The sequence below is a fragment of the Syngnathoides biaculeatus genome, chromosome 10, assembly GCF_019802595.1.
Source record: "Syngnathoides biaculeatus isolate LvHL_M chromosome 10, ASM1980259v1, whole genome shotgun sequence".
Taxonomy (NCBI): Eukaryota; Metazoa; Chordata; class Actinopteri; order Syngnathiformes; family Syngnathidae; genus Syngnathoides; species Syngnathoides biaculeatus.
The window spans coordinates 30,221,916-30,286,733 of NC_084649.1; the positions used below are offsets into that span (position 1 = coordinate 30,221,916).

Genomic DNA, 64,818 nt, shown 5'->3' on the forward strand with positions numbered 1-64,818 from the left:
ACTTTTGGGGAATTTCAGATTGAGAAGAATAATTCCTACTTGAAGTGAAGTGATTGCTACACAGTCGTGTGTATTTGGTTGAGCACCATCCATCACATCTAATTGCAGAAATCCATCGATCTTTTCTCATCTTTTCAGCTGGTATTCCATAGAATGATCTCTTTGAATATTGTCTCATCTGTTGTAACAACCAACACCACAACAAGTTGTGTATATTCTGCTCCGGTTCAATGTCCCTCATACTGTCGAGCAGCTCTTTTTGATGTAATATGGCGCCGTGAAAATGGTGATGTCACGTGTACGAGCTCTATATGCCTCTGATTAGTACCAAAAATAAAAAAAATCACAATACAATATCATTTCCGTAATACCCTCAGTCAAAGCGTTTCTGACGCATTCGAATTGTTTTCCAACCTGGGATGAGCGTAAAATAGCTCACTTTACAGGGGATTACGTGGACTGTTTACAACACATCCATTCCAACTACAGTGACATAACCTGAACAACTCACACCCAGTAGGAATGTAATTACCCTAAATGTTTTGACTAAAGACAATTCTAGTCATAAAATCAAACAAGAAAGCCACATTATGATGCAGTGTATTCGTATGCAAACTAATTCATTGAGCATCGTTCAGCACTAAAGAGGACTCCATTAATTGTAGCTGACTGCGAGTCTGCGACCCACTTTTGGTTCTTGGACCACCCACCAGTTGCGAAACTATGCCCTTGACTCGAGGATTCGTAATACAGCAGACAAAGCAGGAATTTGCAGACATACCGGAAATAATTTCTCACAGTAGTTTTCTTGGGCTAACTTGTGATAACATGTGTTGCTAGCTATCATAAAAGAGCACAAAACTACAGGGTGCTATTACAAAGAATAAACTTACATGTTCTTGCTCCATACGCAAGAGGCAAGCTTCATGCATAAGAGGCATGAATGTTGAATGTTTTGTGCAACACTAAATGAGCCCACCCGAACCGGAAGTGTATGCCTTTCGGAGGGAGGGGGGATGAAGAGGGGTGAAATCTATTTATTTATTTTCTTCATTATAACGTGAAATGAATCTACGTTATAACATGAAACGAATCACGTTATAACATAGAGCATATCATGTTATAACGTGATAGTGACTTTTGTGTGTGTGTGTGTGTGTGTGTGTGTGTGTGTGTGGCAGCAATACTTTTCCATAATCACTTAGAGGCAAACCAAGGAAATACAAAATGCAATTTTCAAATGACAATTCAATTTATTCAGGTAAAAAAAAAAATCCCAAATTGTATGAACCTCTGTGAAAAGGTAATTGCACCCTGAAACTAATAACGTGTTGTGCCACATTTGCCAGTAATAACTGAAATCAAGCATTTGCGATAATTGTTGAGTCTTTGACATGGCTCTGGAGGAATTTTGTTCCACTCTTCTTTGAAGAATTGTTTCAACCCCGCCATATTGGAGAGATTTGGAGAAAGGACTGCCCGTTTAACGTCACACCACAGCATAACAATTGGATTTAAATCCGGACTTTGAATTGGCCACTCCAAAACCTTATTTTTATTTTAATTTATTTATTTATGTATTTTTTTTTGGGGGGGGGGGTTTGCTGGTGTGTTTCGTATCTTTATCCTTCTGCATGATCCAAGAGCGCTGGAGTTTGAGGACATGAACTGATGGCCGGATGTTCTCCTTCAGGATTTTCTGGGACAAAGCAGAATTCCTTGTTCGAGCTTTGTCCTGGTCCTGAAGGAGCTAAGAAGCCCCAGACCATCCCAATGCCACCACCATGCTGCACTCTTGGCATAAAGTTATTTTTATAAAATACCAAGTCATTTTTACACCAAATGTAATGGGTCACACACCCGAATAGTTCAGGTTTTGACTCATCAGTCCACAGAATGTTTCTCCAAAATTCTTGAGGATCATCAAGATGTTTTTTGGCAAATGTGATACGAGCTTTTGTATTCTTTGCTGACAGCAAGAGGTTTTGCCTGGGAACTCTCCCATGGATGTCATTTTTGGCCAGTGTCTTTCTTATGGTAGAGTCATGAACATTGACCTAAACTGAGGCCAGCGAGTGCTTTAGATGTTGTTTGAGGTTCTTTTGTGACCTCCTGGATGAGTCGCCATCGCACTCTTGAATAATTTTCGTTGGTTGTCCACTCCTTGGAAGGCTAGCCACTGTACCCAATGTTTTGGAAAAACCTTTTTCCGACACCATGAGCAAGGAAACAATATTGTCTTTGTGGAATTTTATTTAAAAAACAAAAGAAAGTCTTTGCAAAAAGAGGAAAAGGTACAAGTCTCATGAGTTGTCACCCATTACTAATGATCAGACTAAAAGTCCTTTCATTATATGAAGGTTAGAGGGACAGAGGGAGACAAAAAAAGACAGTTATCTATACATGCATACAGATGAAGCTGATAGGAACAACATCACATGAGGAACAGCCTGACTGGGAGAAGTACAAGCCACAACATGACAATAACTGTTCAAGTTCAAGGTAGATCTAATCGCATTAATAGTTGGGATACATCTATCCATCCATCTTCTGAGCCACTTATCCTCATGAGGGTCATGGGAATGCTGGTTCCAATCCCTGCTGTCATTGGGCAGTAGGCAGGGGACACCTTGAGCTGGTTGCTAGCCTATCGCAGAACACATAGAGACAGGCAACAGTCACACTCACAATCACACCAAAGGACAATTTAGATTCTCAAATTAATGCATGTCTTTGGGATGTGAAAGGAAATCGGAGTGCCTCGAGAAAACCCACGCAGACACAGGGAGAACATGCAAACTCCACACAGGCGGGGCCTTGATTTGAACGCTGGTCCTCAGAACTGTGAGGCCAGTGCTCAACAGCTGTTCCCACCGTGGTGTGTATGTAAAACATAAATCTGCCAACACAACAGTTACCTCCTTCTTCTTCTTCTTCTTCTTTTCCTTTCAGCTTGTCCCGTTAGGGGTCGCCATAGTGTGTCATCTTTTTCCATCTAAGCCTATCTCGTGCATCTTCTTCTTAAACACCCACTGTCCTCATGTCCTCCCTCATGACATCCATCAACCTTTTCTTTGGCCTTCCTCTCGCTCTTTATCTGGCAGCTCCATCGTCAGCACCTTTCTCCCAATATACTCACTCTCTTGTCTCTGAACATGTCCAAATCATCTAAGTCTGCTCTCTCTAACCTTGTCTCCAAAATATCCAACTTTGGCTGTCCCGCTAATGAGCTTGTTTCTAATCATTTCCAACCTTTTCACTCCAAGCAAGAACTTCAGCATCTTCATTTCTGCTACCTCCAGTTCTGCTTCCTGTTGTTTTTTCAGTGCCACCGTCTCTAATTCGTACATCATGGCCGGCCTCACCACTGTTTTATAAACTTTGCCCTTCATCCGAGCAGAGACTCTTCTGTCGCATAGAGCACCCGACACCTTCCGCCAACTGTTCCACCCTGCTTGGACCCATTTCTTCACTTCTTTACCACACTCACCATTGCTCTGGATTGTTGACAAGTTATCCACCCTCCCTATCTCTTCTCTCCAAAGCTTCAGTCCTCTCCCCCGCCCCTTAAATTCATACGCATATATTCTGTTTTACTTTGGCTAATCTTCATTCCTCTCCTTTCCAGTGCGTGCCTCCATCTTTGTAATTGTTCCTCCGCCTTCTCCCTGCTTTCACTGCAGATGACAATATCATCTACAAACAAGGGGAATTCCAATCTAACCTCATCTGTCAGTCTATCTATTACTACCGAAAACAGGAAGGGGCTCAGCGCGGATCCCTGATGCAGTCCCACCTCCACCTTAAATTCTTCTGACACACCTACGACACACCTCACCGCTTTTCTGCTGCCCTCATACATATCCTGTACTATTCTAACATATTTCTTGCGCATGCAGTAACACAGTTCCTCGCTTGGTACTCTGTCATAGGCTTTCTCTAGGTCTACAAAGAAACAATGTACCTCCTTCTGACATTCTCTGTACTTTTCAACGAGCATCCTCAAGGCAAGTAATGCATTTGTGGTACTCTTTCTAGGCATGAAACCATACTGTTGCTCGCAGATATTTACTTCTGTCCTGAGTCGAGCCTCCACTACTCTTCCAATCACTTCATTGTGTGGCTCATCATCTTTATCCCTCTATAGTTTCCACAGCTCTGAACATAGCCTTTGTTCTTAAAAATGGGGACGAGCATACTTTTCCGCCATTCTTCAGGCATCTTCTCTCCTGCTAGTATTCTATTGAATAAGTTGGTCAAAAACTCCAGTTACCTCTCCAAATTTCTTCCGTACCACCACTGGTATGTCATCAGGACCAACTGTCTTTCCATTTTTCATTCTGTTCAGTGCCTTTCTAACTTCCCCCTGGCTAATCATTGCCACTTCCTGGCCATTCAAGCTTACCTCTTTGACTGTGCCTTCCCGCCCATTCTCTTCATTCATTTACTTCTCAAAATACTGTTTCCATCTACTTAGCACACTAATGGCACGAGTCAACATATTTCCATCGCTATCCTTAATCACCTTTATTTGCTGCAGATCCTTCCCATCTCTATTACTCTGTCTGGCCAACCTGTAGAAATTCTTTTCTCCCTCTTTCATATCCAACCTGGAGTACACGTCGTCATATGCCTCTTGTTTAGGCTTCGCCACCTCTTCTTTTGCTCTACGTCGCATTTCAATGTATTCCTTCCGCCTCTCCTCAGTCCTCTCCATGTCCAATTTCTTCTATGCTAATTTCTTTCCTTGGATGACTTCTTGTATTTTGGGGTTCCACCCCCAAGTCCTCTTCTCCCCTTTCCTACCAGAAGACACCCCAAGTACTCTCCTGCCTGCCTCTCTGAGTACCTTGGCAGGTGTATTCCAGTCTTCCGGGCGCTCTTCGTGTCCATGTAGAGCCTGTCTCACCGCTTTCTGAAAGGCCACACGACATTCTTCCTTCCTCAACTTCCACCACCTGATTCTCTGCTCCACCTTTGTCTTCTTAATCTTCCTACCCGATATCAGAGTCATCCTACACACCACTATCCTATGCTGTCGACCTACACTCTCTCCCACCACAAGTTTACAATCAGTAACCTCCTTCAGATTGCATCGTCTGCCCAAAATATAATCCACCTGCATGCTCCTACCTCCGCTCTTGTAGGTCACTGTATGTTCCTGCCTCCTCTGGAAATAAGTGTTCACCACTGCCAATTCCATCCTTTTTGCGAAGTCCACCACCATCTGACCCTCAAAGTTGTTTTGAATGCCGTACTTACCCATCACTTTTTCATCAACCCTGTTTCCTTCGGCAACATTTTTTTTTTCCCAATTTCTTCTTGAATTTCTTTGGATCATGGCATGATGCATTGGTTCTGAAGATCTTGTAGCCTACTTCATGTTCCCTGACAGATTCTACTTGAGTGATTTCTTGATTCAACAAGTATGGTGCTCATCACGTTTGGATGTGCCTTGTGAAATTGAACTCACCTTTCCCAAATTTGTGGTTAGTCATAGTGACTTTGTGATTTAACAAGAGTCAGAAAGCTTTGTTTTTTTTGTGCCTCAATAAATTGAATTATCATTTGAAAACTGCATTTTGTATTTCTTTGGGTTGTGTTAGGGTTTGTGTTTGAGTAATATTAACATTGATTTGATGATTTGAAACCTGGCGGCTCAGTGGTGCAGCTGCAAAATGTTGGCCTCACAGTTCTGAGGACCAGGGTTCAATCCCGGCTCTGCCTGTGTGGAATTTGCGTGTGTTTTCCCCATACCTGCTCGGGTTTTCTCCAGGCAAGCTGATCTCCTCCCACATCCCAAAAAACATACAACAATAATTGTACAGTATCACTGGACTTGACACCGGTTATTGGACAGTGTCCCTAGGTGTGGTTGTGAGTGTGACTGTTGTCTGTCTCAATGTACCCTGCGATTGGTTGGCAATGACTTGAGTATGTACTCTACCTCCTTTTCGTTGACAGTGGGGATTGACTCCAGAACCCCCGCGATCCTTGTGAGGATAAGTGGCTAAGAAAATGAATGGATGGATGGATGGATGGATGCATTTGGAGTTGGAACCCTGACCAAAAATAGTTCTTTGTCTACATCAGTCTTTAACTGAATGCACCAACTGGTGATACCATGTATTTCTAATTACCCAAAGGTCACTGTTTTGTTATGCCAAGGAATCAAAACACTTTCCATTTAGTTTGCCGTTTCTTAAAATACTCAAATACTAAAATGCTCAAAGTTTGTTGAGGTTCTCGCTCGGAGTGACCAGGTTGGATAGGATTAGAAATGAGCTCATTCGAGGGACGGCCAAAGCTGGATGTTTTGGAGACAAGATTCGAGAGAGCAGACTTCGATGGTTTGGACATGTTCAGAGGCGAGAGAGTGAGTATATTGGTAGAAGGATGCTGAGGATGGCGCTCCCAGGCAAAAGAGCGAGAGGAAGACCAAAGAGAAGGTTTATGGATGTGGTGAGGGAAGACATGAGGGCAGTTGGGGTTAGAGAGGAAGATGCAGGAGATAGGCTAAGATGCCAAAAGATGACACGCTGTGGCGACCCCTAACGGGACAAGCCGAAAGGAAAAGAAGAAGACTAAAATGCTCAAAGTTAAGTCGGGCAAATAACAGGGGGAGGAACAATTACAAAGATGGAGGTACACACTGGAAAGGTGAGGAATGAAGATTAGCTGAAGTAAAAACAAAATATGTCCGTGAATGAGAAGGGCGGAGGAGGAAGAGTGAAGCTCCAGGGAGCTGAGATGGCAAGGGTGGACGACTTCAAATGCTTGGGGTCAACAATACAGAGCAATGGTGAGTGTGGTAAGGAAGTTAAGAAACAGGCCTAAGCGGGATGGAACAGTTGTGGAAGGTGTCTGGTGTTCTATATGACAGAAGAGTATCCGCTAGGATGAAGGGCAAAGTTTACAAAACACTGGTGAGGCCGGCCATGATGTACGAATTAGAGACGGTGACTGAAGAAACAACAGGAAGGAGAAGTGGAGGTAGCAGAAATGAAGATGCTGAGGTTCTCGCTTGGTGTGAACAGGCTGGATAGGATTAGAAATGAGCTCATTTGAGGGACAGCCAAAGTTGGATGTTTTGGGGACAAAGTTAGAGAGCAGACTTCGATGGTTTGGAAATGTCCAGAGGCGAGAGAGTGAGTATATTCGTAGAAGGGTGCTAAGGATGGAGCTGCCAGGCAAAAGAGCGAGGAACACCAAAGAAAAGGTTGATGGAAGTTGTGAGGGAGGACATGAGGTCAGTGGGTGTGAGAGAGGAGGATGTACGAAAAAGATGACACGCTATGGCGACCCCTAACAGGACAAGCCAAAAGAAGAAGAAATAACTCTCATTCATTGCCTTACTGTTATACCAATTCTTTGATGGTATGCAAGCTAATTTCTCCCCGAGTGGTCAAATCGGTTGTTGTCCTTTTGTCATTCAAATTTGATGACGTCCTATGTTGTTTAATATCTTTGGCGGATGCTGCATGTGCTTTCTGTTTTTCCTTTAGAGGAGTTCCATTTTCACTTTTCTTTTTCCATCATGTCAATTATATGTTTTTAAATTTAGATTTAACCATTGAATGAGGTCTCCTGAAATCATTGAACTTTGTTTAATACATGAACATGTATATTGTCCCCAGTCCATCTTAAAAATTTGTTGTAAACCTTTAACCTCAAATCTCCTCAGGGTATTGAACAGCAAGTAATAATCATTTCAAGTTAGATTTGGTAAATCAAGTATCCACCCCCTCCCCTCCTCTCTCCCCTTGAGCCATCACCTTATCGTGGTGGAGGGGTTTGTGTGTACTGCTTAGCCTAGGAACTAAGTTGTGTTGGGCTTCACGCCCCTGGTAGGGTCACCCATGGCAAAAACGTCCTCGGTGAGGGACCAGACAAAGTACAACTCCAAAACCCCTATGACGAGTTAAAATGTTGGATCTCTGTTTTCCTTTCCCTGACACGGGTCACCAAGGCCCGCCTCTGGAGCCAGGCATGGATTTGGGGCTCAAAGGAGATTGTCTGGTGTCAAGGCCTGCTCCAATGGGGCTTCGTCGGGCATCGGGGTCGGTTGTGATGTGAGCTAGGCGGTGGCCAAAGGTGGGGTTGGACTGTGTTCCATTCTGGAGTTGCCCAAGGTGAGTGCCAGAGGAGGTGTAGGTATACTTATTGCCTCCCACCGCGGGGCCTGTAGATTGGGGTTTACCCCAGTTGATGAGAGGGTAGCCTCCCTCTGCCTTCAGGTAGGGGGGCGGGTCCTGACTGTTGTTTGTGCCAGTGTACCAAACAGCAGTTCAGAGTACCCACCCTTTTTGGAGTCCTGAGAGGGAGTGATGGAGAATCCAGCCCTATGGGGGCACGAGCCAGTGCAGTCTGGAGGCCGTTCCCAAGACCGGATAAATGCAGAGGGTTGCATCAGGAAGGGCATCCAGCGTAAAACTGTGCCAAAAAAATATGAGCATTCATGTAAAGAATGCCATGCCGGATCGGTCATTGCCAGTGTTAACAACACCCTCCCCGGCACCTCTGACTTGTAGGGCGTCGTGGGAAATTCAGCTACTCTGGATTTAGGACAAAGAAGAGGATAAACCGGATTCATTGGTAGAAGAAGAGGAATGCACAGAGCCTACAACTGAATGTAGGAAGTTTGAATGTTGGGACTATGACAGGAAAAGCTCAGGAGTTGGTTGACATGATGATTCAAAGAAAGGTTGACATAATGGGCATGATGGTGAAGGAAACAGGGGTGATGAAGAAGTGATGGGTAAGTACATCATCCAGGAAAGGAACTTTGAGGGACAGATGGTTTTGGACTATGTAAAAAGGATGGAAATGTGAGTCTTACCAGTGCCCGCTTTTTATTAGTTTCTCAAAACAAATGGTCACAAGATTACAAAACAAATGAAGGAACAGATGGCAGTACAAACACAAAGACAAATACTCAGATAAATATTTATTACAATGGTGTTTGAGGAGTATCTGCTTTTGATGTCAGCAAGGGGTTGCATCACTCTCCCCCAGATGTGGCTGGGTCACATTTCGGGTCACACTTCAGGTCACACAGACACTCGCAAAGAGAATGATTCAGGCAAGGATGATATAAACAAATGCATGGTAAAATAATAAATCTAACAGTGATTAGAGAGACATGCAAGAGACTACTTGCTGTGTTTATGTTGTATTTGCACAAATTCTCTATCATCTATATTATCAGTTATCATTCTCTATCATCTAGTTCTAAAATAATTTTTTTCTGAAAACAAATACACATACACAGAAGTGGAATTTTTTTTTTTACTCATAATCTGGATCTAGAAACAAGCCAGACAAGTTTAATGGAAAATCGTCATCGCTGTCACTCCATCAACATTCTTCATCAATAAAGGATACATCGCCACCACCTGTTCCCTTGTGGAAAACAGTGTTAAGTTTTACAAATGAGAACACATTGACAAAAATACAACAGCATCCACACAAGATTGCTTTGGTGCTGCAAAAACAGTAACATATCAAATTGAGGACACCAGGGCTTTGTATTTTCCAAAGGCACTCATCCAGGAGTCCCACACTGAAGCATTAACACCAAAATGTTTTTGACATTTCACAATTAAGGGTTCGGAAACTCTCTTATGGCATTGGTACGTGACTTCTCCACAGTTGTCATGTTTGGTGAGAAGTGTGCGACATTGTTCTCCAAACATAGCACAGAGTTCTTCTCTCTCAGCCAACATGTCAACAGTGACTCCACCTTCAAATGCCATAAATGAAGTAGCAGATAACTGCTCATGCACAGCTTCAAACCCTCTTTGTGTCCAACTGCCCATTTTTTCCCCTCTCTTTTGTACCTTGTAATGAATGCAGTTGATTCTGTCTATGTTTTTGTCGGTTGTACGCCAACAACCTGAGGACTCCAATCCTGCAACCAATTCATCAGGCAATTTATACTTAGTTGGAACATCAGTGGCGTCAATGTATGTTAAAACACTTTTGCTGTTTCCATTCCGCTGCTCTTTTGTCTATGCTGGTGTTTGGTAAACTGCATGTACAGTAGATATTAATTCATAAACAGATATGATATGAATAGATAAGACAATAGTGTTGTCAACACACAACAACCTACTTTTTCCAATTTCTCCAAAAGCCTGTTACTTCTGCATCATCAACAGATGTCCTGATGCGACAATTACTTACAGTGAAGAAAATAAGTATTTGAACACCCTGCTATATTGCAAGTTCTCCCACTGAGAAATCATGGAGGGGTCTGAAATTTTCATCGTATATGCATGTCCACTGTGAGAGAAATAATCTATGAAAAATCCAGAAATCACAATGTATGATTTTTTTAATGATTTATTTGTGTGATACAGCTGCGAATAAGTATTTGAACACCTGTCTATCAGCTAGAATACTGACCCTCAAAGACCTGTTAGTCCGCCTTTAAAAGTCCATCTCCACTCCATGTATTATCCTGAATCAGATGTACCTGTGTGAGGTTGTTAGCTGCATAAAGACACCTGTTCACCCTATACAATCAGTATGACTCAAACTTGTAACATAGCCAAGACCAAAGAGCTGTCCAAAGACACCAGAGACAAAATTTTACAACTCCAGACGGCTGGAAAGGGCTATGGAGAAATTGCCAACCAGCTTGTGAAAAAAGATCCACTGTTGGAGCAATCATTAGAAAATGGAAGAAGCTAAACATGACGGTCAATCTCAATCGGAGTGGAGCCCCATGAACGATATCACCTTGTAGGGTCTCAATGAGCTGGAGAAATCAGCCCAGGACAACACAACAGGAGAGCTCGGACCACTGTTTCCAAGGTGACTGTTGGTATGGAAGGTTCCCCTGCTTAAACCAGCACATGCCAAGGCCCGTCTTAAGTTTGCCAATGACCATTTGAATGATACAGAGGAGTCATGGGAGAAAGTTTTGTGGTCAGATGAGACCAAAATTGAACCTTGAACCTGGTCATATTTCCACTAATCGTGTTTGGAGGAAGACGAATGATGACCATCCCTACTGTGAAGCATGGGGGTGGTAGCATCATGCTTTGGAGGTGTTTTTCTCCACATGGGACACGACGACTGCACCGTATTAAGGAGAGGATGACCACGCCCATGTATTGTGAGATTTTGGGAACAACCTCTTTCCCTCAGTCAGAGCACTGAAGACTAGTCATAGCTGGGTCTTTCAACATGAGAATGACCCGAAGCACACAGCCAGGAAAACCAAGAAGTGGCTCCGTAAGAAGCATATCAAGGTTCTGGCGTGGCCTACCCTGTCTCCAGACCTAAACACAATAGAAAATCTTTGGAGGGAGCTGAAACTCCGCGTTTCCCAGCAACATCCCAGAAACCTGTCTGATCTAGAGAAGATCTGTGTGGAGGAGTGGGCCAAAATCCCTCCTGCTGTGTGTGCAAACCTGGTGAACAACTACAGGAAACGTTTAACCTCGGTAATAGCAAACAAAAGCGACTGTACCAAATATTAACATTGGTTTTCTCAGGTGTTCAAATACTTGCAGCTGTATCATACAAATAAACCATTAATAAATCTTACAAGCCTAGCCTGTCTGACATCCTTTCGAAAGGCCGCACAACATTCTTCCTTTCTCAGCTTTCACCACATGGTTCTCTGCTTACTTTTCTCTTCTTATTCTTCTTACCCACCACCAGAGTCATCCTACACACCACCGTCCTATGCTGTCGAGCTACACTCTCCCCTACCACTATCTTACAGTCATTAAGCTCCTTCAGATTACATTGTCTGCACAAATATAATTCACCTGCGTGCTTCTACCTCCTGCCATTTCTATCCTTTTTCAAAGTCCACCACCATCTATCCCTTCCTTTCCTGGATGCCGTACTTACCCATCATTTCTTCGACGACCCTATTTCCTTCACCAATATGTCCATTACAATCTGCACCAATCACAACTGTCTCTATGTCTGGGATGCTCAGCACCACTTCATCTATTCCTCCCAGAATTTCTTTTTCACCTCGAGGTCACATCCTACCTCTGGTGCATCGCCGCTAATCACATTTCCATAACACCCTCAATTTCAAATTTCAGCCTCATCACTCGACCTGATACTCTTTTCACCTCCAAAACATTCTTAGCTAGCTCTTCCTTTAAAATAAACCCGACTACATTTCTCTTCCCATCTACTCCATAATAAAATAATTTAAACCCTGCTCCTAAACCTATAGCCTTACTACCTTTCCACCTGCTCTCTTGGGTGCACAATATATCAGCCTTTCTCCTAATCATCATGTCAACTAACTCCTGAGCTTTTCCTGTCATAGTCCCAACATTCAAAGTCCCTACATTCAGTTGTAGGGTATCTGCATTCCTCTTCTTCTACCGACAAATCCCCTTTCCTCCTCTTCTTTGTCTCCGACCCACAGTTGCTGAATTTCCACAGACGCTGTTCAGGTTAACAGTGCCAGGGGTGGGCGTTGTTAACCCAGGCCACGACCGATCTGGTATAGTATTCTTTAGATGAACGCTCACAATTTTTTGGCACAGTTTTATGCCCTTCCTGATGCAACCTTATGAATTTATCAGGGCTTTGGACCGGCCTAGAGATTGGAGTTGCTTCTGCCCAAATGGGCTTTATTTTCACTAATCATACAATATTATTAATATTGAGTAATTGATTTTGACGATTCTGAAGGGTCAAATGAAATTACATAAATTCAGTATCCTCTTTGTGTCTGGGCACTCATTTAATCAAATTGGGTGCCTGAGTGTGACCTACCTAGCCAGACCATCCAAAGCATTGAAATCAAATCATCCTCCCTGGTGAGAGACCACACATACTTACATACTGTTCTGGACTGCTGGATGCGGCCCAGTAGATATGAGTAATTTATTTCTTGAGAAATGCTGCTTTCTACCTTTTTGAATTACTATTAGTTCAAGATGTAAACAAAATTTTAATCCAATTTATTAATTGGAAAGAATAATGACACAAAGCTGGTTTGATTTCTCCATGACTTAACAGAGGCGGAGTTGTTTTCCTCATGCAAATAATTTGCTCATTAACTAACAATGCTTTTGAGTCCTGGATACTGCCTAGACTATCCCAAGTAATACAAGGCACTGGAGAATATTCTGCTGCAAACACAGGATTCACAAACCTGCTTCATCAAAAAGGAGTGTTTATGCAATGGAATTTGAGTGGTTTGCATTTGTGTTTGTGGCCCTGCCCCGAATGTGTCAAGTTGACACTGTGTCATAGCCTTTTGTTTTCATGATTCTTGGCCTGAGTGAAATACTGTTTATATTTGGAGTAAAAAAAATAAAAGGGTAGAAATCTCCATGTTTTTGTGTCACATTTTGAAAGTGTTAGTTTGTGACCATGCTGTGTACATGGTTTGTAAATATGAAAATGCAAATAAATCAGTGTGTTTATTGACTCCCGATGCCACTGTATACTGTACATTTTTATGTCCTCATGTAGCAGACTCGTATTTTCAAATATTTCCGTAAATAAACATTTTTATTTATCAGGTACCTGGTTATATTGTCATTTTAGAAATTATTCATGTCAACTGTCCATATCTCACCTTTTCACTTGTGGTAAAAAGAAAAAAAAACTGGTTGAAAAATTAAACTTCTTTATAATTAAAAATGGTTTTCATTTGATGTACTGGACCGTGTTCACCAGTTTGTTCACCTTGTTAATCTTTTGAAGTTTTTAAATGAGAAACTTTCACATGAAATGGCTTTGTAATTGGAAGTTCTAATTTAGAGACAGATACACTTTATGAATCAGGTTAGGGTGTTTAATATAATTTGATGCTGATTTATGTTTTTAAACGTGCTTTACTATCTTTGACTTTGTTTTGTTTTTTTTGGTTAGAAAAATAAATAATTAACACTGGTCAGTGGCCTACATCATCTTTGTACCAGCACAAATGGCACACTTGGGAGACAGACAAAAAAAGAGTGGGATTAAAAAAATAGCTAATCCATAAAGACCAGTGTTTCAACACAACAGATGACCAGACTTGGTTTATTGCTACTTTTGCAACATGTAAAAATACTTCTAAAGTCAAGAAAGGTAGAAAGAGTGCAACAGCAAAACAAAATGCATGTGGGTTTATCATTAAAAGCAGTTGGTAAGAGATGATTGTTCATTCATTTGCTTATGTGACAACTCTTTGGTATTCTGAAGATATATTTCTTCCTCGGACTAAGTCACAATGGTCCATCCCTTGCACATCTACGGTGAAATCTAGAACAAAGCACATGACAACATCATTCAGTGTGTCAGTATGGCATATGATTCAACAATGTGTATAAACTGAAGAAGTACCTGTTTAACCGCAGCTCCTTGTCTATCTCCTCCAGTGTCTTGCCTTTTGTTTCTGGTAGCATAAAGTAGAAGAAAACTGCAGCCACTATTGAGGTCATCCCATACATAAGAAAAGTCCCAGACAGACCTATAGCATCTGGTGACAAAGACAAACAAGCTAGTTTTTTCCAGCTTTTAATGAGTCAATACACATATTTTACAAAAATTTCATATCGTTTGTCCTACCAGGTGTGCTGGAGCCTATTCCATCTACCCACCAATTTGAACATTCATGATACACAGATTGAGGAGCGTGAATGACTGAATTATTAATTGAAAGGTAAGTGTTCCAAGGGTGGCACGGTGGGTCAGTTGGAAAGCGTTGGTCTCACAGTTTTGAGGTCCCGGGTTCAATCCCAGACCCGCCTGTGTGGAGTTTGCATGTTCTCCCTGTGCATGCGTGGGTTTTCTCCAGGCACTCCTGTTTCGTCCCACATCCCAAAAACATGCAACATTAATTGGACGCTCTAAATTTCCCCTAGATGTGATTGTGAATGCGACTGTTGTGCGTCTCCATGTGCTCTGAAATTGGCTGGCAACCAGTTCAGGGTGTAGCCTGTCTCCTGTCCATGGACAGCTGGGATAGGCTCCAGCACTCCCGCAACTCTCGGGAGGATAAGCGGCTAAGAAATGGATGGATGGATGGATGGATGGATGTTCCGTGAAACAGCTGCTTGGAGTTCAGTGAGTGATGTAATTCTTTTCGGGGAAAAAAACAGGTTCTTATGTGGTGGTCATTCTATAGGCCGGATGAATCCAGCATGCCATAAATGAATTTCTCTGTCAAAAAATGAGGTTGTTCACAGAAACAGAGTGTAAATCGTACCAAGAAGTGCAGATAATTAGTGTCATAACCAGAACGCTAGGGCGGACCCAAATGCACGACTCAGTAGACAGGGAGGCAGTTAAAGGAAGATCTTTATTTGTTCCAAGGTCGTATACCGGAGAGTCAGTCAGAGTGAGCAGTATCAAGAGCGTCAAGTTTACGGGGTTGGTTGGAGGACAGGTGGAGGTCGGTACACATGGGTTCGGGATCAGGAATGAGGAAGTGCGGGAACGACGCATGGATGGCAATGATCTGGCAAAGCCAGATTGTCTGCTGGGTCCTATATATACTGGGGTTCATTATCACTGATGAGACGCAGGTGTGCAGGGGACCTGCACCGCCAGGGCTGGGACTGGCAGGACCATGACAGTAACCCTCCCTTAACGGCCAGGTCCAGACGGCCCAGGAGCCTCAGGATGGGATGCGTAGAAGTCTAGGCTCAACAATAAAATGGGAGAATTCTAGGAATGTTCTTCTGCCTTCCCAATCCACCAGGTACTGAACCCCCCTCCCTCTACGACGGGATGATAAAAGCCGGCGTACCGAGTACACTGGACCTCCGTCAATCATGTGGTGGGGGGGGGGTCTTGATTGTGGGGGACTAATGGCGATGGACGAGTTGGTCGAAGCCAGCTTACATGGAACGTGGGATTAACACTTATCGATCTGGGAAGTTTCAAGGACAGCGACAGGGTTAACGATCTTAGTGATGGGAAAGGGACCCACGAACCTGGGAGCTAGCTAGGGTGACTCCGTCCGCAGCAGAAGATCCTCTGTGGACAACCACAAGCATTGTCCCACCTTGAACGCTGGTGCCCTTCTTCTCTTGAGGTCCGCCACGGATTTGTAGGAGCTGCCCATGCATATTAGTGTCTAGTGTTTATTCTTTCTGTTTGGCCATTGGACTCTGGGTGATGACCTGAAGTGAGGCTTACTTTTGCCCTGATGAGGGTGCAGAACTCCTTCCAGAACCGAGACACGAATTCCGGTCCTCTGTCCGACACTACATCCACTGGCAGGCCATGATAGCGGACAACTTTGTCTAGTAGTAGCTGCACAGTCAGCTTGGTGGACGGAATCTTTGGAGCTGGTACAAAGTGGACCATCTTAGAAAACCGATCGATGACTGAGAGTACCACTGTGTTTCCCTGGGAGCAAGGTAGAGCTGTAACGAAGTCTAGAGAAATGTGTGACCAGGGTGAGAGGAAATTGGTAGTGGCCGTAGCTCACCCATAGGTCGCAGGCGAGAGGTCTTATTGGCCATACAGACAGGCACGCGTTGACATAATCCCTCACGTCCTTTCCCAGGTTTGGCCACCAAAACCGTTGTTCAACTACTGAGCGGGTCTTCACCATGCTGGGGTGACAGACAGTCTTGTTTGTGTGGGCTCAATCGATAACGTCTCCTCGTAGCAAGGGTACCACGAACAAACGGCAGGGAGGACATTCGGCTGGGCCCGGAGAGTCCCTTAAAGCCCCCTTCACCCATGTCTCGATCTCCCAGGTGAACCCCGACACGAAGCAGGCCTCCGGAAGTATCGGAACACTCACGGACTCCGTTCGTGCGTCCGGTTTGCCATTCAGCCTGGACCTAAGGACAGATTGAACCGGAAGCGAGTGGAAAAAAAGTGCCCACCTGGTCTGCCAAGCATTCAGTCTCTTGGTGGTCCGAAGGTACTCCAAGTTCTTATGGTCCGTAAGGACCAGAAATGGCATTTGGGATCCCTCCAGCCAGTGTCTCCATTCCTCCAGCGCCGTTTTGACTGCCAATAATTCACAATCGCCCACAGGAAGACAGGTAGGCGCAAGGGTGAGGTCTTCCATCCCTTGCACACCTCTGGGAGAGTACTGCTCTCATTCCCGAGTCCGATGCATCCACCTCCACCACAAACTTCCTTTCTGGATCTGGCATGATGAGGACCTGAGCTGTGGTGAAACTCGACCTAAGTCTATCAAAGACGTCCTGGCAGGTCACATCCCACTCGAATTAATTGCAGGGTGAAGTGAGGGTGTGCAAGGGAGCAGCAACAGAACTGAAGTTCCTGATGAACTTGCGAGAGAAGTTGGTAATTCCGATGAATCTCTGCACCTCCCTACGATTTGTGGGAGAGGGCCACTGGAGAACATAGTCGACCTTACTGGGATCCATGCGAATCTGTCCCTCGGCCAAGATGAATCCCAGGAATGTGACGGAAGGTCGGTGAAACCTGCACTTTTCCATCTTGACATATAGGTTATGTCGTAGTAGCTGCTGCAGCACCTCCCTGACGTGCTCGATGTTGGAATGTTCGTCTGGAGAAATAATCAGAATGTCGTCGAGGTAGACATACACGTTCTTGTTCAGTCTCTCCCTTACCACATCATTAATAAATTTCTGAAACACAGTTGGCGCGTTAGTCAGGCCAAACGGCATCACCAGGTACTCGGAGTTGCCTGTTAGTGTATTAAAAGCAGTCTTCCACTCGTCCCCTTCTCTGACGCGTACCAGATGGTACGCATTTCGTAAATCCAACTTGGTGAAGATCTGGGCCCCTTGAAGCAGCTCGAATGCGGTGGCAACTAGGGGAAGAGGGTACCTGTTCTTGATGGTGATGTCATTAAGCCCCTGTAATCAATACAGGGCCGTAACGAGGTGTCCTTCTTTTTGACAAAGAAGAATCCTGCTCCAGCCGGTGACGATGATGGTCGGATGAGTCCTGCCACTACTAGCGACTCCTCCACGTACTCTTTCATGGCTTGGTGTTCCGGTCCTGTTAATAAAAAGAGCCTCCCTCGAGGGGGTGAGGTGCCGGGCAACAACTCGATAGCACAATCATACGGGGGGTGCGGGGGAAGGGATTTGACCTTTGCCTCTGAAAAAACTTCCTTGAGGTCCTGATATCAGGACGGCACTGCTGATAATTCCGGTACGGACTTCAATTCCTGTATGTCGACTGGCGCGATCTGTAAACTCCTCTCTTCTAGAGCCCCAAAACACACCTTACTGCATTCTTCGCCCCATGCCCTGATTTATCCGGTGGTCCAGTCAATGTGTGGGTTGTGTCTTTCAAGACAGGGACTGCCCAAGATGACATCGCTGCTCCGCGAGTTAAATACATGGAAACTTATCTTCTTGGTGTGAGCATCCGGAAATGTCATCCTCAGAGATTGTGTACGGTGAGTTACTCGGCAAAGGAATTTACCATTGGCTGCAAATGTGTTGCGGAACCGCTGCGTCTGAAAGGTCACAGCGCTCAAGGCCTAGACTACCCATGGGTTAATCAGGTTAGCGTCCGATCCCGAGTCAATAAAGGTCGTAGCGGAATAAGTATGATCCCCTGTGCTCAAGGTTACTCTAAGCGGTGCTTGGCTCCATCCCGGCGCGGTGTAATTTACACTCACCGGAGTCGTGATCTTGAGGGCGGAGCGCTTGGGCCTGACCGGACAGTGGGGTATTAAGTGGCCCAGGCGTCCACAGTAGAAGCATCGGCCCTCTCGCCGACGTCACAGTCGTTCCTCTGCCGGACCATTGAGCCCCTCAATCTGCATCGGCTCTGTCGCGGTTATGGGCGTCAGCAGAAAGGAAACCGGTGGGGCGGACGTGCCCTGCTCTCCTTCTCCTAGCGTGTCCACTTGTCCCTGGATCACTCACCTCTGGTCGATCTTGAGAGCTAGGGCGCCGAGTGAATCCAGGGAGGTTGGCAGATCCACTGCAATGAGGTGACTGCGGATCTGCGGTGAAAGCCCTTGGAAAAAGGCGTCGAGAAGCGTATCCTCATTCCATTGACTTTCAGCTGCTCTGATGTGAAACTTGATACCATAATCTGCCACGTGATGCTGCCCCTGTCGTAACGTAATCAACGTCGCTGCTGCTTCGCGTTCCAGCGAGGCATACTGGAAGACTTGCATCATCGCGCAGACGAAGGATGTCCAGGAGTGGCATGTTCCGGAGTTACGACTCCACTCTGCCGTGGCCCACGCCTCTGCTCTTCCCGTCATGTGGGATATGATGAAGGCGATTCGTGCGCGGTCCGTCGGGAAGGCGGAACCCTGTAGCTCAAAGTGAAGATCGCACTGGGTGAGGAAGGGTTTGACATTCCCTGTCTCGCCGGAAAAGCATTCAGGCTGGGAGAGCGGTGTGGCCCCGAGCCGCTAATACTGGCGGGGTAGTCCGAGCGACGAGGACTGAGGTAGGAACTGTAGCGGGCGCCGTCGACGTACCGTTAGTGGCACGAGCCTGAGAAGCTAGTCATGGCTCTAATTGGGCACAGATCTCGAGAATTCTCTGGTTGGTCACCTGAAGAGCAATCTCCTGCTCGGCCAGGCGTCAGCCTTGGATCTATAGAGAGCGGCGATGGCTTCTGAGTCGGCTGGTCCATGTCGGGCCAGATTGTTCAGTCATAACCAGAATGCTAGGGCGGACCCAAATGCACGACTCAGTAGGCAGAGAGGCAGTTAAAGGAAGATCATTTGTTCCAAGGTCATATGCGGGAGAGTCAGTCAGTGTGAGCAGCAGTATCAAGAGTGTCAAGCTTACGGAGTTGGTCGGAGGAAAGGCGGAGGTTGGTACACAAGGGTTCAGGATCAGGAACAAGGAAGTGCAGGAACGAAGCATGGATGGCAACGATCTGGCAAAGCCAGACCGTCCCCTGGGTCCTATATATACTAGGGTTCATTATCACTGATGAGACGCAGGTGTGCAGGGGACCTACACCGCCAGGGCTGGGACAGGCAGGACCATGACAATTATAGAGCACATGTCTAATATAATTTCCAATGCCTTAAATCACAGGTGTCAAAGGACTGGGGACCAGATATGGCTCACCACGTGATTTTATGTGACCCACAACAGCAAATCGTGTGTCAACTTCCATGATTTCAAATGGTCATATCTTAAATGATCACATTGAGCTATTGGAAGCATTTATAAAAATAAAATGAAAACATTACTGTTGTTTTCTGATTCCAAAGCTAGTTAATAATAATAATTTACACATGAATTTTTTCATTATAATTATAGTGGGCAGCACGGTGGTTCAGATGTAAATTGTTGATCTCACAGTTCAGTGGTCGCGGGTTCGGGTTTTCTCCGGGCACTTGTTTTTCAACATCCCAAAAACATGCAAATTAATTGGACACTCTAATTTGCCCCAAGGTGTGAATGTGAGTGCAGCTGTTTGTCTCTATGTGCCTTGCAATTGGCTGACAACCAGTTCAGGGTGTACCCTGCCTCCTGCCCGTTGACAGTTGGGATAGGCTACAGCACTCCCCGCAACCCTTGTGAGAATAGGTGGCTAAGAAGATGGATGGATGGATGGATGGATGGATGGATGGATGGATGGATGGATGGATGGATGGATGGATGGATGGATGGATAATTATAGTGGCAGAATGGTGGTGCAGCTGTAGAGCGTTGACATCACAGTTCTGAGAACCAGGGTTCTCTTCTCCTCATGCTTGCGTGGGTTTTCTCTGGGCACTCTGGTTTCCTCTCACATCCCAAAACAAGCATTAATTGAAAACTCTAAATTGCCCTTCGGTTTGATTGTGAAAGCGACTGTTGTCTGTCTCTGTGTGCCCTGTGATTGGCTGGCAACCAGTTCAGAGTGTACCCTGCTTCCTGTCCGATGACAGCTGGAATTTGCTCCAGCACTCTCGTGACCCTCGTGAGGATAAGCAGCTCAGAAAATGGATGGATGGATAATTATAGTTTCTGTCATAACGGCCCCTGTCTTGGGAAAACCATGACAAAAATCAGTTTGACACCTTTGCTTTACATGAAAGCAAAACCAGAAAGAAGTGGTAAACTACCAGTAGAATGGATTGGAGAATAGCCAGAATGGCAAATCCTCAGCTAATGTGTGATCGAAGACATTTTAAAGTTATCTGTTATAATTGGTTGACACCTGTGTGAAGCTAATTTATCAGCAAAAAGACCCTATATACTCACTCTTGAAAAAACAAACAAAACAATAAAAGTAGATATAATTTGCCATAAAATACATCAACTAGCCTAAAGAGAAATGAAGACACATTTTCAGGGCTGATGAATATATTGTACATGGCAGATCTGCGCAGGACCACAAAAACAGCTATATCATTATTCTTTTGCGTAACCATAAACAAGTGTGTCCTTTGACACGTGCCACGAGCGCTTATGACAATTTAGTGGCAAAAAGTTGGTCTGAACTTACACCTGCTGAAACCACATCTCAACTTAAGGGACATTCAGACACATTCTGAGCTCTGCAGGTGTGGTGGGTGATATACAGTAGTCATAAATCATGTGAACAGTTGGAATCAAACACTACATCATTTTAGAAATAAATTAATCAGGCACATTTATTATCATCGTAGTTTTTGGCTGGCACAAAGCTCTGCGCAGATTTGTCCTTCACAAAAATAGAGTCTATAATGTGCATCCATTGCATTGAAATAAGGACTGCCGTTATTTTGACCACAACTGTGTAGGAAAAAAGCAACAGCAACATTTTGTCTTAACATGGCCTTCAGCATTTTTGATATGTGGATGAAGCTCGGGGAACTCAAAGAAAACACAGGAGTATAGAGTCAAACCACAAACCTCAGAATGGTAAGGTAGACATGCAAAACACTCCTTACCATGCAGAATTGTTTTTAACTCAAACTTGCGAGAATATTGCCCAAACCATCATGTAACCAGCCCATAGTTCTGCTCAATAAAGCACTATCTTAATTTGAATACCATGTTTAGCCTAGTGGGGTCACATAAAACACATTCTTGCCCAAAACGTTTTCCCCTTCCTCCCGCTTTAAGCAGACTTTTGATTCTTGTGATGTAGATGAAGATCAGACCACTTTTTTTTGACAAATTTATGCAGATATTTAAGACATTCCCAAGGTTTCACATACATACATACCTCCAGTGTAATATCTGAAATTACTCAAAAAAAAAAAAAAATCTAACTCTGGATCTGTTTAGGTTGTGGGGGTATTCTGTTTGTTTGGCAACAAGTGGATGCACAGGTTCATTATTATGAGATATTCTGCCATTGAATGGAAAATCATTTATCCATCAATTTTCTGAGCCATTTATCCTCATGAGGGTTGCGGGAGTAACTTAACTGTCAACAGGCAGGAAGCGGGGTACACACTGAACTGGCTGCCAGCCAATCGCAGGGCACATGGAGACAGACAACAGTCCCACTCACCACCATACCTAGGGGCAATTTAGTCTCCAATTAATGCACCTTGTTCTCCTTTTCAACACAATATCGTAAATTGCGGGTTAAGCAAAGCAAATGTATTTGTATAGCGCATTTCATACGCAAGGTAACTCAATGCGCTTTGCATGATTAAAATGATCCAAATACATAAATATTTTACAAAGTAAGAAACATAACTAAAAACTGGAAGTACTCTAAAACGCATGAGAAAACCTAAGAGTTTTTAATCTGGAGTTAAAAATGCTCACACTTGGGACGGACATCACCTCTGTTGGCAACTTATTAGATTTTTTTGAAGCATAATAGCTAAATGCTGCTTCACCATGTTTGCTTTGGACTCTGCACTCGAGGGACAGATACATTATTTCTAGTAAATACATAATTAATATGAATTCTTACTGAAAAATCTAGGAAAGTGAAAGCAACCAAGAGGTGGGCACTCCAGTTGAAGCAGCTGGTGAATGCGAAAGCTCTTCCTCTCACAGCGGTGGGAAATATTTCAGTAAGGAGGAGCCAGGTCACTGCAGCAAACAAACAAGTGCTGTGTTACTATGCTGACGAAAATACAGCCAGATCCAGAAATATTTAGGCAATAAGTGTGTTATGACTGATATTTTGTTCCTTGAGGAGGAGACATGTAAGATGTTTCTTAAAAATATGGCATTTGCTATTTAGGAATGTTAGGTCCAAAGCATGGACTTCTCGCTCAATGTGGACCCAGAGGCTCCGGCACCAGGATAAAATGATGAGACAGAGGCAGAGTTGTTTTTTACCAAACTGCAGTTTAGGGAGAGTTCGGGGAGAGAAGAACATATTCTTCACGCCCGCACGTAAGACTCTCTCCGAGCTTTTCCAAAACCACACATTTTATTGAGCTTCACACATTGGGTGGGGGAAAGCAGGTTTCACAAGACAAGTAAAGTTGTTTTGCAGAGACAGTTAATCTTCTCAAGGCCGGGTGTCCTCTGATCAGACACAGTTCTTCCTGTTACAAAAACCCACAAGAATGCAGCTATCATAAATTTGCAGTCACTTTGAGCTCTTAAGCTTACAAGAATGCAGCTATCATAAATTTGCAGTCACTTTGAGCTCTTAAACTTTCCATAGACAAACAGTACACACACGCATCTTTGCACAGTAACAGAGTTATTAAAAGAGATTTATGACACATGAGGTGATACATTTCACAGGCCTCTGTGAAATGTGTAAGCTTATCTTACATTTCCCCCCTGTTGTGGATTTTTGGAACATCAATTGAGCTCAGTCCTATAACAGGTTTGAGAGCACAACATCATAATAATGCACAACATAGGTACCCAGTCAGGGGGAGGCGAAAACCCTCTTAATAGGGAAAAATTCCTCCCCTGCCCTCCGCTTGGAGCGACAGCCTCATGGCCTGGCTGAGAAGGGAATCAAATAAAATATGTCAGAGAACACAGTAAACCTAAATAAAGAGGGAAAGAAAGCGGAGGACAGAGGTTACTAGCACATGTCCTCACCGGTGGGGTTTGGTTCTCAGTACCGCACCCGTAGACAGTAGGAAATCAGTCAGGATTTATACCGGGTCGTCACCATAGTCCGGGTCAGGGAAAAGATCAGGAAAGTGCACATCATCCTTCTGCTGCAGCTGATGATACTGAACCTGGACCACGCCTATCACCGCTCGTTCCACACACCGACGAGCCAGTGGTACGACGCACATACAGAAACAGCAGAACGTGATCAGTATGACAAGTATTGGGAGCAGAGCTTTGAGCAACACAGAGGTCCATGATCCAGAGGACAACCATGACCACCAGTCCCAGTTCTCTTGGGCCATGGAGTGCTGGACCTCATCACGTAATTTTGACAATTCGCCCAATTTCTGAACAATGATACCACCGGAACCAGAATTGTCTGGAACGTACGTACAACAGGCTTCACCAATTATAGCACAAACACCTCCTTGGGCGGCCAGGGACATGTCCAATACCATTCTATGTTGCACGACAGTGAGTCTAAGGGCAGTAACTTCCTCATTTGTGGCGTTCTGGATATCAATGGAAGCATTTAAAAATTTAAGGAATGCAAATCGATTGTACGTTATTTCTCTCATAATATCACCGAGCCCCATGCTGGGGAATAAGGCATAAGCAATCGTGGTGCCTTTACCCCAAATTCTTTGATTGTGTGGCACACCTCTATCAGAGAGGACATCACGACGCTGTCTATACAATTTGGTCACTGGATGGTGATTTAGGGCAGATTCAGGAATAATCATGATTGGCTCGGTATAGGCAACTACCGTACATAAACCGCCCCAGTTGGAAGGAAGGTTGGCATAGATGTTATCTCCACACAGGAAATAATAGTTAGCCAAAACTCGTGTGCCCAATTTAGTGGGAGCTATACCAGAACATTTGCAGGTATGCGTTGTGTTACACCAGGTTTCATCCTCTAAATGTTTTGTCCTGGCTGCAGAGAAGAGACTGGAATTTTGTTGGCAGGTTGTATTAGCGGAGCAGGCCAAAAAGGCAGTTTCATTTTTGTATCTGCAAAAGGTACGACTCTGTAAGCAAGAATGAGAATCCAATTGTCCTACTTTCGTGGAACCATTACCCATGAAACAGTAAGAGAAGTTGTGGGGGTGTGCAACATCCTTTATCACCAATGGTTCTTTGACCTGGGGCCAAGGTAAAACATCACGCACTTGGCTACAGTTAGACCCCACGAGAGGGGATCCTGACCTGTTATAGGGGATGGTGAAGTTGGCATCTAACATCTTTGTACCCGTTCCTGGGTGGGTGGACATTGACAAAAGGCAGCGAGTGAGATTGATGTGGAGGGCGTGGGCTCGGCCTCCATGGTGTGTGGTTGGGTCTGTCTCTGGATCCCCCAGGCCTGTACAGGCTTCAGAACATTCAGTTGCTGTCCATGGTCTTGGCACTAGGATGGTGGGTTCGTTATCTCCATCCATCCCATAATGAGGATTGGCAACAGCATACAGTGGGTACATCTCTGCAGCTCCACTTGTAGTTCCACTTGGCCCCGCTGGGTGGCGTTGTGTCCTTGCTGGGGTCTGCTCCTGCCAATCAGATAAGCTGGGGTAGATCTTCACTTTTGTCTCATCAGCCCTCCGGCGTCCCCCTCTGGTGGTGATCGGCGAGAATGCAGGGGCTGCAGGATCTGTTGCTTCTCTCCAATCTTCTTTTTCCTCTTCAGCCCCGCCTTCTTCTGGGCTCTGGCCCACTGCTCGGGTGGTTTCACTTCCTCTTGCGCTTGCAGCTTGCTGGTGTGCGTTTCCTGTTGCTGATCTTCTCTGTGGCGCGGTTGTTTCTTCATCTGGCTTGATGCCAAGGGCAGCAATCAACCCCCCTGTTTGTCTTTCTCGTCTCTCTTTTTTTCTGTTCTTTTTCTTTTATATCTCTCTGCCTTTTAACACACTGGTCTTCCCAAATTTTCAACTTACTTAATTCCATCTCAACTTTCCCTGTCTTCTTTCCCTTTCTCACCTTCTCTTCCCATCGAGTTTTCATGCATGCTTTTAACCTCTTAATTTCCTCCGGATCTTTAAGATCGGGTCGGAAATCATATTTATTGACCCATTTTCTCAAATACTCACAACTACCCGGATGATGTCTCTGCATAAATTTCACATCAGGAGGTTCAGCCACCTCTTTTGTCTCTGCTTGTCCCATTTTTTGTCCTTTGTTGCTCCTAAGGCGAGATTTATTTTAGAAAATTCTGAATTTTGACGGGTGTGGTTGGGGCTCACGAACCTCCTCCTCCTCTGCTCACTTGTGCAGCGTCCTGCAGCGTTTACTCTATTTTAGTTTCACCTAGAAACTTCGCGTATGCAGAAACCTATTCTGCTTGGTCTCACCTAGAGACTTACACGTATTTTACTCTATTTTAGTTTCACCTAGAAACTTCGCGTATGCAGAAACCTATTCTGCTTGGTCTCACCTAGAGACTTACACCTATTTTACTCTTTACAGAAACCTATTCTGTCTGTGTCTCACCTAGAGACAAGTTTTAAAAGGCAGGAAGTATCGGAGCGGTCCTCACACACCACTTTTAGTCTCCTATTTTAACGTAATTTTACTACTTGTTAAATCTGGGTTTATTTCCGCTCTATTTTATTTTTAGATGTTAAGTTATACCATATAACCATCCTATGAGACCAAATAAGTTTTATCCTACCTCAGTGCCGTGGCCCCTGTCCGTTGGGACCCGTCACCCGACGGTCCGGTCCGGCGCTGGATCAGCGATGCGACCGATCCTTCAATGGAGGTCACTGGTACCAGATTCTTGGTCTCGTTGATCCCGCGTCGTTCCAGGCGTCAAGCTGTTGGGTTCCCGGGTTTCGGCACCAGAGAAATGTTAGGTCCAAAGCACATTCAGTTACATTCATACATACCTACGGGTATTAGTGCATGTTTTTGTGATGTGGGAGGAAACCAGAGTGCCAATAGGAAACCCAGGGAGGCACAGGGAGAAACTGCAAACTCCACAAAGGTTTTTTCACCTTCCAAATTTTCCCGATATGTATTGTGTGCGGGACTAAAGACATCAAGGTTTGGGTGTATACTTTCCATCCCCACTACACAAACACCATACGTCTGCAAGGGATCCATCTGCTAGCCCACAGCTCCACGCCAGTCCGAGAGTGGTTAAATGTCCCACACAATAGCATAGGTCTTTCAGCCGCTTGTGTCAGAGGAGAAGGGGGAAAAGATAATCGGCTGTGGCCACCAAAAGCTGCAAGTTGTGCACCATGCCATCTCCTGTCCTTCTCCTCACAACGCATCGCAGCTAACAAAACCCTCACTCGATGAAAGCGTGTGATATGCGCATCACTCCTCTTCTCGCAGGTAGGTGGGAGCTGTGACTGAAATATTTGATTTGACAGATGGAGGCAGGATTTCAGAGTACCCAGCGACACCTCACAGCATCTGGAAGCTAAGAGAATGTCTCAAGTCTTCACCATTTTGAAGTCAGATTGCGCATACTTCCCAATGAATTCATTCATTGTCTGGGTTGTTAACATTACCCTTTTCTGTGGTCTGTTCAAACATGTTTTGGGCTCTTTTGTGGTAATTAAATTATCATGTACATCTATCTAATTATTACACATTATTACATATTTTCTTTCTTTACGCACAACATTAAAGTTTTATTTTCCTTATTAAAAACGTTACAAATATTTTTGTTGTTTCTTTGAAGGGAGCCGGAAACAGATTCAATTCCATGTGGAAAGATGATTTGAGATGGGTGTTTTCAATTAGACATTCGGCACAGAACAAATGCAAAGAACAAACACAAAAATCTTGTATCTCAAGGCACCACTGTCTATAAATTTTAAGGTAGAGAGAAGGTTTACACCACTTATATAGGATATAGTCGGGGTGAATATACAAACTTGGTCCAAATCCAACGGAGTATGCAATGACAACTGCCATCATGCAGATGAGAATGATCCAGTTGAAAACTTTGTCACGAATGCTGGCAGGAGATTCCACAGCAGGTTTTAGAGGTTTTTCTGTTTGGTTTGCAATTACTGCACCAGCAGCTTGGAGTTTGCGTCCCTCATCAATAAGTGTGTTAAGAGGTGTGTCATTTCCAACTGCTAAATGAAGTTGACTCGTTTTGTTGCCAACAAAGTCCTCTGACCTACAAGGCCCCATCGAATCTCTTAGGGAATGCCCACTGAGAAGTCTGATGCATATCATACAAAAAGCCATTACAAAGCATCCACTGATGAGCAAAGATCTCCTTCCCACTTTGTCAGAATACACCATTGAGATGAGCGTGGCTATCACTTTGACTATTCAAATACCAACTGATGCTAGCACTGCAGAGCTGTTGCTCTGAAGCCCTGCAGTGTGAAATATGGTGGAGGCATAAAAGAGAACATTCGGTTGGCCTGTCAACTGCTGGAAAAGCACCAGTCCTAGGCCGATGATGGTGCGGGTTCTCATGTTATCTTTACGCTGGAAAAGGTACATAACATCATACTGCACCATCTGGCCTTCGTTGCGGCTGTTAGGCCAATCTTCGTCTTGGGTTTCAATGGCAGTCATAAGAGCTGTTTCAGGATTAATATCTGTACACTGCACATCAGCGTTCGATGGGAGGAACCATATAGAGACAAGTTGAATCAATTTTGGTACTACAGCTAAGCCAAACATCCACTTCCAGCCCATTTGTAAGTCAAACAAGATGTAGTTCATGGTGTAAGCTACAAGGATGCCCACAGTGATACCAGCTTCATACAGTATTACCAAAAAACCCCTACGCTCAGGAGTTACCAATTCTGACACAAAGATGCAGCAGGACATGGCAGATTGGCACATGGCGAAACCCACTGTGAACCTGCCAAACAACAGGGTTTGGTAGGAGCTGATAAGCAAGATGAGACTTCCAGTCAACGTTGGGAAATTACTGAGCAGGATGGACTTTCTGCAGCCATAACGGTCGATCAAGCCTCCTCCCACCAGAGAGGCGAGCAGGGCTCCAATCAACAGGGAGCTGACCAGCGCCTCCTCCTGGATGCAGCTGAGTCCAAACTCCGCCTTGAGCTGCAGCAGACCACCAGAGATGATGCCCAGTTCGTAACCGAAAACCAGACCTCCGAGTGAGGACACAGCAGTAGCCAGCAGGAGAGTAGAGAACCCTAGGGTGATGGAGAGATTCAGAAAGGTCAACATTTTCAAATCCACTTTTTTAAATACAATAAATCAATTTACATGCAGCAGTTAAGAGGGTCATTTCATGAATGTTGAAAACACATTTATGAGACATTTGAATTGATAAAATGGGTGTGAAAGACTTTCAAAGATTAGACCAGGGAACAAAGACTTATACTGTTGTTACACTAAATCAGAGGTTTTCAAACTGGGGGGTGCAGAGTCATGACAGACCGTAAATTGTTTCAGCTTCCCTGCCCTTCCCACTTGTCAATTTCTATATACTGTAAATTATTTGGACTGTATGTTCCAAAAATACAATCCAATACAAAGACATGCTATAAACACCAATTACAATTAAGTTGATATTTTGTGGAAAACGTACATAGAAACAGGATACAATGATTGGCAAATCCTTTTCAACCTATGTTCAGTTGAAGAAACTTCAAAGACAAGATATTTAATGTTAAAAGTGAAGGATTTTTTTTTCTTGTTGCAAATATTCTCTCTATATAATATATTTCGGATTTGATGCCTGCAACACATTCCAAAAAAGTTGGGACAGAGGCAACAAAAGACTGAGAAAGTAGACGAATGCTCAACAAAACACCTGTTTGGACCATTCCACAGGTGAAGAGGTTCATTGGAAAGAGGTGAGTTTCATGAAATGCATGATAGTCATAACTCCATCAACCTACTCATTTCAACTCCATCAAAGCTGCTAAAAGTTCAAAAACATGTGACTGTCCTCGAGCCAGTAAAGTAAATATACTTTATTTTAATGGGATTTCTTGTTTCTTTAAAATGCCCGATATTTAATAGTTATTTTGTAGATTATTAATTTCTTTCCTTATTTGTCAACAGCATATTTGTGATTGAACTCCTTGGATGTTAGACATACTGTATGTATCATGTTCAGTGTTTCTAACCTGCTCTACGCTAGCTGTACAGCACCATGCAGGTCAAGGATGAGACAACCTGCCCTGTAAAATTCTAGTCTGCCTTCAAAACAGACTTATCTTAATATTTACCTACACTCAACCATCAATGACTCATGATAGCCACTGTGCTTGACCTGCACTTTCACGATTTAAAATCTTTTGGAAGGGAGAGAGAGCAGAGAGTTGGACCAGGTGTGAGGCCCCAATGCAGATACAAAAGAGCCAGCAACGAAAAAAAGAGCTTCTTTCTCTTTAGTTTCCTCTGACTGATTCAGAGGCAGAAGACCTTTGTAGCAGGGCCTTGAATTCATACAGAGAAAACACCACCATCAGCGCTACAGAGTGCACACTCCCATGGTGGTCCAATCAAGCAGGGACTCATGTACTGTTGTCTGTCTGGGCGTCCATCTATCTGATTAGACTTGCAACTTCTGTTCTATGTGAGGGTCTGTTCTCACTTGCAGATCATATAGTTACAACATAAGAGTGTCTAAGTAGGCGTGGCTTAGGCACCCTGTGCAGATGTATTCATTCCTTGGAAACATCAATTTCTGATGTTGAGTCAGACTCATATAAGACTCAGATAAGATAAAGGATGCCGCTCTGAGATGCTCTCGGCCGGAATTCGAAACCCAGTCCTCAGAACTGTGAGGCAGACACTCTCAGCAGTCGTCGGCCATATTTCTATTAATCATGTATATTTTTTTAGAACTTAGTTTATGGATCCAGCGGACGTATGACTTCCAGAACGTAATATAAACAAAAACTTTTCTGTCTCTGCATCCCAGTACAGCAATTTTAACAATGTAATTTTATAGGAAGAGTTACCTGTACAGGCGGTGGCTCAGCTAGTAAAGCGTTGGCCTCACAGTTCTGAGGTCCCTGGTTCAATCCCAGACCCACTTGTGTGGAGTTTGTATGTTCTCCCCGTGCCTGCGTGGGTTTTCTCCGGGCACGCCGGTTTCCTCCCAGATCCCAAAAACATGCTACATTAATTGGACACTCTAAATTGCCCCGAGGTGTGATTGTGAGTGCGGGTGTTTGTCTTGATTTGCCCTGCGATTGGCTGGCAACCAGTTCAGGGTGTACCCTGCACCCCTGCCCTTTGACAGCTTGGATTGGCTCCAGCACTCCCGCGACCTTTGTAAGGATAAGCGGCAAAGAAAATGGATGAATGGAGATACCTATACAGTAAACCCTCTGTACATTGCGGATCACCTATCCCAGATTCAGTGCATCGCGGATTTCTGAGCCCTCCCTCCCAAAAAAAAAACAGCCAGATTGCTACGTACTAATGTACCATCCCCCGGCGCAAGATGGATCAATGAGAAAAAAAAAACAAAACGGCAGCATACATTAGTACAATGTTCTGTATATCACGGGCAAAGGCAATGCGCCATCCCCAGTGCAACAATATGGACCAATGAAGCAAAAGATAAATAAGTAAATAAAAGAAATAAAAAAAATGCCAGCATACATTAGTACAGTACTGTAGAGGGAAGCAGAATTTATGGGGTGTTTTTCTTAAATCACAAATGTTTTAAAAAAAGAAAAGATAAAGATTGATAAGTCACACTATCATATTGTCATGATCCTGCCGGTCCAGCCCTCGGTGCGCGGGTGCCCGCGCGGTCGCGGTGATTGGAAGGCACACACCTGCACCTCATGCTGGATGATTGGCCCCGATGTATATAGGACCATGGGGACGACTGGTCTGGCGCCAGAACGTTGGGGTTCATGCCCCGTTCCAGCACTCCCGTATCTCTGATCGTATTCCCGTGTGCACCGACCTCCGCCTCTCATCCGACCAACCCTGTAAGCCTGACTGAGGAGCCAGCGGCGAAGGACGATGCGGGCGTAGTCTTCCAACGTGGAACGGAGGGTGCACCCTCATCGACCTGGGTAGTCTAAGTGATACAGCGACCGGGTTCATGGTTTTGGTGATCGGGAACGAAGCAACGAACCTGGGAGCAAGTTTGCGGGATGGATAGTGGAGAGCCACACTCGCTGGCCCCACCCTGAGTTCTGGTGCGGCTCTCCTCTTGCGGTCTGCTGCGGACTTGTAGAAATTGCCCATGCGCAGCAGCATCCACCGGGCTGCCTCCCTGGTCCGTTTGCAGCGCCGTACCACCGCCAGGGCCGACGGTACCGCGGAGTCTGCGGCCAATGAGGGAAACAGAGAGGGAGGATAGCCATGCACAACGTGGAGTGGAGCCATACCTGTTGAGGCGGAGGGTAGGGAGTTGTGGGCGTACTCAACCCATTTGAGGTGCTGGCTCCACGTGCTCTGGTCCCGAGATGCTAAGCATCGAAGTCGGGTCTCTAATTCCTGATTTACCCTCTCTGTTTGGCCGTTAGACTCCGGATGATGGCCCGGAGTTAGACTGGCCGAAGCGCCAATGAGGGTGCAGAATTCCTTCCAGAAGCGGGCGCTGAATTGCGGACCTCTGTCCGAGATGACGTCCCGGGGGGACCCGTGGTAGCGGACGACCTCGTCCAACACCAGCTGGGCTGTCTGCTTGGCTGACGGGATCTTCGGAAGTGGCACGAAGTGAACCATCTTGGAGAATCGGTCCACCACAGACAGCACAACTGTGTTACCCTGAGAAGGCGGCAGGCCGGCGACAAAGTCTAACGCGATGTGTGACCACGGGCGGAAAGGGATGGACAGAGGCCGCAACTCACCCACCGGTCGTAAACGGGACGTCTTATTAGCTGCACACACCGGGCAGGCATTGACGAATTCCTTCATGTCTTTGCTGAGGTTGGGCCACCAGAATCTTTGTTCGACCACTGAACGCGTTTTTGCCATACCCGGGTGGCAGACCGTTTTGTTTGTATGGGCCCAGTTGACGACGTCTCCCCGCAGAGATGGAACGACGAAAAGGCGGTCCGACGGACAATCCGCGGGTGGCGGCGTCTCTCCCGCGACTCGACCGCCCAGGTGAAGCCGGACACGAAGCACGCCTCTGGCAGGATAGGAGCGGCCTCTGATTCCGTCAACTCCTCCTCGTGGATCTGTGAGAGTGCGTCCAGCTTGCTGTTCTTGGAGCCTGGGCGGAAGGACAGAGTAAAGTGGAAGCGGGTGAAGAACAGGGCCCACCTGGCCTGGTGGGCGTTCAACCGCTTTGCGGTCTTCAGGGATTCTAGGTTCTTGTGGTCAGTGAAGACCACGAACGGCACTTGCGAGCTCTCCAGCCAGTGCCGCCACTACTCCAATGCAGTCTTGACCCCCAGCAATTCTCGATCTCCTACGTCGTAGTTCCTCTCTGCCGGGGTCAACTTCCTAGACAGGAACGCACAAGGATGGATCCTTCCGTCTTTGGGACTCCTCTGAGACAAGATGGCTCTGATTCCCGAATTAGATGCGTCAAGCTCCACCATAAAGTGGTGATCTGGGTCCGGAACAATGAGGATGGGCGCGGCGGTGAACTTGCCTTAAGCCTGTTGAAGGCCTCCTGGCAGGTCCTGGACCACTCGAAGACGTTGTGTGGCGAGGTGAGCGCGTGCAGAGGAGCGGCCACAGAGCTGAAGTTCCTTTTGAACTTTCTGTAGAAATTAGCAAATCCTAACAACCTCTGTACGTCCTTCCTGCTGGCGGGGGCAGGCCACAGCAGCACCGCATTGACCTTCCCGGGGTCCATACGTATCTCCCCCTCTGCCAAGACAAAACCCAGGAAGGACACGGTTGCTCGGTGGAACTCACACTTGTCCATATTTACGAACAGCTGGTGCTGGAACAGACGCCGGAGCACCTCTCTGACCTGTTGCTGTTTTTGGATTTCATCGTTCCATCGTACACATTATTCTGTGGGGCTTGAAAAGTGAGTGGAAAAAACTCTAAAATGCCTTTAGGCTGGGTGTTCCCTGCTCAGGAAATGGCTGGCAGTGGCAGAAAACGTTGAGTTATTATGAAATATTTTAGTTTTACAGTGATTTGATGTTAAATGGAAACACATAGAATCATTAAAATATTAATTATGCGAATGAACTTTCAAATGTAAAACTTACCAATGACTATCCCGTTATAAGAGCTGCTCAGTCATGTTTCGTTTAGTTTCCAAGAAGACATTCTCTGTGAAAAAAATGCAAGATAAATTCCACTGTGCAAAATAATCTCCAGCATTTGTTCTCCTGTGCTGGCAGCCACAGGGAGACAGAATCCTGCTCATTTGAGACTACAGCGCATACAAGAGTGTGGTGCAGCCCTGTCACCTTGACAACCTCCTTGTTGATTGCTGTGATTTCATTTCTGGATCCACTTGATATAAGAACAACAAAAATGCAAGGGAGAACAGAATTCACTTAGCTAGTTCCATTACAAATAATTCACAAACAGATCTAATCCGTACTTTGTTGACATTACCTGATGGTATTCGTGGATGAGACTGTCCACATTATTTGACTCTCTCTGTGTGTGTGTGTCTGCGTGCGTGTGTGCAACACACACACACACACACACACACACTGCACACACGCACGCACACACACTGCACACACACACGCACACACACACATACAAGATATTTTTAAGAAACGTATTCACAACTGGACAAAATTTACTGAACTAAACTCTGTGTAATATAATGTGCTGAGAGAAACCCATCATTAGCAAAGCCAGTTCATATATTGCATTCACTGGAACTGCCCATACCCCATAATTTTAATGGCAACCCTGTCTGTTCATCATCTTTTCACCATGAGCAAAGGATTCGTCTGCTCAATAACAAACACATGGAGGAATTAAAGTAAATAAAATAGACACTACACAATTTTTTTTGGTCACTTTTGTTAACAGTCAGGTGTTGTTCTAGTACGTTTGCACAAGTGAGAAAAGTGGCCCTGAATGAATTGTTTTCATCTCAAATCATTAGTTTTATGTATTGAAACTTCAGGTCTTTAAGTTATTTCGTATCCGTCACACATGGAATGTAGGAATTAGCTTACTCCAAAAGCACAAGTGCTTGAAATGAAAGTTGTTAAATCAGAGACCGGACAGGTTATTCTCCTCACTGTAAAATGGAAAGCTAACGCAAACATCCTCATCCACATCTTAAAACATCAACCCCCACTGCACATATTCGTACATTGCAACTATTGGTGCGAGTGACGTACCGTTGTGTGCACTTCCAAGAACTTCTTTCTTCGGAGTGATCCAATGAGGTACGTCATTGTAATGATCCACGAAGTCAACGCGACGTGGCAGTCAAGTTGCACAAAGACGAGAGACAACGGGTCTTCAGCACCATATAGCACCATCCAGTGGCGGCTGGGGAGATTTGCTCCTGGGGGCGCTATCTTCATCCAGCCTGGGGAGGATGCCAGGAGCATGACAGGATCAGGGGAGTGCTGGAGCATGGAGATAGACAACAATCGCATGGAGACAGACAACAATCACGCACACAACGGGAGCAGTCAGAGAAAACCCACACAGGCATGGGGAGACCATACAAACTCCACACAGGTGGGGCCGGCATTTGAACCCCGGTCCTCAGAACTGTTAGGCCAATGCTCTACAGTTGCACCACCATGCTGCCTTGGTAGCTTATATACACACCAAAATGGGTGCTCGCATGCGTACTAACAATGTAAACAGTGTGTTCTTGTGTACGTCCTTGGAGAACTTACACTGACCCGCTCTGTCATCACTGAACTGGGTCCCTGTTCATTTTATTATACAGTTTTTTTTCTAACAGTCAAGTCTTACAGGCAAGGCATGCCATGACAAAATGGCACCTACCAGTGTGCCTGCTTTCTGTACATCCTCCTTGGTACTGTTTAAGTCTGTGTGTTACACAGTCATCTCAGGACTCAAGTAAACAAGGAATGACTTCCTTACCATGGGGTGTCTTCTCTGGACTTTTTTTCGACAACACTCACAAATTTGCTGAATCTTTTCCCAGAGTTACTCATCGGCGCTCTCTCAGGAGCGTCGTGTCAACTATGGCTCAGAGGCTTGTGAGCCGGTACACAAGTTCAACTGTGCCGGAGGGGACAGCGACTGGCACTTTCATCGATTCATCTCATGGATCTACGCTCCCTCCCCAACAAAATGGATGAACTTCAGCTTCTGATCAAGACCTGCAAAGACTTTGGATGTTCTGCTGCCCTGTGCTTCACGGAAACTTGACTTTGGGAATGCTTTCATCTTTATCGGGGGGACCACATCGTGGAGCTACCTTGGAAATCCCAAGGTGGCAGAATATGTTTCGATATCAATGAGAAATGGTGCGCACATGTTACACAGGTCATCACACACTGCTGCCCACTTTTGGAGTCATTGTTCTTGAACTGTAAGATGTTTTACTCGACAGGTGAATTTGCCTCTTTCATTTTAGCTGGTATTTACATTCTGTCCCAGTGTAGCATGAACGCAGCACTGCTAACACTCGCTGAGCAAGTAAACGAGATTGACAAAAAACACCTAGAATAAGACCTCATTAGGCTAGATCTTAGAATATCCTAGATTTAAACACAGCTAAACTTAACCACCAACTCACTAAATAAAAGCAGCATGTAAAATGTCCAACAAGGGAAAATAACACTTTAGACCAGTGGTCACCAACCACTGGGCCGCCGTCCGGTACCGGTCGTGGATCAATTAGTACAGGGCCGCCGAAGAAATAATTAATTAGTTCCATTGTATTTATTATCCAAGTCGGAACAATCTTTTATTTTGAGAAATGACTGGCTTCTCTTGATTACGTCATTGCCAAAATTTACTCCCACAAGCTAGCAAAATGACTAAAAAAAATGTCTTTGGAATGTTTCTTTTCAAAGGGGAAGAAGAGCCTACAACGTCCAAGAAAAGAAACCTATTAACCACATCACACACCCTTGACTCGTAACTTTTTGAGATTTGTGAGGAGATGGACACGGAGAACACACGGCTTCTCTTATACACGGAAATGAGAAGTTATCAGGAGGGAAATCGCTCGCAAGAGTGTTTGAATTACGAGAGCTGCTGCAAAGATTTCCCTCAGAAAAGAAGTCCCCACTGGCAGCACATTTCAGAGACGAAGGATGGGTCGCAAACCTGGCGTACTTGTGAACCATATTCAGCCTGCTGAATTCATCTAATCTGTCACTTCAGGGGAAAATGACAACGGTCTTCAAGTTGACAGATAAAGGCAAACTGGATTTGTGTGGACGGCGCGTGAACAGAGGCATATTTGACATGTTTCAAAGATTAACGGGGATTTTGTGTGAGACTGAACCTTCATTCTCTCAGCTGGTGTATGATCACCTGTCTTGCTATTAAGAGTTCAAGCACTACTTCCGAACCAAAAAGGACCCACAAACTGCCAAGAGATGGATCTGCGACCCATTTATCAACAAACCAGATGACTCCAGCATGTCTGTGCAAAAAGATTAACAGCTGGAGATGGCAAATGACGGTGGCTTTAAAATTATTTTTGAGACGACTCTGCCAATGTTCTGGATTAAAGTCGTGGCAGAATAAGAGATCGCCACCAAAACACTGAAAATCCTGTTGCCATTTCTGACATCATACTGTGAGAAGCGGGGTTTTCTGGAGTGATAACAACCAAAACAAAACAACGGAATAAACTGGACATAAGCAATACACTTCGGGTGTCACTGTCTCCCATTACCCACAGATGGGGCCATCTCATTGCAGAGAAACGAGCTCAGGGTTTAGCTTTATTGTGAGTTAAAATTTTCATGCACTTTAAATTCATTTTCGAGGCGTATCTGTATCTTATTTTAAAAGCATGTTTAAACATTATTATAATGACCAGTCAGAGAACGTAAGAACTGTTGTCGCCAACAGTGATGTGAGGCCAAGGGGAGAGGACAGAAGATTGTTCAAACTGACAAATTTATTTCAGCTGTTAAAAAATAACATTCAGTGTTAATTTTAAGAAAATTAATCATTTTTAAAAATTGAACGGTTGTGTCGGTATATTTATATATGATGATTGGATGTTTTTGTTCTTGTGCTATGGCCTGCTAGGTGACTGCCATGTTATATATAGCAGAGAAAAGCATTTCTTTATTGGAAGCAGTTGTATGATAATTATATTCACAATTATTCCTACATTTCCTCCCTGTTTATCCTACATTTGCTACCATGTTTTCTAGAGCAGAGCAAAGCATTCTTTATTGCAGGCAGAGAAAAGCATTCTTCATTGTAAGGAGGAACAGTAACTTAATTGAGGAGAGCAAAGCATTCTTCGTTGCAGGCAGGAACAGTGACTTAATTGGAGCAGAGCAAATCATTCTTCATTGCAAGCAGAAACAGTTTTTAATTGGAGAAAAGCCTTAGTGGGAAACCGAGAGGAGGTCAAAAGATGGATGCGGCCCACTGTATATCCTCTGCTGTGGATGGAAACACAGTCACAGATACCAGTGCACACATTCCTGGCGCATTTTATCAGTGTGCCATACAACTTCTGACCAACACACCACCACTACACATCGCTGCTTGGCAGCAGTTTGCCAACGGATATCATGATACCATGTTTTGTTGAGACTTCCCACTTTAACACCTGTCCCTCTAAAGCTAACACACGAGAAGTTAGCCAATGCAACAATAGTAGAAAATATCACTTTATCATTTACTGCCTTAATTGTTGGATGAACACTATTGCATTTCTGACAAGTGGTGTTAGGAGTTCTTTTAGTCATTACCTCCAGGCTACACTGTGTTGGGATTTCTGCTGGAATAACACGTAGTAGTGACCTAGGGCCAATGCATGTGTTGTAACTATAGTGTCAGGTTCACCAATCAGACATTCATTAAACAGGACAAAAAGGAAGCAAAGACACCAGTTCAAGTCTCGCGAGGAGAGAGGAGAGGAACTGTCTCGTACAATTCACCACTGCACTCTCTGATTATCCTCTCCTCAGCACCTCTATTTATTTAGTTTTAAGACGCCCCTTATTTACATAGATGTTACAAAAAGGAGACAACAAGCAAAACAGTTTGAAACAAGGTGTGCATGTTTGTTCATGTGTGTGTGCATGTGTGGAAGATTGCTGAATACATGAGTGGTCATCATTTCTTTAACAGGCAGCAGTTCTAACAGTTCTGATGATCAGATGTTTTTGTTCTTGCTATCTCCTGCTAGGAGGCTGCCACGTTATCTAGGGCAGAGCAAAGCATTTCTTTATTGGAAGCAAATGCATGATAATTTTGATCACAATTATTCCTACATATAGTTTACCCTGTTAACTGCATTCTACATTAATAACAACCAGTTGTTTCCTATTTGTAAAAAAAAAAATGTTCTTCACGCTTTTTCGGTTAAAATACTTCAACTATACGGACTCTTTTGAATAACATTTGGGTTTAGGTAGCATTAAATTGGCAAATGGTGAGAAGCGAATGGGGGTTTCCTTTAGCATAAACCCATAGATGGAATCCCCAGCAATTAGACTCAGCCAAGGAATTAAAATAGTGCATAATTGATTCATTGGGAGGCACACATGGAGTCCTCCCCTCATGTCTCGGTGACTGCCGCATAATTGTTTCTCAATGTTATTTGCAATGAGGTTGCACCTCTTTATCTTATGTGTGGTAGGCATAGTTGACTGAGTATAATTATTGGTTCTGTTGTTATGTATTTTTGTCAGCTTTACAGGTGTCCAAAAGTAGCATATGAACAAAAATATCATCACGGCTGTCAATGTTGCAGCCCAACATGCTATCATATTATTTAGCCATTTTGAAGTCAAGTCGACCAAGTCACCCCTAAATGAGTCAAGTGTCTTTTAAATCTTCACCAGTCTTCAGGTATTTTCAGATACTATAAATCCGCACCCACCTTATGCTGAACTTAGATCACCTTTCCCTTTGGGAGACTTAGATGAGATGACCTTTTACAGTGTATAAGGTGTAACCATGTGTTTCTTTCTGCTATTTTGCCCATGTCATTCAGCTCTTCCTCACTCTATTCCAGTGTTCGGGTAAAACTGCATATACAGTAGATGTTAATTCAGACATGGGATGAATAGACAAATGGTAATACTAAAGTTATTAAAGCACAGTAACTTGTTACTTTTTTTTTCCAATCTGATGGTGTAGTCCAGGGGTGTCAAACTCATTGCCACGTTGTAGTTCGGGTTTCCCTCAGAGGGCTGTTTTGAGTGCAGGCAGCGTGAGATCGATTCCCGCTCAGTGATGGTGTCGATATCTGCACTGCGACTGGCTGCCGACCAGTTGGGGGTGTAGTCTGCCTCCGCCCGAAGTTAGCTGGGATAGGCTCCAGCTCTCTCTCTGAATAAATGCAGAAGGGTTGCATCAGGAAGGGCATCCGGCGTAAAAAAATCTAAATGACTGTTACCGCAGCAGCACCATGACAATCGCACAAAAATGGTTTTACACAACAATGCTGATAAATTTCCTAATTTGTTTCCAATCCTATCAATTTCATGCAGGTGAAATTTCCTAGTGACACGCCATTAGAAAACAAATTGTTCTTCTTTTTTAAAACAAGTTAATGGATACACAGAATCCCCCAACCTTTTTTTTTTTTGCATTCGTTAACAATTAATATCACTGGTAATATCTGTGGATCTGTGCAAAAAACACACAAAAAAATGTTCTGCTTTTTCCATGTAAGGAGCCAATTTATATTTTGTCTGGTAATGCCTATTGTGACTTGAAACATTTTTTTTTTGTGTTAAAATAAGCAGTTATTCCCTTTGACCTCAAAACTGTTTCAAAGGCAAGTTATTGTAGTTTGTGATGTGCACAAATCTACACAGGGAATTTAGGATTTTTGGAAGACACATAAGCCCTAGTTCCATTCGCAGGTACACATATTGTAACACTTGCAACTCTCATGCCCTGATTATTGTCACAAGAATGTGGTTTTACATTTGCGGATCTACTGTGTCATTTTAATGAACTCGAATTCAGTTTTTTGTATGTAGTTATCCAATTAGTTTTTCTGGGACTTCCCCACAGGTACCATTCAAACAGAAATTATGTAAAATAACGGGTAGTGTTTTCATCCAACGGCAAAATTTAACTGTTTAGTCACCATTATGACAGCAGTCTCACTGCCCTAAATGCCTCGGTCAGGTTGTTTTCTTCACCCGGTTGAGATGGAAGTGTTCTAAATACCACTACCCCCTTTGCAACCGGACTACAGCGACTTTGGCAGTGGGAATGAGAACAGCTATCTTACAAGTGGCCAGTAATAACAAATAAGTTTTTAGTATTAACAATTGCTTCAAAATCAATAACCTTCTTACAATCGACAAATGAACTCTAGTATTTCTTTTTGCTATTTTTAAAGCTGTTTGGGGTTGTCAATAACTCCTGAAAGGGACCTTTCCACTTGTGTGAGGTTTTTTTTCTTCATCATTCATCTATCTCTCATTGTGTGGAAAATATTGGTAATTTGTATGGTCTCCCAAACAGTGTTTTGAATGGAATGAGACCGGTCGTGCTTGTAATCCATGTATAGTTTGACTAAATCTGTTCATTGTGTCCATGGTCTGTGTTTCTTCCATGCATTTCTTCAGCCTGGTCTTAATTGTACTATTCATTCTCTCACTTTGTGGATGTTAAGAACAGTGGTGTTTCAAGTTAATGTGGAACATTAATCCAATTTTGTTGACCACTTTGTTTACAAAGCGTGTTCCTTTGGTATGATGCCTTTGCATAATGCTCAGCTACTGTTAGTGCATCAGGTTGTTCAGCTGATAATATTTCTACCCATTTTGAAATGGCCTCGATAATGACTTAAACAGGATTGCTTTCCCTCATTTTTGTTTAGTTCAATAAAATCCATGTGTAGTTTCTGAAATGGATATATAGGCTGCGGAAACTGACCATATTTTGGATGCACATTCCCTTGTGGATTATGTTGAGCACAGGTCAAACAAGCCCTACCAAATTGTTTTTGCATACAAGCTAAATCCATGGGTCGTGTAATGTCTTTATACCAGGGTTACCATTCCCCCTGTTGAGAAACGAGACTTCCCATGGCTCAATATTGTCGGCCCCTTAAAACCATTTTTTGGGACAATGGGTTTTGTATCTGTGCTGACATAAATCCAATTTTGTAATGTAGCACCTTTATTTTTCCACATTTTTAGTTCGGCTGGTAAGCTTTGTTGTTGTATTTAGTTTAACACAGCATCTGAAAGTATGTCTTCATTTATTGCATGGTCAGCTAATCCCATAAAGGTTTTGGCTGCTACTTATTTTGCTGTTTTATCTGTAAATCCATTTCCTAATGATACTTTGTCTCTATTCGATGTGTGTACTGCACATGTACATATGGCATATTTCTTTTGTTAACTGAACTGCTATGAGAAAATCTTGTAGGAGCTCTGCATGTGCCACTGTTTTCCCTGTAGTTGTCACCATTCCTCTATTTTTCTAGTATTGTCTGTGTAGATTTTGATACCACTGTGAATACAGAAGCATCCGGTCTCAGATTGTTTAACACCACCCAATAAAGTATTGTCTGTACAGTTCAGTTATCTCAATCCAAATCTGGTTAATTTCTGTCCAATCAGGAAGATTTCGTCCTACCAATACAAATCGTCCCAAACTCTTCCACTCCTGTTAAGTTTGTATGTGCAATGGCGTGTGTGGTGATGTCCATTTCTTGTGTAAAGTCTTGTTCCTGCCACCATGACTGATATACCATCTGATTACAGATAATTAATCATGATTTTGACTGGTGTGGGCTGTTACAAGTTTACAGTATTTTATACTACATAGTCATATGCAATGAGTCACTTCCTACGTCATTTTGTGGTTGTTCAATCATGTCTCGAGCTGTTTGCAGCAAGAGATTCCCTGTTCTTGTGGGAGGTTTGCGAATATCTAAGTAAGCAAAGCAAAGCAAATTTATTTGTATGGCGCATTTCATACACGAGGTAACTCAATGTGCTTTACATGATTAAAGGCATTTTAAAACAAAGAGATAAAACATTTCAAATTGGATAAAAACAATAAAAATGACAAATAACATTTAAAGACAATTAAAACCACATACAGTGCAAGTAATATGATCAGAAAGTGGATAGATTCTAAAAAGCATGAGAAAAAAAAAAAGTTTTCAACCTGGATTTAAAAACATTCACACTTGGGGCTGACCTCACCTCTTTTGGCAACTTATTCCATTTGTGTGCAGCATAATAGCTAAATGCTGCTTCACCATGTTTACTTTGGACTCTGTACTCCACTATTTGACCCGAGTCAGTCAATCTCAGTGCTCTACTGGGTTTGTATTCTGTAAACACTTCTTTCATGTATTCAGGACCTAAATCATTTAATGATTTATAGACTAGTAGCAGAACTTTAAAATATATTCTAAAGCTGACTGGAAGCCAGTGCAAGGACTTTAGGATTGGCGTTATATGCTCTGACCGCTTTGTTTTGGTCAGAATGCGTGTTGCAACATTCTGAATGAGCTGCAGCTGTTTAATACTCTTTTTGGGGCGTCCAGTCAGAAGACCATTACAGTAGTCAAGTCTACTTGAGATAAAAGCATGGATGAGCTTTTCCTGGTCTGCTTGATTTGATATGATTGTTGAAAGTCAGGTCGGATCAATCAAAACACCAAGGTTTCGGACTTGGTCTTTGGCTTTTAAAGATAGAGAGGCCAGGTGTTTACTAACAGCAATTCCCTTTTCTTTATCGCCAAAAACAATTGTCTCAGTTTTGTTGTGATTTAGTTGAAGAAATTTTTGGCTCATCCAGTTGTTTACCTGACAGTGGTACAAAACCTCAATTGAACTGTAGTTATCTAAATATATCTAAATCTATATCTATATCTAAGGTTAAATATAACTGTGTCATCTGCATAACTATAGTAGTCAAAATTAAAGTTTTGAAGAATTTGACCCAAGGGTAGCATATACAGGCTGAACAGAAGAGGTCCAAGAACTGACCCTTGATGGACCCTCGAAGATGTAATAATAGAGTGTTGGGTTCCTATTTTGTTAGATATTTAAGTGTCAACCCAGTAATTCCTTTTTTTCTTTTTACTTCTATATTTCCTGTCAGAGAGGGAATTAACCCCAGTCCTCATTTTAGAAAGCCAAATTAAAAAGTTGCGTTTCAGGAGCATTAGCTGTGACATTTTTGATGGGAAGATGGCTGCTCTAGTCATGTGGTGGTGGGTGTTTTGTTTTTAGGGCAGTCAGTTGAAATGTGACTTTTTTCTCCACAACACCAGCAACTAATTTATTTTTGATCAACTCGCGACCCCACCCCATTACTCTTCTCCTGCCTCTTGTTTGTCTGCAGCCACGATTATTAAATGTTTCGTATAAAGCTCCATAAATTTCTCCTTCCTCTGTCAGAAAGGGTGCTAAATTTATTTTTGTTATTTTGTAGCACTCTTTCTATGTGTAGTGGTTGGTTAACGTATTGTTCCAGGTTGCCAGTTGGTTTGTCAACCCAATGTTTTTCAATCCATTGTTTTGTTGGATTATTTGAATTCGCATGAAGCGCATTTTTTAATTGCTCTTGATACACACTCCCTGGAGTGTGATCTTCAGGAATGCCACTGTTTGCTTTAAAATATGCAGTCATTTCTGATTCTATATTGTTTAAATGGTTCATTGTTGTTTTATTTTGCTCTTAAAATGGCAGAAAAATGTGCTTTTTGTCTAAATCTGGCAGAAGGGCACTATATTAACCCTTGAACTCCCTGCTGCTGTGAGAAAGTACTTTTCTGTCATCCAGATTTGTTGTACTTTCACACAACTTAAGTGGTAAGATTTTCTCAAGTCTTCAATTCCCTGGACAAATTATGTTACATCAACTTTATGAGATGTGATACCTTTGTATGGCCGTTTTCACATCATTTTGAGTCCAGTTTACTTTTTTTGGTGTGTGATTCTCATTTTATCCTGCAGGATGTGTGTGTGTGTGTGTGTGGTGTGTGTGTGTGTGTGTGTGTGTGTGTGTGTGTGTTTACCTGGCCAGCAAAGCCATATTGTGTTAGCCACAAATTTAGATGTTTTATTTTAGTAGGACATTGGCTTTCTACAAGCTTCTAGTCCTTACACATTAATTTTTTTCAGATGTTCTGGATCAACTATTTTGCTATTTATCAACTACGTTGCATTTGTTTTGACCCTGTTAGAGTCAGTAGTTAATCTAGGTTGACTATACTGACTTACCCTTGAACAGGGTGACAATTATTTTCTGTTTGAGGTAATTTTCAAGCTTCTACTGTCACGTCCCATCGGATCGGGGGTAGGACCCAAATGCAGGACTAGGACGATGCAAGGTAGTTCAAGGTCACCGAGGTCGGGGATCGAGCAGGCAGTCCGGTGCAGCAGCGGTAGTTGGGACGTCGGGCGAAGAGAGGTGAGCGGGCAGGCAGGAGTCGGTACACAGGAGAACAATCAAAGCAGGCAGAAGTAACGAAGGAGTCAGGCTTACAAGGTTGGTCGGAGTACAGGCGAAGGTCGGTACACACAGGTTGTCGATCAGGGATACGAGTGTGCTGGAATGGGACATGAAGCTCAACGAACTGGCCGGGACCAATCGTCATCGGGGTGCTATAAATACACGGACTAATCAGCCCGCATGAGACGCAGGTGTGCGCCTCAATCAGCGCACCTGCGCAGACACCCGCACAGCTCGTGCTGGAGCGGCAGGATCATGACATCTACCACAAGTGGCGGAGAATTCTTACCTCTGCATCCTCAAACAGTTGTCACTTAATTTCCTGTTCAACTGAGGTAGCGAACCTCCACTCACACTTTTACACATTCACACGTTTCACGGAGCTTTGGTTTTTGAAAATGGAGAGTTCAGGTGTTTACTAACAGCAATTCTCTTTTCTTTATTGCCAAAAACAATTGTCTCCGTTTTGTTGTGATTTAGTTGAAGAAAATTTTGGCTCATACAGTTGTTTATCTGACATTGGCACAATACCTCAATTGAACTGTAGTTATCTAAATATATCTAAATCTATATCTATATCTAAGGTTAAATATAACTGTGTGTCATCTGCATTTTACACATTCACACATTTCACGGAGCTCAAGTACGTACAGGACACAAGTTGCCCTTTTCTCAGTTTTATAGACTAATTTGTATACTCGACAGGGACTAGTTTTCTTAAGGTTAGGTTCTGCTACAGTCACCCAGACGTGCATTCACTCATTCCTCATGAGTGTGTGAGTTTTCTACACACGAGAGATGTCTTTAACTTACTTTGGCTTCTCGTCAACCCTCAGCCTCCAGACGCAAAGTTGAGGCCCAGTCCCGGAAAGAGTCGACTCAGCCCCTTGAAACTTCAGGTATCTTGAGATTTACTTACACAATATTCCGGGCTCAAATGAGTTACAGACAATGGCTGTAGCAGATCAAAAGTGCGAAGACAGAGGACTTACAGCATTCTTATACTATCAGAAGGGTCCGCATCACAAAAGTATGAAAGGAAAATAAAGAGCATCACAAGAGATGCGCATCATAAATTAAAGAGAATCACAAAAAAATTTCGCATTATAATGACTAAACCAGTTCTAGCTGGTATTAACTGGCACATTCCTACGTCCTGGTCTCCAGTAAACAGTTTAGCAAGGTACACTTAAATTTAACTAATGAGTTGGCATGCTTCAAACATCTGGTTACTATACAGTTTTTAACGGAGTGTATGAGGGAGTTAAACAGTCATGACTAAATATGGGCAGGAGACACACTTCAGTTCCAACAACAACATTGCACACGTTCAACAGCAACAACAAGCCATGGTTTACAGCCAGTCTTGGGCATCACCGCCAGGCTAAAGAGGTCCCATTTCAAAGTGGGTATAGGACCCTTGATAATCGCACGAGAAACCAGCTGACTAAAGAAATTAACATCGCAAAGAGAGATTATGCAGCTAACTGGAAAAACATCTTTGCACTAATGACTTCAAATCAGTCAAAGGGACGTGAAGCAGATCATCATACAACAAAAGATCAACAAAGTGGTGGGACCAGACAAAGTGGTGTCCCCATCCTGCCTCAAAGTCTGCACAGATCAACTTGCTCCTGTCTTCACAAAGATCTTCAACAGGTCTGTAGGACTATGTGAAGTACCAACCTGCTTTTCACCGTCGTACCAGTCCCATAAAAAGCAGAAGTCTCAGGTCTTAATGAGTACAGACCTGTTGCCTGGACATATGTTGTCATGAAGTCCTTTGAACGCCTTGTACTGGACCACCTGAAAAGCGTCACAAGTCCCCAGCTGGACTCACTGAAGTTTGTCTATCGAACTAACGGGTCTGCGGATGATGCCATTATAATTGTTCTGCACTTCATCCTTGACCGCGAAAGAACCTTTGTGAGGATCCTGTTCATGGACTTTAGCTCTGTGTTTAACACTATCATCCCTGAACTCCTTTCCTCCAAGTTCTCCAGTTCAGCATTTCGCCTGCCTTCTCCTCGTGGATCTACAACTTCCTGATGGGCAGGACTCCAACTCATCCACGCACACTGTCAGCACCGGGGCAGCCCAAAGTTGTGTCCTTTCCCCTCTGCTCTTCTCACACTACATAAACGACTGCACTTCGAGGCAACCAGCTGTCAAACTCCTGAAGTTCACAGACGACACCACAGTTATCGGCCTCATTAAAGACGGGGAAGAGTCTGCATATTGACAGGAAGTGGTAAGACTGGAGCTTCGGTGTGGCCAACACAACCTGGCACTGAACACTCAAAAGACTGTAGAAAGGATTGTGGACTTCAGGAGGCCTCCTTCACCAGAGCTACTGCTCACACTGTCCAACTGTCTTGTGTCAGCCGTCGAGATCATCAAGTTCTTGGGAATTACAGTCTCACAGGCTCTGAAGTGGGAGATGAACATCAAATCGATCAATTAAAAAAAACAGAAAATGATGTACTTCTTGCAGCTTCTGAGGAAGCACGGCCTGTGACAAGAGCTGCTGAAACTGTTCTACACAGTGATCATTGAATCAGTATTGTGTACCTCCATCACAGTCTGGTTTGGTGCTCTTAAAAAAAGGACAAACTCCGACTGCAACGACAATCAAAACTGTTGAATGGATTGTCGGCACCACCCTACCCACCCTTGAAGATTTGCACACCACTCGGACTAGGACCAGAGCAGGCAGGCTCCTTTCTCACCCTCCATATCCAGCTCTTCCAGCTCCTTCCGTCGGCTAGGTGCTACTAATCAATGCAAATCAAAACTAGTAGGCATTCAAAGAGTTTTTCCACCTTCCAATTATGTGATTAAATTCTTGATCAGTGAACCTAATCTTTTCTCTTGCATCATTTTTGGGACACACCTTCATATGTTGCTGGTTCATTTAATATTAGTATTTGTAATATATACTGTAGACTATCGTACGATTCATCACTTTAAACGGCTCCCTTTGCACAGTTAACATTGCACTGGACGATTACGGTGAACTGCGAACGGGTAAGGGCACTCTGTATAATCTTAACATAATGTTGGGCCTTGACGCACTCTTACCTACTCTAAATCAAGAAGACTGCATCTTGCACAACTGTAATTTTTTTAAAGGAATATTTCCTCTTAATTCATTGTCTGTTGTTCTTCGTTCTTGTTAGTTTGTTCTCTTTCTCAGTACTCAACATAAATGTTGTACGAAAGCGGCACCAACTGCTGAACACAAACTCCTTGTGTCTTGTTGCATACTTGACCATTAAAGCTAATTCTGATTCGATACTGAAATGTGCACATAAGGTATCCTGTCCATTTTAGAGAAAATTTAAGACTTTTAAGTGCATTATATGGTTGCAAGAATATGGTACATATACATAGTACTTTATTGAATTCTGAGATTTTTGTTATTTGTTAGGGTGTAAGGAGGGTAACCCCCTCGGATAACAGGAACACTGTATATGGGAATGCATACCAATGCAATGCTTTAGGTCAAAAGCTCTCATTGTTTGTGCATAGTTCAAGATTGTGCATAGTTGCCAACCTTACCTTATAATTGACCTTCGTAATGAATATACAAAATCATTACTTGTCGTGTTAACTACTGCTAAGTAAACAATTCTCTTAAACTGGAAAAACAAACAAACAATTAACATTAATCACTGGCTAAATCTCATCATAGAATACATTGTGTTTGAGAAAATATCAGCAGAACAACAAAAAAAACCTATGAAAACTATTACATATATTCATGTATCCCTGAGCCGTCACATTATCGTGGTGGAGGGGTTTGTGTGTCTCAATGACAGTAGGGGCTATGTTGTCTGGGCCTTCACGCCCCTACTAGGGTTGTCCACGACAAAAAGATCTTAGGTGAGGGACCAGATGAAGCGCTGCTCCATAAACCCCTATGACGAATACAAAAATTGGATCTAGGTTCTAGCTTTTGTCCTCCCAAGAACATGTCCAATGGGAGGACAAAAGCAGAGGCCATTGTCACAGATGTCCTATCTCCAAAAGCAATGAATGAGGAGATGAAAAAATTGAAAGATGGTAAAAGTCCACTCCAATTCTCCATTCACAATGATGCCTCAAATAAGGGGAATCAAAAGATGCTTCCTTTACCCATGCTGTTTTTCACAAAAGAGATTGAGGTTGTCAACAAGTTGATCGATTTAAAGGGCCACTGTCATGAAATGCATAATTTTTAGTATGTTATTAACGAAAAAACAGCAGCCAACATGGACCCATGCGTTTTTTCACTACAAAACATGATTTTGACGTAAACAGCTTTTTGTAACTCTCGCCATGAAAATCCTCTTGAGGGATTTTTTTTGAGAAGAAGCAGGAAGTGACGTACATGGCAGGATCGTCCTCAAGTGGACTCATTTGTTTCTATTAATTTTACCTCCGGGAAGGTAGCTCGTTGTTCCTTCGTGTTGGCCAAAATGCCGGCTCTTTCCATTGCTGGACATTGCTTGAACACTCAGGAGGATGAGTTTACCCTTCATAAGCTTACAAAAAAACCCGGTTCATCGTGAAAAATGGATTGCACGGGTGCAATAGATGAGAGCTTCGTGGGTTAGCTAATAAAAAAAAAAAACAATAGTTGGGGGGGACATAATCCATTAGTCAGGGTTGCTTAATGTGTTGATGTGCGCATCGGAAGGCTTCTGTGCAGCAGCCGCTGAAGGACAGCCTCCGCAGGGCTTGTGGATCGCTACCAGCCTTGTCGACAAGGCCGAGCCTGTTGGCCGGGGTGGTTTGTCGCCTCGGTGGCTCATGTCTGCCGCAGAAGTGTCCGTTTATCACCGCCGCACAGAGATGGATAGGGCGGGGAAGCTGTTTGCCCGTGTTCGCATGTCATCTAAATGTGGCTCGAAGCAATAGGATAATATTGCCCCGGTAACTTCACTTGGTTGTGGGATGTTCTCTTCTTCAAAAAGAGCTTCCGTGTCAGAAGGGGTGTGTTCGTCTCCCATAGTATGGTCCACCGTGTATTTTCAATGGTGAATGTCGGGGGTGACATCACGGACAGGCGATGCAGCCAATATGGCAACCACTTGGATGTCGTCGAATGACACTTCCACAACTTTGCGCATGGATGACGTGCTCTCCGCTCATATTTATTTTTAGTATAGACGTTGAAGTGAATAATGTTATATGTATTTTTCATTTCAATATCTATTTTAGAATGTTTATAGGGATGACACTAGACCTTTGATTGAAAATCTGGATGAGTCTGCAGAGAGAATAGTGAAAGCAATATGAAAGCTCTCTTTAAAACATTGGCTGATCTGTCATTTTGTTAATTTTGTTACCACAACTTGGTCTTCCCAAAATTGAATGAGGCTAGCAGTTCTCACACTGAGGCAGTGAAAGACAAACAGATTCTTGCTGCAGCCACAGCTCAAAAGTAGAGATGGGAAAAAAGTTATGCCCTTTGAGGTGCCTGTGTTTTTGTTTACCAAAGCTTTCTTCAGACTATGTTTCCACTTTTCTTGTTGCACCAAACGTGTACAGTACTATGTTCTGCATTGTTTTGTTCAGAGCTCAGAAGAACCTCAAATAAATAAATAAGTAGGCTTACTACAAATGTGGGAAACCGTTATGGCCTCAGACTATGTTTGCACCCCATGTTTGCATTTTTCTTACTGCAAAAAAATGTGCATCCTGTTCTGCTTTAGATATTCATTCATATCATATCATAAACTCCGGTTTCCTCTCACATCCTCAAGAAGAAGCATTAATTGGAGACTCTAAATTTCCCTTGGAGATGTGATTATGACTGCGACTGTCGTCTGTCTCCATGTGCCCTGCGATTGGCTGGCAACCAGTTCAGGGTGTACCCAGCTTCCTACCTGAAAATAGCTGGCATTCCCACAACCCTTGTGAAGATCAGTGATGGATGAAATGTTCTTAATTTATGTATACAGTATTTTATACTGTACTGCAATATTTTTCATTGGTGTATATTTTAAATTGTACTCCCGTTTTTAAGAACAAAGGCGATGTTCAGAGCTGTGTGCATTATACAATAATAAAGTTGATGAGCAAGTTATGAAGTTATGGGAAAGAGTAGTGGAGGCGAGACGCAGGACAGAAGTAAGTATCTGCGAGCAACAGTATGGTTTCATGCCTAGAAAGAGTACCACAGATGCATTATTTGCCTTGAGGATGCTAGTGGAAAAGTACAGAGAAGGTCAGAAGGAGCTTCATTGTGTCTTTGTGGATTTAGAGAAAGCCTATGACAGAGTACCAAGAGAGGAACTGTGGTTGATGGATTCAGTTGATGATGCGGTCTTCCTCAAAGTTTTATCCATCAGAGATTTTTCGTACTCGGTCTTCTGTTCCGGTTGATTTTAGATGGATTCAGTTGATGATGCGGTCTTACACAAAGTTTGATCCATCAAAGACATTTTTCGTACTGGGTCTTCGGTTTTGGAAAGGGTATGAATTGAACTCCACCAAATAGCCTTTCAGGATACCCGTCGTCACTATTATAAAGTCCGTGACTACACCTCTTAACCATATCTATTGTTAAAGAACCCAAATACGCGATAAAACGCCAACAGAAGCTATACTGGACCATCCAGCCAGCGTTGTCTGAGATTTGAGTCCGAGATTATGCAGATCTCTGGCCTCTGATTGGTCAGTGACGCGGATTGCTCAACATCCACGGAGGGGTCAATTATGTAAACGCCACACCTTCATGTGGTGTTTACATAATTCACCCGCGGGACCTCGAGTTGGGGTGCGGGGTTCCGCACGGACTGTTTTTGTTGTTCCGCTTCCGGAGAAAAGGTTAAGAGAGTTCCCGCCGTTATGCGAGTAGTGTTTTGATGTCGAACAATAAAGCAAGTTCTGTTCCTGTGTCCGACACTCCGCCTCCGACTCCTTTTCTCCGGCGCTACACTGGTGACCCCGACGTCAGTCCCGGCGTTTTCGAGACTGAAACGAACATGGCAACCGCCATCCTCAAATTGCCGGAGTTTTGGGAGACGTCCGCGGCAGCGTGGTTCGCACAGACGGAGGCTCAGTTCGCCCTCCGCGGGATCTCAGATGATTCCACGCGTTACTACCACTTTGTCTCAGCACTCGGGAGCTCAACGGCGGCCAGAGCAGTGAACTTCATCACCTCTACCCCGGCCCGAGATAAGTATGCTGGGATCAAGGCTCACCTTCTCAAGGTTTTTGAGCTTTCACGGCCGGAACGTGCCCGACGTCTGTTGGCTATTAATGGACTGGGGGACAGCAAACCTTCCGAACTCATGGAAATGATGCTAAACCTGCTGGGCACGGAAGAGCCCAATTTCAATTTCATGGAACTTTTTCTCAGGCATATGCCACCGCATGTTCAGACGGCGCTCGCGAACAGTACTGTCACTGAGCCCTGGGCCCTGGCCGAGGAGGCCGACCGTTTCTTCCTGGCAACCCAGCGCTTCTCCCCTGAGACGCTGGCCGCGACGCGCAGTTACTCACCTTTGGGCGCGGGGGTGGCATCCAGCAGGGGCCCCTTCGGCACCGACGGCCGTGCTGGCACAGGCTTGTGCTACTTCCACGCCCGTTTCGGTGCGAAAGCGAAGAGGTGCCGCGCCCCTTGCAACTACGACGCATCAGGAAACGCCAAAGCCCACGCTTCGCAGCGGCCGTGAGCGTGGGCGCGAAGAGCCGGCTGCTGTTCGTCAAGGACAACCTTTCCGGGCGCAAATTCCTTTGCGACACCGGCGCCCAGAGGAGCGTCCTGACGGCCACTGCGGAGGACGCCGCTGGCGGGACTCATGGGCCACCCCTACTGTCTGCTAATGGCTCCCCTATCCGCTCTTATGGCATGAGGACTGTGGACTTGTGTTTTGGGAGTCAGCGCTTCACATGGGACTTTGTCACTGCGGATGTCTCATTCCCTCTCCTTGGCGCTGATTTTTTTTGTGCCCACGGGCTGCTGGTGGATGTTAAGAGGGGCCGTCTGGTGGATGCACTGACTTTTTCCACGGTCGCCTGCGTCCGCAATGAGGCCACTTATGGTGGTCTCTCCAGTTCGCTATCGGACGGCACCAAGTACCAACTCCTCCTTGGTGAGTTCCCTGGCTTGACACGGCCCACTTTCTCCTCTGCCACGACTAAACATGGGGTCGAGCACCACATTGAGACCAAAGGCCCCCCGATTCACGCGAGGGCCCGACGGCTTGATCCCGAGAAGCTAGCAGTCGCTAAGTCCGAGTTTGCCAACATGGAGCGTCTGGGCATCGTCCGCCGCTCGGATAGCCCGTGGGCCTCGCCACTACACATCGTCCCTAAACCGAGTGGTGGGTGGCGACCGTGTGGTGACTACCGCCGCCTTAACGACGCCCGACCGCTACCCTGTTCCACACATTCAGGATTTCTCAGCCCACCTGGCAGGCAAAATCTTGTTCTCCAAGGTCGACCTGGTGCGCGGGTATCACCAGGTTCCCGTGCACCCCTCAGACGTTCCCAAGACAGCTGTAATCACTCCGTTTGGACTGTTTGAGTTTCTGAGGATGCCGTTTGGTCTTAAAAACGCGGCACAATCTTTCCAGCGTTTAATGGATTCTGTGCTCAGGGACTTGCCATTGGTGTTCGTCTATTTGGATGACATCCTCGTCGCCAGCTCCTCGGAGGATGAACATCTGATGCACCTCCGCGACCTCTTCGCAAGACTTGAGCAGCATGGCCTGATCATCAACCCGGCGAAGTGTGTTTTCGGGGTGCCCTCTATCCAGTTCCTCGGGCACCTCATAGACAAGAACGGCGCCGCCCCTCTTCCGGCAAAGGTGGAGGCCGTCTCCGCTTTTCCCCGACCTCGCTCGGCTCGGGGCCTCCGGGAGTTCCTGGGGATGTTGACTTTCTACCACCGGTTCATCCGCCGGGCGGCCCACATCATGCGCCCGCTCTATGAGGCTCTTAAAGACAAGGCCCCCAACCGGGATGTTGAATGGACGGCCGAGAGGATGGAAGCCTTCGAGGCTACGAAGGCCGCACTGAGTCGTGCCGCTATGCTGGCCCACCCGACCCACGGGGCCCCTGTCGCTCTCACTACGGATGCATCGGACTACGCTGTTGGAGCCGTATTCGAACAGTGGGTCGGCGGCGCCTGGCAACCGCTTGCCTTTTTCAGCCGTCAGCTGGTCCCCAGGGAGGGCAAATACAGCACGTTCGATAGAGAGCTCCTCGGCCTCTGGCTGGCGATCCGCCACTTCCGCTCCCTATTGGAAGGCCGTGAGTTCACGGCATATGTGGACCATAAACCCCTCATTTTCGCCATGTCCAAGGTGGCCGAGCCGTGGTCCGCCCGCCAGCAACGCCAACTGTCGTTCATCTCTGAGTACACTACGGACATCCAACACATCGCCGGCAAATCCAATGTGGTCGCGGACTGCCTCTCCAGGGCGATCGTTGGCACTGTGCATCTGGGTCTCGACTACTCCCGCATGAGCGCAGACCAGGCCTCGGACCACGGGGTGCAGGCCCTCAACACTTCTGACACGGGTTTGCGCCTGGAGGAAGTCGCGGTTGGTAACTCGGGCGTCAGGTTGCTGTGCGACCTCTCAGCTGACCAGCCTCGGCCGCTGGTCCCTGCAAACTGGCGAAGAGCTGTTTTCGAGGCGGTCCACAACCTCTCCCACCCCGGAAGGAAACAGTCCGTGAGGCTGGTGGCCCAGAAGTTCGTGTGGCGCGGTCTCAAGAAAGATGTGCAGGCCTGGGTCGACTCGTGCGTGGCCTGTCAGCGGGCTAAGGTGCATCGCCACACAAAAGCCCCCTTGGAGCCCTTCGCTGTCCCCGAGAGGAGGTTTGACCACGTCAACGTCGACTTGGTAGGTCCACTTCCTCCCTCACACGGATTCACCTACTTGCTCACCATGGTGGACAGGACGACCCGCTGGCCCGAAGCCGTTCCCCTCTCCTCGACAACGTCGTCAGACGTGGCCCGGGCGTTCATCGGCACGTGGGTTGCATGCTTCGGGACACCGTGCGACCTTTCCTCAGATCGTGGCCCTCAGTTTACCTCTGAACTCTGGAACGCAGTCGCTGAGAGTTTGGGGGTCAAGCTGCACCGCACTACCACCTATCACCCACAGGCGAACGGTCTTTGCGAGCAGTTCCACCGCTCCATGAAAGCAGCCCTGCGTGCCGGCTTGACGGACGGCAACTGGTTGGATAAGCTCCCGTGGGTCATGCTCGGCCTCAGGTGCGCCCCCAAGGAGGACCTGTTGTCCTCATCCGCCGAACTCGTCTACGGCCAGCCACTGCGGGTCCCCGGCGAATTCATCCCGGACGCCACAGCACCCTGGTCCGCAGCCAGGCAACGGTCCTCCCTGCTGGAGGCCGCAAAAGGGTTTGCGCCGGTTCCCACGTCGCAACATGGCACTCCAGCTGCCCGGCTGCCCCGTCACCTGCGCTCTGCGGATTTTGTGTTTGTTCGTCATGACGCCCACCGTGGACCTCTCCGCCCCCCATACGACGGGCCGTTCAGGGTCCTGGAGCACGGGGATAAGAGCCTGCTCGTGGACATTGGCGGCAGACCCGAGACTGTTTCCGTGGACAGGGTCAAACCCGCGCACCTGGACATTGCCCAGCCTTTGGGGTTGGCCCTCCCCCCGCGCCGGGGTCGTCCCCCTTTGCCCTGTGCCCCTGCGCCTGCCGGGGTACCCTTGACCCTGCCTGAGCCCTTGTCCCGTGACTCAATGGACAGTGCGGCCCCGCCCCCCTCAGCCCCTACAGTGCACACCCGCCGAGGCCGGGTCATCATCCCTCCACGGCACAAGGATTTTGACTATGGGTGAATTCTGGGGGGGCTTGTGTGGTGTTTACATAGTTCACCCGCGGGACCTCGAGTTTGGGTGCGGGGTTCCGCACGGACTGTTTTTGTTGTTGCGCTTCCGGAGAAAAGGTTAAGAGAGTTCCCGCCATTATGCGAGTAGTGTTTTGATGTCGAACAATAAAGCAAGTTCTGTTCCTGTGTCCGACACTCCACCTCCGACTCCTTTTCTCCGGCGCTACATTCACATGAATAATCTCTGTCGTATTCTGAATCACCATATTTTCAAATTTTGAGAAGCGGCCCTCCAAGACATTAATGGCTTTTAATATGTTGGCATTTGAAACAACAGCTTCTTTTTGTTGCTTCAGTCCGCATCTTCTTTGGGTTAGGTGCGCATTAATTTGGGGGAGAGACAATGGTCACCATATCCATCACCAGTCAGACCTTTTTCTTCAACTCTTTTTTTGGCCATTTTCATTACTGCTTCCCGATCAAGTTTTGTTTGTGGTTTAGCTACAAGTCAACAGCCTCTGAAACCAAATGAGGAAAAAAAAACGCCATCATCTGAGTCTTCCCTTGAAAATAGCCCCACTCACCGTGCACATTAAGATATCGTCTGTCACTGTCGAAAGGAAAACATCGCCCGAGTCCATATCAATGGTGTTTAAAGACCGGAACTCATAAAAAATACACGAATTAAAACAAGAAGAAGAAGAAACATTCACTGATCGCTATCTTGTCCGACCCTTGGGGCGTTTAACACATCCGAGCGGCTTTGCTGTTAAATGACGTCATCGACAGGCGACGAAATCCATTTAACCAAAAGCGAAGAAGAAACCCTGAGATATACAGCATAAGACATCGATGGACGCTATGGCGGTATCTGATTTTCTTGCAAAAATGGAGCTATTAAAGCAAGGTGCAGAAGCCAAAATATACCGAACTATCTTTATGGGAAAGCCGACTGTTGTGAAAGAAAGGTTCCAAAAACGTTACAGACACCCTCAGTTGGACGAAAAACTAACACGCCGTCGGACAGTGCAAGAGGTTCGTTCTATTCTGCGTTGTCGAAGAGCAGGCAAGTACAGTACAGACACCGCACGTGTACTTCACAGATAGACATATTCACAGACTTCGGGTGTAAACAAAATCAATGTTAACATTTAAACCTCATTGTTTGCACTTGTCACCATGACCATGTATCAATGTTAAAGATGTATTTACTAAATATAAGAACAGTAGGATAAAGTGGCGGGCACAGTGGTGTAACACTGTTCTGGGGACTGGGGTTCAAATCCCGCCCCGCCTGTGTGGAGTTCGTATGTTCGCCCCGTGCCTGCGTGGGAATTTCTCGTTTCACTCCGGTTTTCTTCCCACATCCCAAACACACGAATTAATTGGACACTCTAAATTGCCCTTAGGTGTGATTGTGAATGCGACTGTGGTCTGTCTCTATGTCTGTCTCTTATGACCAAAAAGTTCCATTTTGGTCTCATCTGACCACAAAACCTTCTCCCATGACTTCTCTGTATCATCCAAATGGTCATTGGCAAACTTAAGACGGGCCTTGACTTATGCTGGTTTAAACAGGGGAACCTTCCGTGCCACACATGATTTCAAACCATGACGTCTTAGTGTATTACCAAGAGTCACCTTGGAAATGGTGGTCCCAGGTCTTTTCAGGTCATTGACCAAGTCCTGTTGCGTAGTCCTGGGCTGATTCCTCACCTTTCTAAGGATCATTGAGACCCCACGAGGTTTATATCTTGCACGGGGCTCCACTCTGATTGAGTTTGACCATCATGTTTAGATTCTTCCATTTTCTAATGATTGCTCCAACGTCGTGTGGAGTTGCACAATTTTGTCTCTGGTGTCTTTGGACAGTTCTTTGGTCTTGGCCATGTTACAAGATTGAGTCTTACTGATTGTATGGGGTGGACATGTGTCTTTCTGCAACTAACAACCTCACACAGGTGCATCTGATTCAGGATAATACATGGAGTGGAGGTGGACTTTTAAAGGCGGACTAACAGGTCTCTGAGGGTCGTAATTCTAACTGATGGACAGGTGTTCAAATATTTATTTGCAGCTGTATCACACAAATCATTAAAAAAAAAAAATCATACATTGTGATTTCTTTTTTTTTTTTTTTTTTTTAGATTATCTCTCTCACAGTGGACATGCACCGACGATGAAAATTTCAGACCGCTCCATAATTTCTAAGTAGGAGAACTTGCAATATAGCAGGGTGTTCAAATACTTATTTTCTTCACTGTAGTTAGCTTTGGTGCATCACTGTCAAACTCATCATTGATGAATTGGTCCAGTTCTGGTGCTTCCTGCATCCATGAGTGATCCCATCTTACTCCCGCAGCATGTCATCCTCTGTGAGGAAACATTTTTTGAATCCTAAGAGTCTTGGTTCCCTTTATTTCTCATTATTGTCAGCACTTTGAGGGGAAGGTCCAGTGCAGCCTCTTGTCCCCGTTCAGCTACAACCTGGAGCTGCTCTCAAAGCATCAGGTCGAGATGAAAATAAAAGCTCAAACTACGTAGAAATGAGCGTAATGGACACTTCTAAAAAATGTGAGCATGTTAATTGTGTGTGTGATCCCATTTTTTTTTTTAAATGATTGTACGATCATACTACGTAGTTTCAGCTCACGTTTTGCTTCCGGTATGGCGACGTCATTGGCAGATTTCTTTTAAAAGCGGCTGGACAACTAGCCCTTGTAGTCGACATCTTTTGTTTTTGTTTAAGTTGAAACAAACTCAGGGGGAGTCGTTTCTTAGGTTTGGTAGAGTCGTAACAAATATGCTATGCTAACAATCGTAAAATGCAAAGTTCCCCCCAGGAAGTCAGAGTTCAGGTTGGTACCGCACAATACCGTAATATATATAAATCTGTAACATAAGACATCGAATATCATATGAAATTCAAATGTATACCTTTTTTTTTTTTACCACTGTATGTAGCTGTTTACGACTATGCAATACAAATGTTGTTGCTGTTGACATTATGTTTTACAAGTTCAAAGAAGTAATAATTTGTTCCCCTACGTCCAACAAATTAGCTCTGACAAAGGCTCCCTTTACCTTTTGACACTATAACCCATAGATTTTTATTGGGAAAGAAGCTAGTTTTTCTTTTTCCTTCTCCGTTAAGGTTTCAGGGTCTTTGCCAGATAAGTCTGTCAAAATTGAGATAATCTTTAATTCTTCTGCTTTTTTCACTTAAACAGCCTGAGCACCACTCTTTCATAGACATTTTCCCATTTTAGAAGTTCTCCATTCAATCCAAAGGTATTTTTTTAATGCTTTTAACCAGTAAAACATGATCTGTTTTCTAACTCGACCTGCAGTCAGGTATTACCAGGGACCTTGCCCCCACGCTACGTCGGGGTACTCACAAGTCAGGGTACTTGCATTTCGGGTTATGTGCACGTTGGAGTAGAGGCCGGTCAGGGAACGCAAAGGTCTCCCGGTCTGCTAACACCCACTGGGCTTTAGGTTGTGCCCCACACGGTCTGCGCCACGTTGGGATACTTGCATTTAGGGGGACTTATAGGACTGGGAGCAGGTGCATCAACGCGAAGGCTGCAAATCGCCCTTAAGCCTCATGTTACGCACAGCACTGGCCGTGGCACGTTAAGGTACGTGCATTGCAGAGTACTTGGTAGTTGGGGTATCAGCGCAGCAAAGTAAGGGCCGCAAAGGGCCCCCGGGCCGTAGGTTGCACAACCACAGCCTGGACCACGTCACAGTACAGGCATGTCAGGGCACATGCACGTCGGAGTACAGGTGTTGAGAAGCAAGGGCCACAAATCAGAATGGATGAGGCCATTCAGATGTAAAATGGGCTTCTTCAATCCCGGCCGTCTGTATAGGTTGCATGTTCTCCCCGTGCCTGAATGGGTTTTTTCCCCCGGACTCCAGTTTCTTCCCACATCTCAAAAACATGTAACATTAATCGGACAATCTAAATTGCCCCTTGGTGTGATTTTGAGTGTGACTGTTGTCTGTCTCCATGTGCCCTGCGATTGGCTGGCAACCAATTCAGGGTGTAGTCTGCCTCCAGCCCAATGACAATTGCGATAAGCAGCTAAGGAAATGGATGGATGGATGCAGGTACCCATGTAACATCTAAACACCCACTCCAAGCAGGAGAGAAAAGTGTAGTGCGGGGATTGGCCCATAAAAACAGTAGTACAGTAGTCCGGATTAATAAATACTATGAAGATGCACACAAAAGCAATGAGAAAAGAAGGTAAAAAAAAAAAGGGGGAAATGAAAAGAGGGAAAGAAATGACCATTAAAAAATCAGTTTTAAAAAAAGAATGAGCATACAGTGGAAGAAAAATCATTGAAAAGTGTCAAAAGTATAAAAATCAGGAGAAAAGATAATTGTTGGGAATGAAAACACTCACAGTTCGGGCAGACATCATCTCTGTTGGCAGCAGATTGGATTTAAATGTAGGGATAGGTTTTTTTTTCAATTTTATTTTATTTTTTTTGCTTAGTTTACTTTACAGCCACTTGAGGGCCCCAGAGACCGTGAACTACTGTAATTTTAAATCCAAATCAGGCAAATGTCGAAGCAGATCCACATTTTCTGTAGATTTCAGTGGAAAGGGTCGTAATTACAAAATTGGGGAACTAGATAGGGAAGTAGATAAGAGTTTAATAACTAGCTGTAGCATAACAAAAGTACTACATTCAGTTTGACAGCAGCAACCTAGTAAAAAAGGGAAAATCACACAATTTTGAAGTCGGGAGGCCCTGTAGCTCAGTGGTTAGAGCATGGGCTTGGTAAACCAGGGGTTGTGGGTTCATATCCCACTGGGTCCTCCACTCCCTGAGAAGGGTTGCGTCAAGAAGGGCATCTGGCGTAAAAATTGTGCAAAACATATATGTGCGTTCATCTGAGATGACACGCTGTGGCGTACCCGAAAGGGATAAGCCGAAAGAAACCATCCATACAATTTTGAAGTCGCAGCGCACTTTTTGTTGGGTTTAAGGTATGATTGTTTGTTTGAAGTTTTTGTACATTTGGAGGCCATACTGTTAGTCCGCAACTTTGATAGCTCTCGGTGAAACGGAAAGCTCTTGGGTCTTGGCCATGTTACAAGTTTGAGTCTTACTGATTCTATGGAGTGGACTGGTGTCTTTATGCAGCTAACATCTCACACAGGTGCATCTGATTCAGGATAATACATGGAGTGGAGGTGGACTTTTAAAGGCGGAGTAACAAGGTCTCTGAGGGTCAGAATTCAAGCTGAGGGACAAGTGTTCAAATATTTATTTGCAGCTGTATCACATACATAAATCATTAAAAACTCATACATTGTGGTTTCTGGATTTTTCTTTTTAGATTATCTCTCCCACAGTGGACATGCATCTACGATTAAAGTTTCAGACCCCTCCATGATTTCTAAGTGGGAGAACTTGCAATATACTAGGGTGTTCAAATACTTATTTTCTTCACTGTAACTCTTCAGAACAACAATGCTCTCAACGTTTTGGTGTCAACAAATGGAAAAGTATCCAGTTAAAGCCAAGAAAGCCGTGGAGATTTTGTACCATTTGTTACAACACGTCTTTGCGAGCAATGTTTTTCGAGAATGCTGGCCATAAAAACAAAGAAAATGAACAGATTTTGCTGTGAAAATGACATGAGAGTAGCACTCGCCAAGGTGAAGCAACACATAAATGAACTGGTCCCTCAAAGGCAACAGCAGAAGTCACACTGATTTTCTGGTATGTAATTTGTTGTGAGTTCATGCATTATATTGGTTTTGTTCTGCACGGTTCATTTTGAGCACCAGTAGAAAAACTGTGTCTTGAATTTGAAAAAAAATCATATTTTATTTTACACTAAAATAAGGTTCGGTGAATGCGCATTGGAAACTGGTGGGGTTATGTAGCTCTAACAAGGTTAAGAATCATTGCTCTAGGATTTTGCAAAAGTACGAAAAATTTTAAATTTTGCCCTTTTACCTTCAAAAGGTCATAGGTCACTTCCTGTTGGAGCTACAATATCGCGTGCTGACTTTTTTTGTGCGGTTGGTTCCACTCTGTATGCATACAAAATTTCAGGCCTGTAGCGCACAGGAGTGGAAGTATGCTTTGATGTACTTTGGCCTGTTCTAGAGGGCACTGTGGAGCCAAATTTTGAAAATAGCACACAAAAACTTGAAAATATTAAAATTTTTCGCTTGGCCCTACATGCCTGCGAAATTTAAAATTTCGTGCATGTTAAGAGCCTCAAAAACAACTACGAATTCCCAATAAAATAATAATAAGAATGACGATTTTTCTTTGTGTAAAAACAATAGGGAACCAACGGTCGCTCACTAGCGGTTGCTGCTCGGTCCCTTAATTGTTACTTAATTTTCATTATTATGCAATGCGGGGAAATTAAGTTTCCAATAACTGGAACGCGTGACAGGTTTTAAATCAAAAGAGATATTAATCAATATCCTTATCGCTTTATGATCAGTTAAATGTGTTGGGGATATACAAACTGTCATACTATTGATGTCTACATGCGGTGAAATTCTTCAGTATTCTTTACGAGACTGCTGTGGTTCTGATATATTACTAACAAGTTGAATAGTTTACTATTTGGGTTCTTCATTTTCCAGCCATCAAATGAAATTTTCCCGAAAAGTCACTAAAAATGAGTCTACTCTAATTAACTGAGACGGTGGAAATCTGTCTAAAGATGAATCTCCAATCCACTCCAAGAGTCATATGCATTTGTCAATTGAATCAGCCATTTGGACAGAATGCGATTAATGGTTAACAGCAATGTTTCATTTTCAATTTTGGTGTTGTAACCATGTATGTTTGAAATAATAAATGGTGAATCGTTGTATTCGATAGCTGGCACCATTTGGATCAAATTCTGTGATCAAAAACTTTTCTTTAACAGTATCATTCAGTCACTGTGATTTGACGAGCGATGATAGCACGCCATCAGGCTCGCAAATCTGCACGAAAAATCATGCGCATAAAATTTGTTACGGGTAGAAAAAATTGTATAGTCGCTTATTTTGTGTAGTTTTGACATGAATTTATGTGTCTATTTCATTACTTTAACTTGACAAGTCTGCTCCTAAACAATCAGTATTCACCCAGAAACAGGAAATGCAAGCTAACAGTACTAAGCATGTTTGGAAGTTACAGGGCCTGCGCTTCTCACTCGCCAATTCGCCATATGCGAACACATACTAAGTCTGGCGAGTAAAGTTTTAAAATGCTGAAAAAAAAATGGCGAACATGTAAATTGGCTGTTTATCCTAGCATACGATTCTGTACTGTTATAGACTTATGTACAGTATATTACAATAATACGTATTTGATTCCTGGCTTTAGCGTGACCAAAGTTTTGCCGGAAGCTATACCAGAAGTTGAGCGAATAATTTTTTACATTGGAGACAACTGCATCTGGGGTCCGCGTCAAACCCACGCTTTCTGTCCATCGGTTCATGCTGCGGAAAATTTATAAACCTTTGGTATTATCTTTCGAAAAACAAAGGATGGCAGTGGTATAAGTGCAGCTTGTCAGCTGCCAACTTTGACGGATGCGCATTATGCGGGAAAGACGCCCAACACAACTTTGTCTGCTGTCGGAAAATCTAGTCTCCGTGCAGGGCAAAGGTAAAAGATTCGCCAGAATGGTTTTCTAAATTCAAGTGGCTCAAATTGAAAAAAAAATTTCTGCCAATGGTGTATTGACAGTGGAAGAAAAAATGTTCTGACACGCTGAAAATCATCAGTGATGCCGAATTTGAATTACTTCGTGAAGCATCAGCAGACAGCTGACCACAAGTTTGCTGCAACTGCAAAGACGTAGTTGACGTAGAACGTGGCTTCAGCAGGCATAACATTGTAAAGATGTCCTTAAGGAAGTGTCTCAAAACAGAAAGTATAAATGAACTGTTAATCGTTAAAATTGAAGGCTCTGGAGAAGAATTGTTTGATTTTGATATAAGTTTCTGTAAATGGGTGAGCAGTAAAAGAGAAGAATCTTTATGGCAGGAATCATGCAACAACTTAGTTGAACAGTGATGTTATTTTCTACAGTCGGGAGTCTAGAAGAGGATTGAGAAACTTTTATTTTTATGACACACATCTGTCATTCCGAATGTTTATTACATACAGTTACCAATAAAAATATAATTCCTTATCAGATTTATGTCTGAAAGCTATCTGTATGCATGTAGCATGAAGAACGAGAAAGAGTATTAGTCAGTCAGTTAGACAGAGTAATAATTATGATTATAGAAAAGTAGCTAATGAAAATTTATTTTGGCTAAAAAAATGGCTAATGATGAAAAAAGGCTAGCCATAGTTATGCCAAAATCGCATGTTCAGAGCTTCTTCATGTACGGCAAGTGCATTTACGTTGAAAGTCAACATCACGAGTTATGTCAAAGGAAATTCAGTTATACTGAAAACATTTCTGGGATAAAATACAGGTAATGTTTCAGTATCTAACTATTATAAGTGTTAGATTGTGATTTATTTTGACTTGATCTAAGTTCTAAAGTTAGATTAGTCTGTCCATATATCTAAATGTGAGCAGTCTTTTTCCCCATGGTACGCGTTAGTTGAAAACGTTTCCCCTCTACATGCTTTAGGATGATATAGATCTACTGGTAGCTTTCATCAATGGATTGACAATAGATA

General features: G+C 44.3%; 2 protein-coding genes and 1 long non-coding RNA gene across 3 annotated transcripts in view; 1 reads left to right on the forward strand and 2 right to left on the reverse strand.

Moving 5' to 3' along the window:
- Positions 1 to 14,120: 14,120 nt before the first annotated feature.
- slc2a10 (solute carrier family 2 member 10) lies at positions 14,121 to 32,799 on the reverse strand. The gene is given in 8 exon segments (XM_061831964.1): positions 14,121 to 14,241; positions 14,323 to 14,458; position 22,710; positions 22,771 to 22,892; positions 27,773 to 29,026; positions 31,945 to 32,137; positions 32,241 to 32,582; positions 32,670 to 32,799. Coding segments are annotated over 8 exon segments (2,208 nt in total). The 5' UTR covers positions 32,793 to 32,799; the 3' UTR covers positions 14,121 to 14,204.
- A 623-nt stretch (positions 32,800 to 33,422) lies between these two features.
- On the reverse strand, positions 33,423 to 35,220 carry LOC133507170 (uncharacterized). Its single transcript, XR_009796757.1, has 4 exons — positions 35,096 to 35,220; positions 33,992 to 34,055; positions 33,745 to 33,862; positions 33,423 to 33,638 (listed from the first exon to the last, which is right to left on the reverse strand). It is a non-coding gene; the product is annotated as an uncharacterized LOC133507170 (long non-coding RNA).
- A 21,624-nt stretch (positions 35,221 to 56,844) lies between these two features.
- Positions 56,845 to 64,818, forward strand: part of tp53rk (TP53 regulating kinase) — a 13,260-nt gene continuing 5,286 nt past the window's right edge. The window contains exon 1 of the mRNA XM_061831963.1: positions 56,845 to 57,202. Coding sequence (XP_061687947.1) covers positions 56,989 to 57,202 — 214 coding nt within the window. The 5' untranslated portion in view covers positions 56,845 to 56,988. The remainder of the gene's footprint in view (positions 57,203 to 64,818) is intronic.